This window comes from Prionailurus viverrinus, chromosome A1 (assembly GCF_022837055.1).
Source record: "Prionailurus viverrinus isolate Anna chromosome A1, UM_Priviv_1.0, whole genome shotgun sequence".
Classification (NCBI taxonomy): domain Eukaryota; kingdom Metazoa; phylum Chordata; class Mammalia; order Carnivora; family Felidae; genus Prionailurus; species Prionailurus viverrinus.
The window spans coordinates 95,435,431-95,507,519 of NC_062561.1; the positions used below are offsets into that span (position 1 = coordinate 95,435,431).

Genomic DNA, 72,089 nt, shown 5'->3' on the forward strand with positions numbered 1-72,089 from the left:
TTTGTATTTATTTTCTAGGGGTTATAGCTGTTATTTGAAGGAGCATAGGTTTTTTTTTTTTTTTTTTTTTTTAGGAGTACACTCCTTCTAAACCAGAAGCAGAACCTCAATCATATTTTGCAGGTTTAGGATGTCAGTTTGACTCTTTTTATTTTTGTTTATTTATTTATTTATTGTTTCAGGTTTTTAAATTCTAGTTAGTTAACATATAGTGCTCTCTTGGTTTTAGTAGAATTTAGTGATTCATCACTTACATATAACACCCAGTGCTCACTGTTGTATTGATTCTTTTTAAATATAGATACAAGTTCTCTGTTGCAATGATTCACTTTTTCCATTCAGAAGTTCTATCTGTTTTTCTGTTTTATTTTTCTGTGAATCTTATTTATTTTCAAGACCTTGTCTGCAAACTTTTCCTCTCTGGTTCATTTCTCAGTCTGCTTTTACTAAGTGTTTTATCTCTTGATTATTAGTTTCTTTCCTCCTTAACTTTAGTTTTATTTTGTTGTCCACTGGACATTGTGGATTTTTAAACTTTCTAGAGGCTTCAAATTATGTTTTCTTTCACTAGAGTTGATCCTCCATTTCCTTTATGAGGCTTACAGAGTGGGGAGTGATGACTTAGTCAGAGACTCAGCTAAGAAAATGCTTAGCTGCAATTTTTGTCAAGTCTCAGTCTACCTCTGGTTCATCCCTGCTCTAGGGTATAGTCGTCCAAGTCTGTCCTGATGTGGCCACTGGGTATACCCATCTTGGTAACAACTCTGCAACTCTAGCCTTTGTCTTCTCATCACTGTGAGACTACCCCAAAGCCCATTCTGCTTTTCACAGATTTTCTACTTAGCTTTTTAAAGGTCACAGTCGGTGTAGCTTCAGAATTTGGCAGGTGTTTTTAGGGAAAAAAACTGGAAGTGTAGTGAGGTCACGCAGGTTTCTAGCCCTGTGAGATGGCTAAAAAATTCTGATTTTTCTCATTCTGCTTTTTGGCCAAAATCAACAAATGCCTGAGGAGATAAAGTGGCTATAGAGGATCAGTTCACTTCTCTTCATTTTGTCTTCAGAATGTTGGTCTCTGCTATCCCCTCAGATATCTCTATACAAATGACTTCTAGAAAGAAAAATGGTGTGGCTTTTTGTTACGGGGTCTATCTGTTATCAGTGGGAGCCTTAGTATGTCATAAGCCAGAAGCCAGTCTACGGGAAAAAGTGATAGATGTATAAATAAAACAAGAGAAACCTAAACAGACCAGTTATGATAATATGCCACGAACAAAGGAATATGATTCACTCTGACCTCTGTACTCACTCTCCACAGCCAAAACGAGAAACAAAACACAGAGAAAGAGAGAACAGTTTCAAAAACATACCATCCAGTCTCATGCCCTACATTAACACAGGCTATTCCTCTGCTGGAAATACCCTAATTCACAACCAAGACACGAGGACAGGTAAAAACAATAAGACTTCACATTTTGGCCATAATGGTAAAGGATGAGTCCATCTGGGAAGATTTGTCTTTGAAAAGGGGAGCTCCATCTGGGTCCATTTTGCTTCTCTTGACCACCATTTCAGCAAGGAAAGGGGGAGAGGCATATTTCTTCTCAGAGAGGGGGGCTCCCCAGGGTTCCACAACAGATGATACATCACATGTGCTGAGCCCCTGCTCTGTCCAGCAGTGCACTAGACACTGTAAACTCAGGGGTAAAATGAAGCACAAATCTCTGCCCCGGAGGAGCTCCCAGTGTCTCGTCACAGCTTTTTCTGCATGTTTGAGAGCCTCGCTAGCAGTTGCTAAGGGACAAGCTTTAGTAATGTGCTCAATGAGATGCCTTTTGTTTCTCCTTCCTGCCTGTATCTTCTGCCAACTTTATATCTCTCCAATTAATGCCAAACCAGGCAGAAAGTTGTAAGCCAAAGAAATGAGAAAGGCTTGTGCTTCTCATAGCTTGAAACTGACCCCATGGTCCACTCTCCTCTGCTAAACACATTAATGCCATTCTCAAAGCTTTGCCACTGTGTTGAAAATGGGAAAAAAAAATCTTTTATAGGGATTATTATATCAACCAGATCCAATCATGCCTGGGTCCTTTTTTGATAAGGCAAATGGGGAGATTACTATCTAATGATCTCTAGCCAGTAATAGTTAAACTCTGAATTTGGATTTGAATAAAATGTTAACACTCCTGGCATACAAAGATTATAGAAATGTAAATTGTATCATAAGAAACAGTCCCCATTGCATAGCTTAAAAAATACCAAATTCTACTTGCAATTATTGCCAGAGACTTAAAAATTAAGTTTGCTTCCCTGGAGAAGTTTAACTTTCAGAATGGTTACTTCCATTATCTGCCCATCCAAAATTATTCAGTTGATTTAATCCCCTCAAAATTAGGGGATTTTCACCATGGGATTTAGCCAGGGGATTTTTTCCAGCTCTGCTGATACCAACATTTAAAGTGATTATGTATAATCTATTTCCTTTCCACTATTTCATCTCAGAAAATACGATTTCCCCAATTTTTCTCTCTTCAGCAGAAAAGAAATCAGGACTGGGTATGCTATCAGAATTCAGCCCTATGCCATTTATTGGACAGAATGGCTTTAAGAATTGCTGCTGAGATCTCTCTGGCAGTGGATTGTCTTTCCAAAATCCCGATATGTTCCAGCCAGAGCAGTTCACAGGTCAGAAAAGAGCAGGGTGTTGGGTTGTTGACATAAGAAGGGTTGGATAACCCAGGAAACATTTGGAGATACTGTCAAACGTCTTTGTAATAATATATCCCCTGTGAGCGTTTCTGTTTGGAGTGATAGGAGGCAAGGAGAAGGAATGGGCATTGTTGTTTCATTCAGTGTCAAGGGGTGGTGGGAATTGACACAACTACATTATAGAGGTTAAAGTCAAAGCTGTAGTCATCAAAGCATAGAGCGCGCAATAGATTTTACATAACTTTAAAAGCGGGATCGTTTATGGTAGTCAAGTACTAATACCCTTCACCAGGTATTCCCTGCTTTACATAAAGCAAGGGCCAGAGAGCTGCTGTTGGCTATCAGGCAATCTAGATATGGTTGAAAACAGCTTGTTTTTTAATAATAAAGTCTAAATCTTTAAGACATAAATATTTTGGACAACATTTATCAGAAACAACTTTTGGTCCCTTTAGTCTTTGAAAAAATGTGAAGTTGAGAGCGAGAACATGGTACAAGATTCCTGCATCTCCCTCCATCCCCAAGAAACATAGACGCAGCTGTTTCTACTTCTGTCCATGAAGGATTAATTGCTATAGAAGCATGCATAGGCATCTTTTGAGTCTTTGGTTGGTTACCAGTCTGAGCATACTCTGTTTGTTCAAGGAATTAAAGGGAAACATGAACATAATGAGTACCAAAGTGGAAAACATCCCACAAAGTTAGACAAGAGCAACTTCCAATATAGTATAATTACAGGAAAACTATAAAATAAACAATTACCAGGGTTCACACAGGACTGGGAATTGTTTGCCTAATGTCCAGCCAGAGCAAAGAGGCACTGTTGAGTTGAAGAACATTCAGTAGAGACATCAGAAGGGCAAGTCTTAGAAGTGGGGAATAAGAGCTCCTCTAGGCCCTTTTATAAAGAGTTTTTAAAAAATACTTCAAAGGGGTCAAATTTAATGTGAAAGTAACTGCCTGCCGGAAAATGTTGAACTCTATTTAAAGGAATGCAACAAAACTCAGCATTCAGTTATGTCAGCATAAACTGACAATGTCTGGGCAACCACTAAAAATTACTATACACGTAGGGGCGCCTGGGTGACTCAGTTGGTTCAGTGTCTGACTCTTGATTTCAGCTTGGTTCATGATCCCATGGTTTATGAGACTGAGCCCCATGTTGGGCTCTACACTGACAGCACCAAGCCTGTTTGGGATTCTCTTGCTCTCTCTCTGCCCCTCCTCCACTCATGTATGCACACGCTGTCTCTCAAATAAATAAACTCAAAAAAAATTACATATAAAGAAACAAGGCAATCCACATTGGGAGAAAAATCATCAATAAAGATGAACTCAAAATAATAGAGATAATTGAATTAGTGGGATGTTAAATGGCTACGATAAATATGTTCTGTTTATTCAAGTAACTAAAGAAAAACATGGACATAATGAGAAGGGAAGTGGAAGAAATAAAGAATTAAATGCAACTTCAGACAATGAAAAATACAATATCTGAAATGAAAAACATGCTGAGTAGGTTTTAGAGCAGATTAGACACTACAAAAGGGAAGATCAGCATACTTGGAGTTTTAGAATATAAATCCAAAGACAGAAAAATGTATCCAAAGTGAAACAGAGAAAAAATTTTGAAAAAAAAGTGAACAGAGTGTCCACAAGCTGCGTGGCAATATTAAACAGTCAAACGTATGTGTAATTGCAGTCCCAGAAGGAGAGGAAGTGGCAGGAAGCAGAAAAAAAAATTTGAAGAAGTGACCAATGTTTTTTCAAATTCGGCAAAACATGAAACCCATAGATCCAAGAAACTCAATGAGCCTGAAACAGAAAAAACATACCAAAAACATACCAAAGCACATCATAATCAAATTGCTGAAAGCCAGTAATAAAGGGTGTGTCTTAAAAGACACCCAGCCTTCTGGTTTGGTATGTAAGGCTTTTGGAAGCCGTCACTGAGTCCTAATAAGTAAAAAGCTGAACTAACTGAAAAATCAACAACTCTTCTTAGATGTGTCAGAGAAGTGAGGTCACAGGGCAAACACCTGCCCCCCACATCAGAGAGAAAGACAGGTTCAGAGAATCACAGTGTACTGGAGCAGAAACCCATGCGCACAAAGCTCTGTGGGAACCATTACCAGGTAGAATACCTGAACTGTAAATGATGAATTGCCGAAGGCTCAGTGTGGATGAGTTGGAGAGTTCAAAACTCCAGAGGGACTAGTCAGAGAGGAGCCTTCACACTTCAGCTGTTTCACCACCAGAAGCCCTACCAGGTTCTCATGGTGAATATTGGAGGAAGAAATCCCTCAAGCTTACGTGGAATGAGGAGGGGAGGGACACATTTTTGAAATGTGCCGGGACATTCTGTTCTTAACCAGGCCTACACTTGAGAAAAAACTATTTTATCAGAGCTTCATCTAATGGGGTTTTCCTAGAGGCTAAACAAGTTGGGGGAAGGGAAGTACCCAACTCCAGTCCCCTCTAGCCATCCTGTCCCACCCAAGAGGGAAAAACATTGAGAAACTCTTGTGAAGTTCACTGTCAGAGGCACAGGCTCACTAAAAGACTGAGACCTGATTGTAGAACAGAATGCTTCCCCTTTCCTCATTCCCTACCACCACATAACTAAAGACCTATTTACCACAGTTTCTTTTACCCAATATAGCATATGAGACTTTCACTGAAAAGTTACAAGGCTTATAAAGGCAAAAAATAGTTTGAAGAGACAAAGCAAGAGGTGGAATCAGACTGAGACATGGCCGAGATGTTGGAATTATCGGGTTGGAAATTTAAAGCAACTATGATTGGGGCACCAGGGTGGCTCAGTTGGTTAAGTGTACAACTCTTGATCTCAGCTTAGGTCACGCTCTCACAACCATGGGATCGAGCCCCACATCAGGCTCTGCACTGGGTGTGGAACTCTGCTTGAGGTTCTCTCTCTCCCTCATCCTCTGCCTCTTCCCCTCACCCCCTCCAAAAAATAACTATGATGAATACATTAAGGGCTCTAACAGAAAAAATAGACAACATGCAAGAATAGATGGGTAATATAAGCAGCGAGGTAGAAATTCTAAGAAGCAAAAAGAAATGCTGGAATTAAAAATCACAGTAATGGAGAGGCACCTGAGTGGCTCACTCAGTTGAGCCTCTGACTGCAGCTCAGGTCATGATCTCACAGTCTGTGAATTTGAGCCCCGCATCAGGCTCTGCGCTGATGGCTCGGAGCCTGGAGCCTGCTTCGGATTCTGTGTCTCCCTCTCTCTCTGCCCCTCCTCCACTTGTGCTCTGTCTCTCTCTATCAAAAATAAATAAATGTAATTTAAAAAAAATTTTTAAATTCACAGTAATGAAAATGAAGAATGCCTAGTAGTAGGCATTAATAGACTGGATACAGCTGAACAGATAATCTCTGAGCTTGAAGATGAGAGAATAAAAACGTTAAGAATGAAAAACCAGGGTAAAAAAAAAAAAAGCCCGTAAAAAATGGAACAGAAGGACACCTGGGTGGCTCAGTTGGTTAGTCCAACTTCGGCTCGGGTCATGATCATGCAGTTCATGGGTTTGAGCCCTACATTGGGCTCTGTGCTGACAGCTCAGAGCCTGGAGCCTGCTTGGGATTCTGTGTCTCCTCCACTCTGCCCCTCCCCCACTCACATTCTGTCTCTCTCTCTCAAAAATAAATAAACATTAAAAAAAACTTTTTTTTTTAAATGGAACGGAATATCCAACAGCATTGTTGGATGTTGCTGCATTACTGCATTACAGCAATAATGATTGAGAATTTCCTCCAGATCAATGTCAGACACCAAGCCACAGATCCAAAATTCAGAAACACAGAGCAAGATAAATGCAAAAATTAAAAAAAAAACATAAAAAGGAAAAACTATAGCTACACATATCATATTAAACCTACAGAATTTTCAAAAAGTAAGAAAAATTCTTGAAGGAGGGGAAAGCTTACCTAAAAAGGAACAAAGATAACAGTTGCACCCACCTTACCCTTAGAAGCCACACAAGCAAGAGAGTGGAGAGAAATATTTGAAGTGTTGAGAGAGAAAGACAAAAATAAAATCACCACACCAATTTAGAATTCTGTGTGCTGTGAAAGTATCTTCAAAAGAGAAAAGGAAAGACTTTCTCAGACAACCAAAAATTAAGGGAATTTGTTGGCAGTGCATCTCCCTTGCAAGAAATGTTAAAATAAGTTCTTCAGAGAGAAGGAAAATGGTTTGGTCAGAAACTTGAATCTACACAAAGAAAGAACATTAAAAAGGAATAAATGAAGGTTAGGAAGCGTAAAAATAGGGGCACCTGGGTGGCTCAGTTAAGTGTCCGACTTTGGCTCAGGTCATGATCTCACGGTACGTAAGTTTGAGCCCTGCATTGAGCTTTGTGCTGACAGCTCGGAGCCTGGAACCTGCTTCGGATTCTGTTGTCTCTCTCTCTGCCCCTCCTCCACTCGTGCTCTGTCTCTGTCTCTCAAAAATAAATAAACGTTAAAAAAACTTTTTAAGCATAAAAATAATACATCTAGAGAAGTAAAGCTAGATGTGACAGCAGCCTTCTCAAGAACGTGAAAATGACATCTTTAAAGTGCAAGAAGAGGGGCACCTGGCTGGCTCAGTTGATAGAGCAAGTGACAATTTTTTTTTTCAAATTTTTATTTCAGCTCTAGTTAGTTAACATACAGTGTAATATTGATTTCAGGAGTAGAATTGAGTGATTCATCACTTACATATAGCACCCAGTGCTCATCCCAAGTGCCTTTCTTAATACCCATCAGCCATGTAGCCCATACCCCACCTCCTCCCTCCATCAACCCTCAGTTTGTTCTCAACATTTAACCATCTCTTATAGTTTGCCTCCCAATTTTTTTCCCTTTGCCTATGTTCATCAGTCTGTTTTGTTTCTTAAATTCCACATATGAGTGAAATAATATGATATTTGCCTTTCTCTGACCAATTTTGCTTAGCATAATACACTGTAGCCCCATCTACATCATTGTGAATGGCAAGATTTCATTCTTTTTGATAGCTGCGTAATATTCAATTGTATATATTTTATAATTATTATATTATTTATATTATTTTATATGTCATATTACTTATAAATATATTTATATTTATTACATGTAATAATATCATTAATATATTATTTCTAATTATACACACACACACACACACACACGTACCACATCTAATTTACCCATTCATCAGTTGATGGATGTTTGGGCTCTCTCCACAGTTTGGCCATTATTGGTAATTCTGCTATAAACATTGGGGTACATGTGCCTATTCGAACTTGTATTTTTGTATCCTTTGGGCAAATACTTAGTAGTGCAATTTTTGGGTCTTAGGGTAGTTCTATTTTTTTTTAATGTTTATTTATTTTTGAGGGAGACAGAGCATGAACAGCGGAAGGGCAGAGAGGGAGACACAGAATCTGAAGCAGGCTCCAGGCTCCAAGCTGTTATCCCAGAGCCTGACGTGGGGCTCGAACCCACAAACTGCGAGATCATGACCTGAGCCGAGGTCAGACAGTTAACCGACCGAGCCACTGAGGTGCCCCTTGGGGTAGTTCTATTTTTAACTTTTTGAGGAACCTCCATACTGTTTTCCAGAGTGGCTACACCAGTTTGCATTCCTACCAAGAGTGTAAAATGGTTCCCCTTTTTCCACATCCTCACCAACTTCTTGTTTCCTGTGTTAATTTTAGCCATTCTGACAGGTTGACAGTCCCATTGTGGGTTTTTGTTTTTGTTTTTGTTTATTGTTTTTATTTTGAGAGAGAGGGAGCATGAACTGGGGAAAGCCAGAGAGAAAGGGAGAGAGAGAATCCCAAGTAGGCTCTGGGCTGTCCACATGGAGCCGGACCCAGGACTCCATCCCATGAAGGTGAGATCATGACGTGAGCCAAAATCAAGAGTCTGACGCTTAACCGACTGAGCCACCCAGGTGCCCTGCATTGTGGTTTTGATTTGTATTTCCCTGATGATGAGTGATGTTGAGTATCTTTTCCTGTGCCTGTTAGCCATCTGTAGGTCTTCTTTGGAGAAATATCTATTATGTCTTCTGCCCATTTCTTAACTGGACTATTTGTTTTTGGGGTGTTGAGTTTGATTCGTTTTTTATAGGTTTTGGATGCTAACCCTTTATCAGATACGTGTTTTGCAAATACCTTCTCTCATTCCGTAGACTTTTAGTTTTGTTGATTGTTTCCTTTGCCGTACAGAAGCTTTTTATCTTGATGAAGCCCCAGTAGGTCATGTTTGCTTTTGTTTCCCTGGCCTCCGGCAACATGCCTAGTAAGAAGTTGCTGCAGCCAAGGTCAAAGAGGTTGATGCCTGTGTTTTCCTCTAGGGGTGTGATGGTTTCCAGTCTCGCATTGAGGTCTTTCCTCCATTTTGAGTTTAGTTTTGTGCCTGGGGTAAGAAAGTGGTCCAGGTTCATTCTTCATGTCGCTGTCCCAGCTCCACTTGCTGAAGAGACTGTCTTTATTCCATTGGATATTCTCTCCTGCTGTGTTGAAGATGAGTCGACCATATAGTTGTGGGTCCATTTCTGGGTTTCCTTTTCTGTTGCATTGATCTATGTGTCTGTTTTTGTGCCACTACCATACTTTCTTGATGACTACAGCTTTGTAATATAGCTTGAAATCCAGAATCTTGATACCTCCAGCTTTGCTTTTCTTTTTCAGGATTGCTTTGGCTATTCAGGGTCTTTTGTGGTTTCATACAAATTTTAGGATTATTTGTTCTAGCTCTGTGAAAAGTGCTGGCGACCCTTGATCTCAGTGTTGTATTGGAGCCCCAAATGGGCATGGAGCCTACTTTAAGATGAATGAATGAATGAATGAATGAACGAATAAACAGAGGAGAAGAGGGAGAGAGCTAAACCTAAGTTTTTTTCTTGCTGGAAGTCCAGTTGTTAATAATTTACCAACACAGAATGCCAGAGCATTCTGTTCTTACCAAGGGCTGCACTTAAACAGGGGAAACAAGCCCTTTCATACTATTATTGTTTTGAATATAAAGCAGCACAATCTCCATGTGGAATTTTGTTAATACAGTAAAACCTTGGTTTGTCAGCATAATTCATTCCGGAAACATGCTTGTAATCCAAAGCACTACTATACCAAAGTGAATTTCCCCATAAGAAATAATGGAAACTGAGATGATTCGTTCCACAACCCAAGAATATTCATATAAAAATGATTACAATACTGTAACATAATACAAAATAATAAAGAAAATATAAAATATAAAGAAAAATAAATCAACCTACGCTTACCTTTGAAAACCTTCGTGGCTGGTGTGAGGGAGACAAGAAAGAGGGGGGTTATTGTGGAGATTGACTTTTCATGATCACTAACGGAATCACCGCTATCTATTGGCTCAATGGAATCTTTTTTTTTTTTCATACAACTTTAACAAGGAACCTGTCCAATGACCTAGAATGAAGCAAAGCATTCCTAAGCTTGCTCTTGGGTGGAAAAGCAAAGGACTGTCTGTCCATAGGTGCTTTGAAGTGACAAAAAATACACTAGTTCCAGTTGTGGGCACCTTCCAACCTTCTGAAAAATCACTGATTTCTGCCAAACACCATAGCCTGAGACCAAGCATCTCAGCATGGGAGACCATCACCCACAATCCCGCAGTGAGAGAGAGAAGAACCATTGGCTCAGTTGTGATCACGTGACATTCGGCATCATGTACTACTTGTATTGCAAGGCATCGTTCGTTTGTCAAGTTAAAATGTGTTAGAAATGTTTGTTCATCTTGCAGAACACTCGCAGAGTGTTCTGCTTCTAAGAACATGGTCTGCATATTTCTGTACACATGTGAAATGGTTTTCTTTTCTTTTCTTTTCTTTTTTCTTCTCTTTGGTAATCACACAAATGTCCATCAATAGACAATTGGTTTAAAAATTTGTAATACAAGGATGCCTGGAGGGCTCAGTCCATTAAGCATCAGACTCTTGATTTTCGGCACAGGCCATGATCTCACAGTTTGTGGGATTGAGCCCCATGTCGGGTCTTGCACTGACAGCATGGAGCATGCTTGAGATTCTCTCTCTCCCCCGCGTTTCTCTGCCTCTCCCCACCTGTGAAAATAAATAAATAAACTTAAAAAATTGTAGGTCATTTTATACAGTGAATGCCAGGCAGCTGTTAAAATAGATGAGAGCATCCTTCATGTGCTAACGTGAAATGAGGTCTATGCAATAAGTATCATGTATCTTTCTCTAAAGCAGTATGGTGACATGTAGCAGATTTTTTAAAAAGTTTTTAATGTAGCAATTACAGTTTGGGGTATATATCTTGAGAAAATTAAGCAGAAGTAAAAACAAAGATTTATATACAAGATGGTCATCATGGTGTTACTTAGAACAGTGAAAGATTAGAGATAGGTATTTGCTGACATGGAAAGAGTTCAATAAATTTAGTTCAGCCATACAAATGAAGGAATAGCCCTTAAAAATAACGTGTTGAAACGATGCAAAGTGTCATACCTATTATAACCCTAATTTTGCTAAAAACCTATGTGTACACATTCACATGCTCACATCATATTACGTACAAACACAAGAACAAATACACAACACGTTAAGAGGATTATTTCTGGATAACTCAGTATCCTGAAATTGTGCGCTCTCTTCTTGATAAGATTTTCCATATCTTCTGGATCACATATATTTTATAAATTTTCTATGATTGGCATGTATTTTTTTTAAGTCAGCTTAAAGGGCGTTTAGAAAAATTCAAATCTTTAATGCCTTACAAAATTTTAAACATAAAGATCCCTTGCATCCTATTGTACAGTTCCCCCCACAGTCACTGTGTGCATTGTTACCAAATAAAGCAAGTGGAGCTATAAAGCATCTCATCCATAAAAATGAAGACAGAAATACAAATATACCCACTCTTACCCAAATTTTGTTGTAAAAATTAGGGCTTCCAGAAGGAGAAGAGTTCTGTGGTCAAATTAAGAAATATTGGGGCTCCTGGGTGGCTCAGTCAGCTAAGCATCCAACTTCGGTTCAGGTCATGATCTCCCGGTTCATGGGTTCGAGCCCCACGTTGGACAGCTCAGAGCCTGGAGCCTGCTTCAGATTCTGTGTCTCCCTCTCTCTCTGCCTCTCCCCTGCTTGCACTCGGTCTCTCTCTGTCTGTCAAAAAGAAATAAATGTTTAAAAAAATGAAAAATATATTAAAGCAACATTTCATATCTTCCTCATGGAGATATGTAATTCATATTACCATATAACATGTCAGAGCGATCCTGTAGTAAGGAATATTGTTTGACTGTTTAGTTTATAGTTTCTTTTTCTTCCTCCCTCCCTCCCTCCCCCCCACCAACTATCTAAATGTGACCTAGTGTTCCAAAGAACAGAGTTTAGAGCATGATAAGCTCAGGACCCTTGAGACTCCTTTCTCTAATCTCTAACATTTTTTGGCACTGTGGCTTCGGCTTGCTCTGATATCGGTGACAGCCAAGTGTAACTCTCCTGTCTCCCCCAAGTCAGGAAATCACACCTGGTCACTTCATTGTCCTGACACCCCCACCCAGCCACAGGGTTTACCTGCATATTATCACTCCTGTTCATCAGCTTATCAGAAGGAAAGGACCAGAAAATACTTGGACTCCTGTTAAAACACCGTGCGTTGTGTTTCTGCTGGGATGAAAAATGATTATTAGCATATAGTTTTTTCCATTTTCTAGCATTTCCATTGCCTTCCATGGAAGAAGGATCTTGTTTTTCAGTTTCCTCTGCTCAGTTTTTTCTCTCTCCTTTGCCCTCCAAGGAAATCTGCCATTTTTAGAGGTAGTCTCTGAGCTTCAGTTGCAGATTTGGAAGAAAAGGGGAAAGATAAGGGGTAACAGGCAAACTGTAGGGAGGAAATTTGAGAGAGAAATACAAGGGGGAAGGATATGGAATATATGAGAGAAGTAGAATGAAGAGAGAAGTGGAATTTTAAGAATTGTTCTTTTGGGGGTCACCTGGGTGGCTGGGTCGGTTAAGTGTCCAACTTCGGCTCAGGTCATGATCTTGCGGTCTGTGAGTTCAAGCCCCACGTCGGGCTCTGTGCTGACAGCTCAGAGCCTGGAGCCTGCTTCGGATTCTGTGTCTCCCTCTCTGCCCCCCCCCCCGCTCATTCCCCCCCCCCCCATAAATAAGCAAATAAAAACTTTTTTTTAAATGATATAGAAAGAAATGTGTGAGGAAGAAAACAAGGAAGGAAGGGAGGGAGGAAGGAGAGTTACCTTGAAAATTCTGTTCCAGTCTCTAGACTGAAGTTGTTTAACCATAATAACACAGCTCTTAGATGGGTTGTGCATTCACCTTCCGTAATACAACAGGTTTCAATCTGCATTCTCTAAAGCCCGCCCACTGTTAAGTAGAAGACTTTACAGGCTTGGAAAAAACTGCTGAGATACTGCCAGTCATTCAGTTTCTTTGATTAGAAAGGTGAGAGGAAGTAAGCAGATTCTGGAGCATAAAGAGAGAAAATACTTGCAGCCTTGAAATTAATATCTTTGTCACTCAGGTAACTGCATCCTAACCAGAAAATGTGGTTTGAGAGACTCTGAATAATCCTGCATCCTAAAGACTGCTTTCTGTCCTGAAAGGAAATGTAACCAGCATGATGAACTTTCCACGGGACAAACTAATGAAGGGGGAGAAAGCAGAGCAAAGTCAAGGCTGAACAGAGGAAATGCAATACATAGGGATCCAGATAGCCCGCCAGACAGTCATAGTTCAGAAGCACAGTTTGGAAAGAAACGCAGAGAATAATGCTCAGAGCATCAAAGAAGGGAAATATTAACAAAACTCAGGGCTAAAAAGCATGCTGCCAATGAATCGGCACTTTTATAAAATTGATGTGATGGAGGGACTGTGAATTGGCAAAACTTTCAGGAGGGCAATTTGGCAATATGTATCAAAATCTAAAATTTTCAATGTATACACTGTGTGTGTGTGTGTGTGTGAGAGAGAGAGAGAGAGAGAGAGAGAGAGAGAGAGAGTCTTAAGCAGGCTCCACTCTTGAAGCCGAGCCCGACATGGGGCTTGACGCAGAGCTCAACATGGAGCTAGACATGGGGGTAGTACCCTGGGACCATGACCTGAGCTTAAATCAAGACTCGGATTCTCAACTAACTAACCATCCAGGTGACCCTGAACATGTATAGTATTGACATGGCAGTTCTCTTTGCAGGTATTTATTCTGAGGACATAGGTAAATAAGTACATAAAGATGTATGGCAAGAAATTTTTTTAACTTATTTTTATATAATAGCAAAACAGACTTTGAATAATTTAATAATCCATGAGTTATGTGGCTTGATTTAATACATTAAGTGGAATACAATGAAATGCTATGTACTCCACAGCTCTTACAAGCATAGGCTTCAGGGATGCCTGGGTGGCTTAGTCAGTTAAGCTCTTGATTTCAGCTTAGGTCATGATCTCACAGTTCACGGGTTCAAGCCCCACCTCAGACTCCATACTAACAGTGAGGAGCCTGCTTGGGATTCTCTCTTCCTCTCTCTCCCTGCCCCTCCTTCCCTCCCTCTCTGCCCCTCCCAAACCCTCAAAATAAATAAACTTAAAAAAAAATTAAGCAGAGTCTTGGGAGTCAGTCTGTCAGAATTAAAATCTGGCCCTACCACTTATCACCTGTGTGATTCTGATCACATTATTTAATATCTTTTTTGCCTATTTTTCCTAATCGAGAAAATGTTTTAAAAATCTCTACAATAGCTTCATAACCTATTAAAATTTATTCAGAAAGTTGTTCCAAAGATTAAATGAATTAATTACATTGAAAGTCCATGCACGTAGTAAGTCCTCAGTAAGTGTTAGATATGGTTCTTATCCAAGCATTATAAATGGTGAGATCTATATTAACATGAAAAATGATCCTATTGGGCAAAAGTTACTAGCTAGTAACATAGGTTTATATAGAATAATGTTGATGTATGCATACAAAGAATTCTGAAAAGAAGTTTACTATAACTTTAATTTTAATAATATACCTCTGATAATGGTATCTCAGATTACTTTTATAATTTATGCTTTGACATTTGTTATTAACATGTGATATAATAATACCTCCTGAAATGCTTAGGTAGGAAATTTTGATTAGCTTTTCTTCTTGGAAAAATCAAAACTCCAGATGAAATATAAAAATTACAATTAAAAAAATTTTTTAAGTTTATTTATTTATTTTGAGAGACAGAACAAATGGGGGAGGGGCAGAGAGAGGGCCAAAGAAAGAGAATCCCAGGCAGGCTCTGCACTGTCAGCACAGAGCCAGAGCGAGATTCAGACCCACCAAACCGTGAGATCATGACCTGAGCTGAAATCAAGAGTCAGATACTGAACCGACTGAGCCCCCCAGGCACCCCAAAATTACAATTTTAAAGTGCTATGGAGCCTAGTTGTTAAGGAAGAATTACCAAGGCGAAATCTTGGAAATGTGAGTTACTCACTCAAAGCAACTTTTACTCTGAGGGCATTAGCTACTATGGAAGAAACAACTGCTGTCTGAGCTGTAGTTATGAGGACTTCTTTTTTGACAGGGGAAACAGAAATTAAAGCCAAGGATTTGCAGCTCAAGACGTAAGTCTGATACCCATTCTTCCATATACCTATTAAGCTGGTACCTAGTTGGTTTCATCCTCAAAATGATGAATCAAAAGTGATTCCTTCTTTATTCAGTTTCTCTTCATTCCTCCTCATCCTTCCCTTTCCCCTCCTCCTTCTCCTCCTTTTCTTCCTTTTCTTTTTCTCCCCTCCTCCTCCTTCTCTTCCTCCTTCTTCTTCCTCTCCCTCCCCGCCCCACCCCCCAGCCTTGCAGCCTGAGTTAACATCACCTTGGTCCAAAACAACTTCCAGCCCTGAACTTGGATTAAGGTGATCCCAGACTGGTGATGAGCAAAGAAAACAAAAGTCCTTTCTGAAGGAAGGTAACTTTATCTTTGTTAGCTTTGAATTATTTCTAAAAACATCTTACTTTTAAGTACAGTGGCCAGCATGCATTCAAGGAAAACTAAACATACAAGGAAATAAGACACTTTGAGCAAGAACCAGCTCAAAGATATAACATAAATAGATTTTAAAAGATCAGAATTATCATATACAGACTATAAAACTCTTATTAAGGTCAATTTTATCAGCAAAAAATTGGAAAGTATGAACAGTGATATAGCAGATGTTTAAAAAAGAGCCAAATAGAATGTCTAGAATTAAAAATGATATAATTTAAATTAAGAATTCAGTAAATCAGATTATTAGCACATTAGATCAGACTGAAGAGAGAATTAGTAAATTGGAAAATAGATCAAAAGAAATTCTCTCAACCACAGTACAGAAAGAACAAAAAACAAATTAATTAAAGAAAGGAAAAATACAGGAGAGGATGAGAAACACAAGTGATAGTGTAAGAAGACTTAAAATAAGTGTAAAAACAGTTCCAAAAGAAGAGGGAAAGAACGGAATAGAGGCAAATTAAAAGAGATGATTGCTGATAAATTTCTAGAACTAAAACCACAGATTTAAGGGACCCGCCATATGCCAAACAGTGTAAATAGAGAGAAATGCACCCCTTCACAGTGACGCACAGAAAACCAAACCAAAGAGAAAACCACAAAACAGGTACAGAAAAAAAGGTTATCAACAAAGGAATAGCTACTAGAGTGACAGCTGGCTTCTCAACAATTACATGGAAGCTAGTGACCAGTAAAGGGATGAGGTCCATATGTTGAAAGAATAAAATTCTACCAGCATAGAATTCTATACCCATGAAAATAGTCTTCAAGAGTAAGAAGAAATAGGGGCACCTGGGTGGCCCAGTCGGGTGGGTGTCCAACTTTGGCTCAGGTCATGATCTCATGCTCGTGGGTTTGGGCTCCACATAGGACTCTGTGCTTACAGCTGGGAGCTTGGAGCCTCCTTTGGATTCTGTGTCTCCCTCTCTGTGCCCCTCCCCTGCTCGTGCTCTCTCTCTGTCTCTCTGTCTCTCTCTCAAAAATAAGTAAGCATTAAAAAAAATTTTTTAAGAGTAAGAAGAAATAAAATATACAAACATAAAATCTAGAATCATAACAAAAAGATGGAGAGATTTTTCCATTGATAGACTCACACCAAAGAAAATTCTAAAGCATGTACTTTAGGCAGGAAGATAGTGATTCCAGATGGAACGTGTAAAATGGAAGGAATAAAGTGAGAATAAAATGGAAAATATGCAGGTAAGCCTAAATGAACTTTGATTGTATAAACAGTGATAATAATTTGTGGGACGGGTGGATTTATTTATTTATTTATTTATTTTGAGAGAGAGAGAGAGAGAGAGAGCAAGCATATGCATGATAAGGGGGAGGGACAGAGAGAAAGGGAGAGAGAGAATCCCAAGCAGCTCCTCACTCAAGTGTGGAGCCCAACTTGGGGCTTGATCCCATGACCACGAGGTCATGACCTGAGCCGAAATTAAGAGTCAGATGCTTAACCGACTGAGCCACCCAGATATCCCTGTGGGGGGTTTTATAATACAACTTTAAAATACAACTCTGTGTGTGTGTGTGTGTGTGTGTGTGTGTGTGTGTGTGTGTGTCTGCACATATAATGAACAACTGGAGATTTTAAAACATTCTTGTCTTGGGCTCTGGAAAAATGTGATATGAATGTCACCTGTGAGTGTGAGAAGAATAGTCACAGGAAAGTTGTCTGAGGGACATTTTGGGCCATAGCAATCTTAAGCAGTGTATTTTGAAAAAGATTCTGGTTAAGGAAGGTATAGTGGGCATCATTTTTTTTGGCCTGTAATCACCCTTCTTTTCATCTTGAAACAACACCCCCCCCCCCTTTTCTTTGGAGGAATTTACCTTCCATTCCTTCCACATCCTTTTATCGGTACTTTCAATCATAATACCCAATAGTCATGGAAATGGGCACAAAACCTGATTGTCTTGATTACCGAGTATCTACTCTGTTCGGGCTGCTATAAAATACCACAGACTGGATGGCTTATAAACAATAGAAATTCATGTCTCACAATTCTAGAGGCTGGAAGTCTGAGTTCAGGGTGCTGGCGGGGGCAAGTAAGAGCACTCTTCCAGGCTGCAGACTTCTCGTTGTGTCCTCACGTGGTGGGAGGAGCTAGGGATCTCTCTGGATCCTCTTTGATAAGGCAACAATCCTCCTTCATGGACTAACCACCTCCCAAAGTCGCCATCTACTAATACCATCACTTTGGGGGGTTAGAATTTCAACATGTGAACTGGGGAGAAGGGGACTCAAACATGCAGACCCTAGCACGAGGCCAGGTCACTCAGAATCCTTGTCTAGGATTGTGTGTGTGTGCACATACACTGTAGAAAGAGATTAATCCCTCTCTCATGACAGGCTGTATGTTGTGCGAGTGGCTCATGGCCAGTTTCCAACCAGGTGAAGGAAGCTAACCTTAGGAAAATGGACTGGACACCAGAGGAGGTTGGAGAGGAGATTGGAAATGGAAGAACCTGGAAGTAGTCAGGTCCTTTGTTGCATTAGTCCTGAGGCTCGACTCCTTCCTTTCCTTTCCCTTCTCTTCAAAATATTTACCTTTTTGCCGTACCCAGTTCCATTCCACATTTTTCAAGCAAGTACAGAGGGGAGCAGCAGGGCAAGCAAGAAGACTGTGTCTGAGGGCGTGGTTGGGCTATTAAAAGTAACCTGCATAGGGGCACCTGGGTGGCTCAGTCAGTTAAGCATCCAGCTTTGGTTCAGGTCATGATCTCATGGTTTGTGAGGTCGAGCCCCACAATGGGCTCCATGCTGACCGCTCAGAACCCGGAGCCTGCTTCAGATTCTGTGTCTCCCTCTCTCTGCCCCTCCTCTGCTTGTGCTCTCTCTCTCTCTCTCTCTCTCAAGAATAAACATTAAAAAAAATTTCTTTTTTTAAGTAAGCTGCCTAACAGAGCAGAAGCCACGGAGGGGAGGCAGGCGATGTTCTTAACCACAAAGGGGACAAAGTTGTTCAGCAACTGACTGGAGTTGGTTGGAGGCCCATTGCTGGGTCATTGGGTTTTGTCTTGTTATGTTTGGGCGGGGGGGATGGTGCCACCTACATTTCATGGGTGGGGGCAGGAGAAACAGGGGCCTGTGGACATTACACAGAACTCTCAATGCTGAAGCCACAAGTGATCTGTGGATAGTTAGGGAGAAGCAAGCGATCTGGATTTTAAAACATAAGGTTTTCTGAGATGATTCCTTGAAAAGCGTAAATAAGTTCAGAAGCTGTGAATTATTAGTTACTAAAGTCTTGTTAGATGCCCATGTTTACTCACTTCTTAGAGGTTAAAATTAGGATGCACTGGTGCTCCCAGGTGGCTCAGTTGGTTGAGCGTCCAACTCATGGTTTCGGCTCAGGTCCCGATCTCACGATTTGTGGGATCAAGCCCTGCATTGGGCTCTGCAGTGACAGCATGGAGCCTGCTTAGGATTCTCTTTCTCCCTCTCTCTCTGCCCCTTCCCCACTTGTGGATGCATACACACACTCTCTGTCTCTCTCTCAAAATAAATACATAACTTAAAAAACTAGCATGCGTTTCTGCTACCATTGTTAGGAAGAGTTGGCCTGTCTAGAGAATGTTGAACTAGTTGGGAGTAAAGGAGAGCTAAATGTCACGTTGGCCCCACATTCTCTTGGTGGCAGCCACTCAGTCTGCAGGCATATTGCCCATGTCGGGGATCTGATAGGGACTTTGCTCACAGACTTAACTGCTGAGACATGGTATTCATGTCTTGGCTTTGTCACTTAATTGTTTCTCCCCTCATACATGTAACCCTCTGCCTCCCCCTGCCAGTTTAGGGTGGTATTATATTGTAGTTTTCAAAAACAAAGACGTTCTGCCTTCCAGACGGTTTCTGTTGAGGAGTATTTCCTTGTAACACATGCTGCTGTCCTACGTGTTGCCAGATACATGTTCTACTACAGGTAACACTCAACAAGATGTAGACAGAATTAAAGGCCAGGTCAGAAACCATCCTGGAGGGACAGATGGGAGACTGGCTGTATGGAGGCCATCAGGAAGAGAGGCTATATTTCATGCCTCAGGGCTCACCTTTTCCTCACCCAGGAGGAGCGACCAGAACAGGCTCCACTCACCAGTGGACTGGGAATGTCTGAAATACCGCCATCCTGGGTGCCCGGTGGGTAGCGTCCTGGGTAGTATCGTAGTGGTGGGCAGCTGGGTTCTTTGTGGTTAGCAACTGGATTGGAAGGGCTGGCTTAGGCTGGGTTGAAAAGTAATCCTACTGGAGGTTCCAAAATTTGAGCTCTCTCTCTCTCTCTCTCTCTCTCTCTCTTGTGCTTGTGAAGAACCAAAAACCTGTTGTCTGAGGCATGACTGTGTCTTTTAGTTTTTGTTTTTAATCCTTCAAGTGGTTGTCCTTATCTAAGCGAGTGAATAAGTGATCCAAATAAGTCTAGTAGCCGAGAGATCTCCTCTCCACCCTGCATTTTATCAAATCCGTATAGCTCTGTGGACCTTCCTGTACATGGCTCCATCATTCTGGGTTTGAAGCCCCAAGGATCGGAGTTCGAAATGTCTACCTGCCTTATCTCTCTTCTCACAGATCCACGGCAGACCAGAGGAGTTCAGTCTCCACAACGTTTACCGAGGGCGTGCTAGGTGCCAGGCCTTGGGGCAGGCACAGAAGACATGATCCCGAACAAGACAGGCTGGCTCCTCCAGCAGCTTTTGTTCTGAAACAGGTAGTAGGCTTGAAAGAGGTTTGGTAAAATTCTGCTTTGAGCCCCAGAATAACTTAAGCAAGCCCCAAATACAAATATGACTGCTTTACCCGGTTTGGGGTGAGTGACACAGGTGGAGAGGCCGAGACTGTCTCTCATCCAGGGTCTGCCCTTTTCTCCACCCCGTTGGCCTCCAGGACGGACATGCACAGATAGAAAATAAGTCAAGGGGCACCTGGGTGGCTCAGTCAGTTAAGCGTCCGACGTCAGCTCAGGTCATGATCTCGCGGTTCATGAGTTCGAGCCCCACATCGGGCTCTGTGCTGACAGCTCAGAATCTGGAGCCTGCTTCCGATTCTGTGTCTCCCTCTCTGCCCCTCCCCTACTCACACTCTGTCTCTCTCTCTCTCCCTCTCTCAAAAATAAATAAACATTTAAAAAATTAAAAAAAAAAAAAAGTCAAGACAGAGCCCCAGAGTTACTGCTCATCCAAAAAACCAACTCACATTTCCCCGCAGATTTATCCTGCTGGTTTTTCTTTTCCGTCGTCTGGTAGATCTGAAGCCCAGATTGGGTCTCAGACCTCTTGATGCCATAGGCTTCCTGGAAAACGGACGTGTCTCTCCTGCGTACTGTCCTGTCCAGTTTGTCGCAGAAAAAGATTACGCTCTGACCTTTCTGCCGTTGTGCGGGACATATTTTGTTCCTATGTCCTGAGTGGTGGCTTTTGGGTGGTTCAGGGTGGGTCAGAGCGGGGAGATGCCGTCGGGCTGTCTACTGGAGCATGGCTGGAGCAGCTCACTCACGGCTGTGGGTGCCGAGGAGCTGGAGAGAGACAACTGCAGGTGGAAGGAAGGGCCGAGTGTGTGGGGTCCGGGGGATGGGGAGCCGGCAGGGACTGTGTTTCGGCACAGGGGGCTCGGGCCCTGAAGGAGCAGCACAGTAGGTCTGGCCAGACCCCACAAACTTGGTCTGTGAACTCAAGCCACAGAGAAAGGGGATCGGCCCCTCTTGAGCCGGGCCCTGCGTATACTTTATGCCGCCTAATCCTCACAGAAACCCTGGTCGTGGAGCGCTACAGGCAGCTGAAGCGGAATAGATTAAGTCTCAAGTTCGTGAGACCACACAGAAGATGCTAGCCTCAAATTCCGACAGGCCTGCTGATGGCAGAGCTTGTGCTCTCCGCCACCCGTGCCTGGCGGGGAAGGGCCCCTGCTCACGTGCCATTCAGAACAATACCAGTGGTGGTGTCCTAGGACACAGGGGACAAAGGCTCGACTCCCTGCCGCCTTTCTGTCATTCAGGAGCTGGTCTCTGGCTGCCAATTTGTATTGACTCCTCTCCCTGTGTTCTGGGGGGCAGTTGACTGCAGCCAGCCCATTCATTCCACCCTGGGACCGCCGCAGGACCACATAGATGCATAGAGACTGGCGAAAAAGCTGTATTTCTAGGTTGAAGTTCATTGTTACACTGTTAAATTAAATCACAAGATAGAAGATTCCAGATTCCAGCCGCGTGGCTCCCCCCTGCAGCTCTCCCTGTGAGTGCGTGAGGCCCACAGCTCTGGCCAGCTCTGAGGAGAGGTTCACAGAGGACTCCAGTCCCACTGAGGGGCGTGGGGCATCAGACCTGTGGACAGAGGTGGTGACCTCTGGGCCACCCATGAGGTCAGCCACACCCCTGGGCTGTCCAGGCCAGTTCCTGGGACTTAGCCATGACACAGCCTCCTGCAAGAATTCCGGGACGCCTGCCTTTCCAGGTGGAATTTCCCATTTCCTTCTGGCATTCTTTCTATTTTAATGTTTATTTATTTTTGAGAGACAGAGACTGAGTGTGAGCAGAGGAGGGGCAGAGAGAGAGGGAGACACGGAATCTGAAAAAGGCTCCAGGCTCTGAGCTCTCAGCACAGAGCCCGCCTCAGGGTTCGAACTCGTGAACCGTGAGATCATGACCTGAGCTGAAGTCAGACGCTTAACTGACTGAGCGACCCAGGCGCCCCCTTTCTGGCATTATTTATGCAATAAAGGGCATGGGGAGTGGGTAGAGTCAACACAGCCCTGCAAGGGGTGGAGGGCTCAGCGCTGGCTCAGGTACTATGCAAGGCTCTGGAGATGGAAAAGAAACAGAGCTGGGTGCTCATTTCCACCACGTAGACGCCCTATGGCTGATGCCTCCTTTGGGCTGGTTTGGTTTGTCAAAATAGAACCTTCCTCTGCTAATAAGCTAGCAGAGCTCACGAGCTGGTTCCACCAACGCTCAGCTACATGTTTCTCAACTGTTGGTTTTTCGTGGCCTCACACCTCTCCGCTCCACATTTATTCTGCTGGTTCCCTCCTCTCTCTCCCACCTCCTGATTTCCCAAGCTTCCTCCTAATAAGCTAGGCACAAAGCTGCTGCCATGTATTAAGTTCCCACCAGGTGCCGGGTATGTATTCACCACCGTATGTGCCCAAATCTCACTTAATCTTCCTGGCAAACTTAGGTGTCCCTCTTCAGTTTACCAATGAGAAAACACGCCCAGAGAGGTTCAGTAACTTGCTGGGCATTGCACAGCTTCTCATAAGTGGTGGAAACTGGGATTTGAGCCTCTGTCTGATGCCAGAGGCTGTGCTCCCGGCACTGCCTCCCTGCCCTGTACCGCTCTGGGGATGGCACGTGGGTGGGGGGAGGGCTAAGAGTGTACCACTCTGAGCGGGGGTAAGAGGCCATTCTGCACATCACACTTCTGGATCTGTGATGTTGGTAGCGAACACCTGAACCTCGCATTCGGCTGCTGCTCCCGGGAACTGGCAGGATCACGCTACCTGGGGCTCTGGGTGTTTGCTGTTGGCAGAAGCTCCTCCAGGGCTGCCTGATGCTCTGAGCAGGCCATCAAGGAGCCCTCACCCCGCTCTCGGGGCAGCAGCTGTTATTCTCAGCCCAGTGATCTGAACAGGGCCTCCCAGAGAAAAGAGTTATTGCAAACCTGGCCTTAACCCCTCCCTCTTCCAGTGACTGCTGCTCCTGGCCCTGGCTGGAAGTCTAGATTGCAAGATAAGGAAGGAGCGGGGCCAATTTTCTGGTGGCTTCTTGGCATCGAGCTCTCGTGTTTTTGCAGCAGCCACAGGCCCTACCTACATCCTTCCTGGAGACGCGAGGGTGGAACAAAAGCAAACCCCCCTCTCCCCACTTCCCCAGCCCCTGGCGTGGAGGCTGTCTTGATCTGCTAGGCACAGAGCCTCCCTTTGCCTGGCGGGGGCTTCTGTATGGCCCCCATTAGAAAAGCATGGTTTTTGAGGGGCTCCTGGAAATGTGTTGCAGGTGGGCTCCCGGACGCTTGGCTTCGCCGCTGCCTCTTCGGCTCTGTTTGCTTTGCCTAATTGTGTTTTCTCTGCTGATTTGCCTGAGTAAAGTTTTTCTTCCCCCCCTTTGTGCGAGGTCTCCATGGTGCATCTGGTACCCATTTGGCTGGGGAGGGGGCAGAAGCAGGGTGGTTAATTGAATGCTTGGCACGCGGCTGCGAGGAGCAAACTGAGAAGAGAAGCAAGTCCTGGGAGAGCTTGGGGAATGCGGTTGGCCAGAGCCTTTGTACAAGGCGCAGACTCCACAGCATCCGTCCTTCCGCTTGGTTTCTGTCCAGAAACAGCGCCGCAAGAAGCTGAAGGAAGGACTTTGGGGGCGATTCTGACACTAGCTTGTGACTCCTGCTTTGGCATATGCCCATCTCTCCTGCACAGAGCCCAGGGCTTCTCAGCAGGTGGCCCTGCCTGCAGGAAGTGGGGGGGGGGGGTGAGGAGGCAGGGCTGGGAAAGATACCTGGGTCTCTATTCTTGCCTCCTTCTAGCTTGCGGTCAGGCCTCGAGTTCCGCAGCAGGAATCTTGGCTCTGGACTGCGGTCTGCTGTGGGGACGCCGCACAGAAGCAAAAGTGAAGCAGCACCACTTCAAGCCCCGGCTGTGGCAGGGGCGCCCTTTCCCTGTTCACCTGCCAGCCTGTCTGGGCCTCTGACTTTGAGAGGTCAAAAAGACCCCGGGCTTCAGAGTCACACAATTTGGGTTTCAGGGGCGCCTGGGGGGCTCAGTCGGTTAAGCGTCAGACTCTTGATTTCGGCTCAGGTCATGATCTCACAGTTCGTGCGATGGAGCCCTGGATCAGGCAATGCCCTGGGACAAGCCTGGATCAGGTTTGGGACTCTCTCTCTCTCTCTCTCTCTGCCCCTCCCCTGCATGTGCGCATGTGCTCCCTGTCTCTCAAAAATAAATAAATAAACTTAAAAAAAAAAAAAGTTTGGGTTTCAAATTGCGGTTCCTACTTCATGCATGCCTTTCAGTGAATGCCTATTCATTTTGGAGCCTCTATTTCCCCGCCTGTAAAATGGGACCAATTATACTGTTGGGAAGAGTAAATGAAATGGTTCAAAACATACATCAGCTCTGTACCTTTTTCACGACTATACATATTGCTTCAATCCACACAACCATAGTAGGAGGGTAGTGTCTTCATTACCATCGCCATCCCTGTTTTATGGAGGATGAAATTGAGGCAGAGACAAGCCAAGTGACTTGTGCATGGTCTCCCGGCCAGGCAAGGAGTGTGGCCTGGAGCAGGTGCACCTGGGCTGGACCACGGCTGGTGGGAGGAGGCACACTCTGGACACGAGCCCTTTCTCTCGATACCTCAGACCTGCTGGAGCCACTCAGGAAAGGACAGTGACATGGGACCAGCAGACAGAGTATGGGAATGGGATCTGAGGAGAGGAGGCTAGGTCAGGGGGACATGCCAGGCAGGGAGCCTGAGGGCTGGGGAGCTGGGGTCGGCCAGGGCTGTTCCGGCTGCCCCCACCCAGGCCACAGCTTCTCTATGCCGGGTGTTCTCGAAATCCACACAGTCTGTTTGCGGCCCCGATGCTTCTGATCATGGGTCAGCCCTGGTGGCCTGCTGCTTCTTCTCCCAACATATCCAGATTTGCAGCTTCTCCATCTGATTGCTCTTCCTCAGCCTCTGGGCACCTGTAAGAGGGGCCAGTGTGCCCCCAGCACCTCGCCGCCTCCCTGTGTCTCCTGTGAGAGGGGTCAGTCTCTGATTTGGGTCCTGCCTGCACCCGTCCCTGCCCCAGCCTGCGAGCTGTCATTATGGCAGTACACTCCTCCTGGCACAGACCAGGGTTTCCTCGAGGAAGGAGGTGGCCTTGAAGCTGGTTTGCTGTGCCTCTGGACCTTACCCAACCCTGCGAAGGGTGACCTGCTTGGGTGTTGTGGATGGGGCCCTTCTGGGAAGGGAGTGCCCTGAAGGAGAAAGGTGCCTGCCTTCCCTAGATGGACTTGAAGGACTCCCACTTACCGCTCTACCGGAGATGCGCTGCTCCTACAAGAACAGTGGGGAGAGAAGAGAGAGTGCCATGGGGAAGAGCATGGGGGGAGGGGGTAGACCCCAGGGAGCATGCCGAGTGGCTGGCCATGTCTCTGTGCTCGATTCCGTGCGTGTTTTACACACATCTAATCAGGTCGAGCTCTCTGGGCCCTGCAGGGTATGTTCTCACCTGTCACCTGACTGGCCTCACCCCCCAGGTTGGAGGCACAGGGCTGACGGGAAGGGCTGTGGGATCCATCCTGTGGGCGAGATCCGGCTTGGTGAGCTGGGTTCCTGCTCTGATCAGTTTCCCCCCGATGGAAATGGGGACCGCAATGCCACCTCTCACGTGAAAACAAGGCACCTAGGCTGCCTGGCACACGATATGTATTCGAGAGAAGACAGGTCCTTCTTTGTGAGGTTAACAGAGAAGGTCTTTGGCATACGTCCCACTCATGCGGAAGACTTTTGGAGCTGACCTTCTCGGCTTCTAACAACTCTTATCTCTGTACCTCTGACCTTCTTCCCAGGTCCAGTGCCCTCACACCCCTCATGCTGCCCTGGGAACCAGTGGGGTGAGCAGCCAGCCAGCCCACAAGAGCAGGGAAATCTGTGTTTGCACCCAAGAGACCTACATGAGTGGCTTTCAATGCTTTCCTGTCCAATAACTACGTACATGGGAAGTTCAGCACCCATGACCGGATGTAAACTCAAGGCATTGAGAGGCAGACCTCTCAGGGGACAAAGATCATTGACCCTGCATACAGCAATCAACTTAGACCTGCTCAGTGCTGGCTGAGGTGGAGGGCAGTGGAGAATGGGTGGTAGAAATGGACAGTATCGGCTATGGCCTTGAGATTAGCTGGAGCAGGGGGACTGGAGCTCATATCATTCACTCTCTTGCATGAAGTCCTGGCAGAAGTCGCAGCTTTGGGTAAAGACTCAGTTGGACTTGGAGGGTCCGTGACAGATGTGAAGGGTGCAAGGGGCTTCCCTTGTGCCTCAGTTCAATTCTCCTCTCAGGGAGACACTCCCTACTTTACAGACTGTTGGAGGGACCGTTCTGGACTGGCTTCAAAGCAGCTCAGCCCAAGAACAATGTGACAGTGTCTGGCCCCGGGCGTTCTAGAAGCTGCTGTGTGGCATTCACCCTGGGATGGCCTGGAGATGCGGGGAAGTTCTTGCAAGAGGCCCCCACTGAGCAATGGGAGACAGGAGCCTGGAGGTAAATGCTCACCCGTTCCATTCCCTGAGTGGAAAAATCTGAGCTACAGCCCCTCAGGCTCTTCAGAAGGTCCCTGAGATTGGTCATCCATCACCCATAACTCATCCGTCACCCACAGGTCATGGGTGCTGAACTGCCCATCTACCAGAGGTCATCCATCGCCTTTCCCACTTTTCCTGTTTCACTCCTCAGGTCCTCTCTCTGGATCTCTGGGATCACTTCCCATATAAACTACCTTCAGGTAGACCTGTGTCTCAGGCACAGCTTTTAGGGGAACTCACATGAAGCCAGCCATGTATAAAGCTTAAAGAGGGAGGAGAAGGGGCGGAACAATCTTTTCACAGAGTAGGATTGTAAAACCACCGAGCGCGCTGGGGTCCTATTTGGGGTGTGCAGTAATGTGTTGAAAGTAAACCCTCCAGCCACTTTATATCTTCTGTCACAACTTCGAGCCTCTCAGCTGTGGTCACAAACTCTACGGGTAGGGATTTAATCTTGAATGGGCTTTTGCCAGATGAATTCGATGAAAAGAAAAAGGCATGGAAATGAGAGAATACACAAAGCAGTCACTATAATCATACATCATGGAATTAAGCAGAACAAGGAGGCAAGTGAGGATATGAGGAGATATATATATATATATATATATATACACATATATATATCACATATGTTAATATCTCCTTATATATACAGTCCCATTATATATAAATAATCTTTGCATTTATGCGGACATATATGTTATCTTTGCATATACGGTAAAACCTTGGATTGCGAGTAACTTGGTAACTTGTTCTGCAGGTGTTCCACAAGACGAGCAGACACTTCTAATAAATTTTAACTTGATAAGCGAGCGACGTCTTGCAATAAGAGTCGTACGTGACACCAAATGTCACATGATCACAACTGAGCTAATGGTTCTTGAAATTCACTTTGATATATGAGTGCTTTGGATTACAAGCATGTCTCTGGAATGAATTATGCTTGCAAACCAAAGCTTCACTGTATTTTGTATCTTTATAAAGAAAGATACAAAGGTGGTAAAGTCATGGATTGAGACCAGAGAGAACTGATACTGGGGTTTAGAACACAAGCATGAGAGTGTGGCTGGGGCGCCGGGGAGTAGAAATGTTGAAAGTAGATTCAACATTGTAGAATGTAGAAATGTTGAAAGCAGATTTCAACAGTGTTGAAAGTAGATTGTTGGAGGTGAGGAGGTCATAGAGTGCAGGGAGCAAGGTGTGGAATGGACCACTATTCTTCAAGGTTGTTAAGTCACCAAGAATGGTGTCAGGAATAAATATGGAGAGCCAGATGCTGGAGTCATTAATGAATGGAGAGTAAGTTGGTAGATAACAGTGGCAGGTAGTAAAGTGTGCCCTGAATTTTGAAGGATGGGAGTTTTGAAGGAGGAGTGAAGAGAACTGAATTCAGGTACAATGGGACAGCTATCCCACCCTTGAGCTTTGATGAAGCCCAAATAACCTCCACTTGAGAGTCTGCGGATGAGGTGGCGTTTGCAGAGCACAGCCAACTTTCCATTAGGGCAAGATAGGAAGACACCTTACAACAAAAGACACAGGGCACAGATAGAGGTATTTGCTGCTGATGACAGATCCTGTGTGTCAGGATGAATAGTACATAAAAGTTGGGAACGTGGACAAGGAGTAAGAAACAGAGACAACACTTGCCTTGTAGGATTATTGTCAATTGGAGAGATAACACTTGCCTTGTAGGATTATTGTCAATTGGAGAGATAAGTTTATATAAGTGGCCAGTAGCCTTCTGGTGAAGGTGATGAGGATGATGGTGATGATGGTGATGATGGTGGTCATGGTGATGATGGTGATGATGGTGGTCATGGTGGTCATGGTGATGATGGTGGTCGTGGTGGTCATGGTGATGATGGTGATGATAGTGGTCATGGTGATGATGGTGATGATGGTGGTGATGGTGATGATGGTGATGATGGTGGTGATGATGGTGATGATGGTGGTCATGGTGATGATGGTGGTCGTGGTGATGATGGTGGTCATGGTGATGATGGTGATGATGGTGGTCATGGTGATGATGGTGATGATGGTGGTCATGGTGATGGTGGTGATGATGGTGGTGATGGTGATGATGGTGATGATGGTGGTGATGATGGTGATGATGGTGATGATGGTGATGATGGTGGTCATGGTGATGATGGTGATGATGGTGGTCATGGTGGTCATGGTGATGATGGTGATGATGGTGGTGGTGATGGTGATGATGGTGATGATGGTGGCGATGATGGTGATGATGGTGGTCATGGTGATGGTGGTGATGATGGTGGTGATCATGGTGATCATGGTGATCATGGTGGTCATGGTGATGGTGGTGATGATGGTGGTGATCATGGTGATCATGGTGATGATGGTGATCATGGTGGTGATCATGGTGATCATGGTGATGACATTAATGGTGGTGATGGTGATGATAATGATCTCAAGAAGAGCAAGAGCTAAAGATGAATTATAGGTAGAGTCAGGAGAAGCACAGTCTAGGAATCAAGTGTCCTTGAGTCTCATCCTGGCTCTGCTATCTACTAGCTGTATGGCCTGTAACAAATCAATCACCTTTCCTCTCTGGACCATGGTTGCTTCATCTATAAAATGACAGGGTTGGATAACATCAGTGGCTGTCAACTCGGAAGTGGCAGAGCAGTCATACATACAATAGAGGTGATAATTCCCTGAAATACTTTTTCAAAATATATATTTGATTCCCCCAAATTCCCCTAACCCCTACCCCACCATCCCAAGAGGTCAAATCTTATTCTCTGGGGTTAAGGACCCTGAACATGCATTTTTAAAAAGTCCTCCAGGTGATTTAATAAATGCTCCCCTCACCCCCAGCCCTGTTTTCTTTCTTTAGGGAATTGCTGTGCCAAGAAGCTGGTCTTTCCTTTCTCACATGTCATTGCCCAGAAAGTGATAGTGGGAAAGATGTGGTTTGTCAGGCAGAGCTGGGCCAGAGCATTTATCAAAAGGACCAGATGCCCTGAGCTCTGCCCTTGGTGGGCAGATGGCCAGAGAGTAGGCAGGGTTATTTTTATAGCTTTGTTCTTTGGGCATTTCCCCATTGAAATGCATAAGAATGAGAACTGAATCAGCACAGGTCAGTTTTGTTGCTATTGTTTTTGGGTTTTTGTCGATTATCAGACCACACCGTGCTGTAGGCCAGCCTAGGCATTGACTAACTTTGGGCAGGGTGGCCCCTCGGCCAGTCATCAGGGGGAAACCTAGGAAGTCCACACACAGTGGTGGTAGTGAACCCAGCACACCACACACAGGCCTATGTCAAGCCCCCTTGTGTCCCCAATACCTAGAAATACACTCAGCACATAGTAGGGATGCAACAAATACCTGTCAAACTGAAATATAAGGGAAGGCAGCAATAGATCAAAAGGATAGCAGTTTGGGGGCACCTGGGTGGCTCAGCCAGTTAAGTGTCTGATTACAGCTCAGGTCGTGATCTCACAGTTTATGGGTTCGAGGCCCGTGTCAGGCTCTGTGCTGACAGCTCAGAGCCTGGAGCCTGCTTCAGATTCTGTGTCTCCCTCTCTCTTTGCCTCTAACCCGCTTGCATTCTGTCTCTGTCTCTCTCAAAAACAAACATTAAAAAAAATTTTTTTAAATAAATAAACATTAAATTTTTTTTTTTTTAAAGGATAGCAGTTTAGGGGAATGCATTCATTTTCAACTGCAGGAGAAAGAATAACTCCAGAGAACTACAACGTTATGCTGAGCCAAATTAGCAGTGAAATTGAAGAGCAGGATAAAATGACTGACATACAAGGGTTCAGCCCCCACAGATCCTCTCTGAGAAGATATACTTGAGTGTTTCTAGCAAGAAGAAAAGCGACCCTAAGAAAGTGATCAAGTCACAGGAAGGTGGTAAGCCAATAAACCTATAAGCTTAATTGTTAAATCTTAAAAGATTTTGATAGCGTGATGTGAAAAATAATGAATAGAACTAAACAAAAACTAAAATCCCAAATGATTTCAATGTGGTGGGTTTGGGACACAGAAGAAATTGAAAGCAGGCTAATATTGGAATTACATCAAATCAATAGATAACTTTTCAGGGTAAGTATAGAGATATTGACAAATACCTGAGATACATAGAAAGATATATGCTTAAGTGTGTTTTAAAGTGTAAGGATAATCACCAGAAAAAATAGGAATAGGGTATATAATGTCTAAACTATTGGAGGAAAAAAATTCAAAGAATTCAAAATCCATTGAAACAGATGGTTTAAAAAAGGAAAACTAACAAAGATATTTTTAAAGTGGATACATGGTAAACATTATAATAAGGCTGGGGGCACCTGGGTGGCTCAGTCGTTAAGCATCCAACTTCAGCTCAGGTCATGATCTTGTAGTTCGTGGGGTCAAGCCCTGCGTTGGGCTGTGCTGACAGCTCAGAGACTGGATCTTGTTTCGGATTCTGTGTCTCCCTCTCTCTCTGCCCCTCCCCCATTCACACTCTGTCTCTCTCAAAAATGAATAAACATTAAAAAATTTTTTTAAACATTAAATAAGGCTTTAGAAATATATCCAGTCATATTAGTTATCACAATGTATGTAAATGGACTAAATTTCTCCTATTAAAAGACAGAGACTCACTAACTGGGGAAAATAAAATCCACTGTGGGCCATGATGTGAAAAAGTTGGAAAGCTTAGTTCTGGAGTATAAACCCAGGAGTAAAATTTCTGAGTCAAAGAGTATATATTACTAGATATTGCCTCATTGCTCTCCAAATTAATTATATTAATTTATTTTTAGAGTAGCATTAGAGTTCCCATTGCCAAATATTGATATTGTTAGACTTTAAAATTTTTGCCACTATATCAGGTACATGTTATCTCATTGTTACTGTATTTTGTGTGTTACCTTACTTACTAATGAGGTTGGGAATCTTTACATGTGTCTTTTTTTGGCAATTCCAATTGATTATTGTGAATGGCTTGTTCCTGTCATCTGTCCACACATTTATACATTTTGCCTTGTTCTTATTGATTTGTAGAATTTCGTTATAAATTTGCAACCTTTTATCAGCCATATGCATTGCAATATCTTGTCCTTGTCTTTGATTTGTCTTTTCAATTTATTTATGGTATTTTGAACTATACAAGTTAAAAAAATTTTTAAGTTTTATTTATTTAAGTAATCTCTATAGTCTACATGGGGCTCAAACTCATGACCCCAGGATCAAGAGTCACATTCTCCTCTGACTAAGCCAGCCAGGTGCCCCTGAACTATACAAGTTTAAATTTTAATGCAATAAAATTTTATGAACTATACTTACTGTGACTTGTTTAAGAAATTATTTTGTATTCTAAAGTCATAACCACATTCTCCTCGACCCAAATACTACTTCCTTAGGAAAGTCTTCTCCAGTCCCTCAAAATAGATGATGTTTCATTATATGCTCTTATGATACTGTTTTCTTTCATTGCATTTATCCCAGCGTAATTATACATTTATATATGCAATTGACAAAAAGTCTGACTCCTCCATTGCAAGGTAAGCCCCAGGAGGTCTCAGACCATGTCTTATATTCTCTCTTTCATTGTAATATCTCCAGGGCTAACCATAGTTTCTGTGATATAATAGGTAACATTTATTAAGTCCTTATTATATGCAAGCATTATTCTAGGACTTCACATGTACTTATTTAATAGGTATGACAGATACATAGACAGATACTATACTGTCCACATCTTAAAGATATAGAAACTGGGGCATAGAGAGGCATGACATATTCACTGTCACACAACTAGTCAATACCCGAGTCAGAATTCATGCCCAAGGGTTCTAGCTCCACACCCTTTCCTCTCAACTGTTAATGTATGTTCCTCAAAGGGTAGGAACTCAGCAAATGTTTACCGGATGAAATGAGTGGAAAAAGCCACAATTTTAGCATAGTTCTCTCAGAAATAGAAATATCATTTAAAAAAAAAAAAGAAAACTGGTATATTTGAATAAGACACTACAAGCTGTATAGGTTATTTTTAACAGAATAACATATATTCTTTCAAATACTTATGGAGCAGTAACAAAAATGCACTATCTACTATGATTCAAAGGAAATCTCAGCAAATATTAAGTAGTTGAAAGTATTTAAATAAATTTACTAGCCAAATGTAATAATAGTATAAATTAACTACAAAAGGAGGGGGGAAGGGAAACACTTTATGTTGTTGTTGGTGTTCTTCTAAGTATAATTTATATAGTTAAAGTATTCAGTTGTGGAGCTCACAGAATTTTGATGTTCACCCCTCAGTAATCATCCAGCTGAAGATCTAGAACATTTCCATCACCCCAAAAAGATTCCTCCTGCCCCTTTCTGGTCATGCCCCCACCCAGAGACAATCACCGTTCTTGAACTTTATGTAAATGGTTCACATAGCAGATACTCTTTTGTATCTGGCTTCTTCCACTCAGCATGTTTTTGAGATGCATCCCTGTTGTTTGTGGTACGTACGAACTGTTCATCCCTTATTTACTTACTCATTTTTTAAGTAGTATGTCTCTGTGCAGATATATTACTGTGTGGTAATCCAGACTTCAGTGTGGGGTTATTGCACCTGCATAAAGCTAATAGAAACATTTAAAAAAAATTTTTTTAAATGTTTATTTATTTTTGAGACAGAGACAGATCGCAAGTGGGGGAGGGGCAGAGAGAAGGAGACACAGAATCCGAAGCGGACTCCGGGCTCTGGGCTGTCAGCAAAGAGCCCAACGCGGGGCTTGAACTCACAACCCATGAGACCATGACCTGAGCCACAGTCAGATGCTCAACCGACTGAGCCACACAGGCGGCCCGAAACATTTTTGTACAAGGACTTTTCTGAATATGTGCCTTCATTTATTTGGGGCATGTACCTAGTAACAGAATCTTGGTCTTATCGGGTTGAGGTAAATTTCATTTTATTAGAAACTGCCACCAAACTACCACTCTTTTCCAAAGTGGTTGTGCCATTTTATACTTTTGTCAGCCACATACGAGAGTTTTTGCTCCTCTTTCTCACCAATATTTGATATTTTAACATAATTTATTTATTTATTCATTCATTCATTCATTTATTCATTTATTCATTCATTCAATGTTTATTTTTTGAGAGAGAGAAAGACAGCATGAGCAGGGGAGAGGCAGAGAGAGAGGGAGACAGAGAATCCCAAGCAGGCTCCGCACTGCCATCACAGAGCCAAACGTGGGACTCAATCCCATGAACCCATGAGATCATGACCTAAGCTTAAGTTGGACACTCACCCGACTGAGCCACCCAGGAGCCCTTGATATTTTCACATCTTTAAAATGGCAACCGTTTGGTGGATGGCAAGTGGTATCTCATTGTAGTTTGAATTTGCATTTCCCTGAAGACTGCTAATGTTGACTACCTTTTCACATGTTTTTTTAGCCATTCATACATCTTCTTGACGAGTTGCCTGTTCCAATGTTTATTTATTCATTTTGTAATGAGCTGTCTTTTCTGTATTGATGTGTAGGAGTTCTTTATATAGTCTAGATACAATTACCGGGACATTTTAACACAGACTTTTAAATAACTCCTAGATTGAAGAGAAAATCTTACTGAAATTACAAACAAGTTAGGAATAAACAAGAATGTGAGCACAGCATTAAAGAAAAAATTTGTGGGATGCATGCAAAATAATAGGCAGAGAACATTTTACAGTTTGAAATAGTCTAATTAGATAATGAGGAGGTTTTTTTGGTTTTTGTTTTTTTACTAAACTTATGAATCAAGAAGCTAGATAACAAATTGTAAGGTAATCCCCCCAAAAGTAGGAGAGAATAAACATGAGAAAATGCAGCAGTTAATGGAGTAAATGCAAAAAAAGAAAAATGATCAAGGCTTTGATCAAGGCCAATTATTAATAAGGAGAAAATTGATGAAACATCAGAAATAAGAAAGGGTGTATATTCTGTTAGAAGACTTAAAACATAAAAACATACCATGCTCAACTTTTTAAAATAAATGTGCAAATGTGGATTTTAAAATGGTGATTTCCTGGCAAATATAAATTCTAAAATTGACTAAAGAGGTATAGTTATAGAAACATTTAAAAGTTAGGCAAAGTTAATCATAAAGCTCAGATCACCAAGAAACAGATAATTTGGGGGTCTAGTACTTCTTTCTGAACCTAGAATAAACTTGGAAGCTTCTCATCTATGAGGCTTGTGTAACCGTATAACAAGACTAAACAAAGATATCGAGGGGAAAGAAAATATAGATCAATCAAATTTATGAACAAGGACACCAAAATCCTAAATAAACAGTAGTAAATTAAATCCATCTGTGTCCTAAAAGAATAATATGTCTTAACAAAGCAGGGCTTATCCCTGGAATGCCAGGATATTTCAACATGAAGAAATCTATTAATGTAATTCATTTGATCAAGAATTACGAGAAAAATCGTAACGTCATCTCAATAGATTCAGAAAAACTGTTTTAATGAGCTCAACAAAGACCCATTTGTGATGTAAAAAAGAAAAACACTTAACAAAACAGAATTAAAATAAAACAGCCTCATTTTCATAAAGGAAAGAAACCCCTCTACACACCTCATCTTCAGCGGTGAGTCACCTGTTTGAAATCAGAAACAAAGACAAACACTGTTATTATTCAACATCTGAGCTAATGGAATAAAACGGTATAAAATAACAAAATGTATTAGTATTGAAAAAGGAGAGACAAAACTGTTTTTACTTGCAGACTGTATAATTGTCTCTTTGGAAAATCCTTCTCAATCAACCGCAAAATGATCTGAACTAGTAAGAGAATTTCAGTAAGTTGGCCAGATACTACACCCCATTCATAAGCAATTGCAATATTGGGAACGCTAAACTAAAAAATGTGTAAGGACTAAATGGGTGGGGGGCGGGGCACCAGAAACATTTCTCATAGATTGCAAGAAACTTAGGAAGTTTTAGGAATTATTTGGGGACCAATAACTAAAAAATGTGTAAGGACTAAATGGGTGGGGGGCGGGGCACCAGAAACATTTCTCATAGATTGCAAGAAACTTAGGAAGTTTTAGGAATTATTTGGGGACCAATCTGGGTGAAACGTGTCCACATTGTAACACTTGACTGATGACTACCCATGACGATGACCATGGGTTTACTTTCTCTCATGGAGATTTCCCGAAATTTAAATCCCTGATTCCATGCACCTGTCAAACAAAATGAGATCTTTTTTAGCCCCTTACCCTGATGACCCCAAGCTGTGGGTTTATTTGTCTGCTCTTCAATTTGTTGTGTAGGTTTTGCAGAACGGAAAGCTAATGCTCAGAATGACCTCTGGCCATTGACTGACTTGCTCGGTTGGAGCAAGTCATACAATCGTTGTGGCTTCTAGAAAGAAAGAAAGTGGGTTGGAGGGGTGAAGGCTGGTGTTGGGGCAGCAGGCAAAGACCGGAATTTGGTAACAACAGTGATCATGGAGTTAATGTTATCAAAGAAGACAGGAAGGGGGGTTGAGAGGAATATCTGGGTATGCTGGGATATTTTCTGTCTTTTGAGTCAGGCTGGCATCAACAATGGCAGCTTTCAAGCTCTCGTGGGTTTATAGGCATGGACCACATATTTGAAACTGGCTTGCACACTCATCACGGCGTAATCCTCATGTCCCACCTGGGGTCCACAAGACATCAGGATGCACCTTGAGGGTCAGTTTTCACAAGGGCTTTAGAGCTTGAGGGAGAAACGGTGAAAAAGACTTAGATGTTTAAGGTTCTTGGAACACTGATAATCAAGTAGCCTAAGTAAAGACAGGAGACGAATACCCGCCCCAAACTTTGGGAAATACAGGTGACAGGATAGAAAGGTTTCCCAAGGAGTTTGCAGCTTTTCTTGAGGCAAGGGGCAGTCATATAAACCTATACCTTCTGAGGGCTGGGGTGCCCTGAAAAAAAATCAGGGCAAACTAGAACAATTGACCAACTTCGCTCCTGATTCCAAAGAGAAATGATCAAACACATGGTCACAGGGTCGTTTCTCTGTGCTTGTTTCGTCATCCTTTGGTTTGTCCAGAGAATGTAGAGGGTGTACCTATCAGGTTCCAGTCCCGGGAACACAGTGTAGGCTGCTGATTCTAGAAATAAGGTCCCATCAGGAATAGTTACGGCTGCATCGGGGACCTGCCTCTTTTCTCAACCACCTTTGTCTGCACGGATAATGGAGACTGTGTGGCTAGGTGATTTCCAGCTGCAGACGTGAGTCTAGGACAGCACTGGCTGATCATTGCCCCTCTCTCAACTCTACTACCCTGGAGAGCAAAGCAGACAGCCTACTCCAGGCCCATTTTGACATTTGGCAGATAACAGAGGCAGTAGCAGGAGCAAGGGAGGTAGTTTTCTGGTTTTAGGATAAGAGCAACGGAATGTCCTATTTGGCCAAACTTGAGAGAAGCTGGCCAGTTCTGGAGCAGGTGGGCTGTTCATTTTTCTCCTTTACAAGGAACTGAGGTTTTGTGTTCCCTTCTGCAAATCCCACCTCCCCACACCTGGTCAGGTGTAGTCAACAGTCCTGCCTGACACCCAGGCAACGTTCTTTTGGGACAAAGGCAAGCCAGGTGTGATCTCTGCTCCACGTCAGGTTTTGCATCTGATCTCAAGTTCAAGATCTCAAGTCTCATCTCTGCTTAGCTCTGCCTTCAGTCAAGTTAGGATAATGACATGCATTGTCTTTCCTTGAAGGTACCTTGCATCCTATTGGGATGGAGACTGAATACTTCAGTTTCAAAACAGGATGAGGTTCATGTGACAGAAGGAAGCGCCCATGAATCAGCTGTCCAGACTCCTTTTAGGTGAACCAGAACCCCCACAGCCACAGCCTCTCAAGTGGAGATTTTAAAGCAGTAACGTCCAAGCGCTCAGACAGGTATTTTAAGGCCACAATTTAAAATTATAATCTTATTAAAAAACCAACAGGTTTGGCTGTAATGAGATTTTTTTTTTTTTTTTTTTTTTTTTTTTTTTTTGCATTCGACCCTCAATGTTCCTGCTTCACCTTCTCCTTGGAATATAAATTGTCAGACTGTTCATGGGTTTTGACATAAGGTTCATTTGGCTCCAGCCCCTCTGAAAAAAGGGAGATTGTTTTTGTGTTTGGTTGGTTTTTTTTTTTTAATTTTATTTCTTTTGCTTTTAAATTCTACATTCTCTAGGACATGTACTTGAGTGGCATTCAGTATACATATTTGCAAGACTTAAAAATGAAATATCCCCTAATGCAAAGGAAGGCCACAAGCTGACATTCCCTGAGTTTGCCAAATTTTGTTCCAGAGGTTGGTGACCTTCTGTTTCAAAACAGGAAAGAAGTGAAATCGTGGGGAGTCACCTACACACAGGCTTTGCCAGATAATTATTCAGCTGACAGTTCAGGGAGCTTAACAAACTCTGCTCTGTGGTCTCTGAAGACTGAATTCGTTATGCCTTAAACAAGAAAAAAAAATTCCCATTGGGATTTTCAGATCTTAGTGCTTTCTTTAAATATGTGGTTTACCTGTTTAAGGACTTGGCAAAGAAAATAAAAAATGCCTTTCTTAACAGTTACATCTCAGGCTTTAATTATTCCTATTTTTGATCTTGTAGCTGTAGCTCCAGAATTAAATAGTCCTCCTTTAATGTGGGTAGGCGCTTAAAAAAAAGCCTTTCAACTTGTAGTCTTAAAAAAAATTTTTTTTTTCTTGCATGAACAGCTTGGGTGGGGAGAGAATTAAAGTGCCAGCTATGGCCTTTTTGTTTTACTGGGAAGCTGATGGGCAATGATTTAGAAATGCCCGGGGTATACGTTGTGCCACCCGGATGGGGGGGGGGGGTGGGGTGTGAGCAGGGTGCAGAGTCTGGTTCAAAGCAGAGGTAGCTCCCTCCCCGCCCCCACCCCACCCTTCTCCCCCTGTGTCTGTGGCCAGCACTTTCTGGGAAGATGACTTTGTCCCTGAGCTGCTATCAGGGCTGTGAGGATTGGGGTCTGGGTAGGGGGAGGATGTGGGGTAGGGTTTGGGAACATTATTTCCACTTTTACCCAAGTGGCCAAAAAAGACAGGTTTACCTGTGAGAATTCTTCATTAATTCTACTCCTCTTGTTGTTGAAGATTTTATTGTTTAATTTTTTTTAAGGTTTATTTATTTTTGAGAGAGAGAGACAGAGTGTAAGCCAGGGAGGGGCAGATAGAGGGAGACACAGAATCTGAAGCAGGCTCCAGGTTCTGAGCTGTCAGTACAGAGCCTGATGCAGGGCTCGAACTCATGGACCACGAGATCATGACCTGAGCCGGAGGCAGACGCTTCAACAACTGAGCCACCCAGGTGCCCCTTGTTGTTGAAGACATTAGAAAGATGGCTCTTCAGGATAAATATTCAGAAGAACCAAACCATCCCGCATTTAGGGAGAGCGAGAACAGGCATAACTGCCTTTTTCTTCCCCATCTCAAGCCATGGTGTGGGGTTAAGCATGACAGTGGTGAGGTTGACGTGTTTGGGTAGTTTGAGTTTTTTAAAAAAAATTATCTATGTCTTTTTGTAAAATATAGATCTCTATTTCTCTCTGTGTAACTGGGGAGGGTGGATCTACAGAAATAAACAGAAAGTTCCGGAAGAAGAGGAACCATCCCAAGAACAGGAAGGACTGAGCTGCCCTAGGATCATGATAAACAAAGAAGAGTCCAACTGTGTTTTGCAACACAATGGATTCACTCAGCGTCCTGGTGAGAGCTGACTGGACAGTCTCTGCTCCCTTCCTCCTGTGAGATGATACCTCCTCACAACGCCACTAATTACAAGATGTCACTGAGGCATAAGAACACAATAACAAGAAGCCAGCAGTAATACAGTGTTTAGACTCTGACAACCACTTTACCTGCATAAACTCACTCAGTCCTCAGGACAGCTGTATAAAAGGAGGAGCTATTATTACCTTTTTTTTTTTTTTTTTAACAGGTGCAGAACAGGAGACACAGAGAGATTGGGTAACTTGGCTAATGTCGCATATGTAGGAAGCAGCATTGAAATTCAGGTAGTGTGAGACCAGGGTCCTTGCTATGAATGACTGAACGTTGAATAGTAAAAGCGAAACAAAGAAACAGTGAAGGCCAGGTTGGAAATGCTGTGACCAAGACTTGATGGGACATCAGATGGGGGAGCACGGCAGAGTTCCACTGGAGAACTCAGAGATCCTCAGGAGAAGGACAGGAGGAGGAGGAGGATTTTCTGTGTATCTTATCAGAGCCACAACCCGGAGTCATGACGTCCCTACCACATTCCAGCTGGATGTGGACTCTGTCTAGGGGCTGGCGATCTTTAGTAGGAATCAGGTGCTGAAGGTCCCCATTCTGTTGCCTCCAGCCTGCTCCCCACCCCCACCCCCACCCCGGGTGCGGGGGAGGGTGACTACCTGTGGGAGATGGGGAAGTGCTCCCCCTGCCGGTGGTGGATTTGCAGGCTCAGGGCTGTACTGGCGCAGTCCAAGTAGGTAGACTTGCCCCAAGTTGGGAGTCCAGTCCGGCGGGCGGATGAGCTAGCTGCCTGCTTTTGGTTGCCAGTTGATGGAGAGATACCAAATGGTTAATGCAGTTGCCTACCAGCCATCAATGGGTCTAGGAGAGAAGCTGAGTAGACTCGGCACCGACAAATACTGAGCTGTAGAACGCTGTCTCCACCATGACCCTAGGAAGGGACCATTGCCAGGCTTTTACCTTCTCCTCCTCATAAAGAAGGAAGTGTGGTCTTGGAGAAGTCCGACTTGTCCACAGCTGGCAAATGGCAGAGGCAGAATGAGTGAACCCCTGACCGCGCCCTTGATCCCCTTGGTTCAGCCTCAGGTGCCACACTAAGACTCTGGGTATTATTCCTCTTTTTATGAAATGATGCAACTTCTTCCTTTCTAATCGAGCCTGGGTGCGTTTGAATGCCCAAACCTCAACTAAAAGTTATGGAACTCTAACGAACATAGGTGCAACTGAAATTATCGAGGCTGGAAGGAAGGTGACAAAAATGACTAATTTCTCACCTTTATCTACGGAAAGCAGAGGTGGTGCTTCTGGACTGAGTGAAGTCACAGGTGCAAAAATCAGAGCTGTCGGCTCAGACCCAATGAACCACTTCGTGCTCACCACAAATAGGAAGGTTTATCAGCCCCCCTTCCTTCTCCTAGATGAGACATGGAGGTCATATCAAATTTAACTCCTGTGATGCCCTGTCTTCAGGAGACTTTGGGTGAACACAGAAGGGTTTGGGGGATCCTTGGGACACAACAAAACATGAGCTACATGCTACTAAACACTTCCTACACACCAAGTACTTGGCATAAACTCTCTCACTGAATTGGCACACCAACCTTATGAAGTCCAGACTGTTTTTAAGCCCATTTTACAGATGAGGAGATTAAAGCCTTAGTAGATGAAGTCACTTGTCCCAACTTCGTGGCCCCAGAGCCCAAGGCAGTAACCATTAGGAATATTCTCTCTCCCAGTCTGATTACAGTAGATAGATCACACGCACCTGTTGCAGTGGGTTGATTTTTGGGGTCTGAGAGGAAACCTGGTTCTACCCTATTTTACAGGCCCCTGACCCCTTGGCCAGTGAGGCTGTGGGAGTCCTGAAGAGGGAGGTCACCCAGCTGTAAGAGGAAGGAAGCATGTCATCCTTTTCCCACACAAAGCCTCCCATTGCCTCACCTACAAATGGATTTGGAAGAACTTCTGGATTTGACCTGGGATGAAGGGTCTGAGAGACACTAAAAGGGGTCTTCAGGGCTACATAATCTCAGTTCTGGTCAGGGAGTTCCCAGTGTGGGAGGAATATATCTTTGAATGCCAAATCTGAGTGATGGGCTAGAACCTTCAAGATCTTTCTATATCAAGAAAAGTAGTTTGTGAACTACAACTAGGACTACATATGGAGGATGATTATCCCAGGTGGAGTTTCCCTCAGAGGGCAAAACTGTAATACAGAGCTTGGGATTTTCTCAAAGGTATCTTCCTCCATCACTTGCCTTGAGTTGAGGGCTCAAAATAAGACAGGTAGCCTCTAAATTTACTCTCCACATGATGGAGCAGGTTTTGGAAGTGAGGTCATCTCTGAAGATAGGCCATTTTAGACATTAATACAGTCTCTCCATTTTGCAGCCAAGGAAAATGGGACCAAGCTTTCTCAAAGTTGTTCCCTGACTGGCAAGGCTGAGGCTGGAACCCATGTCTCTTGACCAAATGAGTCCAAATCCCAAGACCTGTTTCTGTCCAATGGCTCACTGATGCCTTTGAGTACTTGAGGCTTTTGTCTAGCTTGGCATGTGGACAAATCCTCCCTCAAGATCCCTCTTCTCCAGAAGAAAATGTGATATTCAGGCTGGTATAATCTTAAACACTTATGTTTAGGATCTCATAGGTGGACATTTAAACAACCAATTCCCTGCTTCCATGAGAACAAAATAGAAACTTGTTGCAAATCTGCCCAAAATACTTGTGATCACACCCATGCCTTTGTCAGTAGAGGTTGATGGGCAAGCCAAACATTTTCACACGAGTCAAGATCCTGCAACATCTCAATGTCCTGGTCCTAGAGATCTCTAATGTGTAGCTGCTGAGACATAACCTAGTCTGACAATTTTTATTTGTATTTTTATTGTTTTTGGTTTATGTTTATAAAAGTAATAGTTAAATGTCTGGTTAATTGAGAAGTTATGGTTAGCTGACTTCTGGTTAGCTGAGGTTTTTAAATATTATATAACCTGCTCTACCTGGGTCCTCCCAGCCTCCTCAAACAGGCTGTAATGAATATGTAATGGCATAGAAGCTTCTCGACACCTGTTAAAATACTGTGCATTGTTCCTCTCCTAGAGCGTGTTCATTATAGATACAACAGGAAAAAAGATAAAACGCCTGAGTGACTGACACCCAGTTTGGAATGTGAATCTCTCATCTTGGGTCAGTGTCCACAAGGCTCAAGGAACCAGGCAGAATAGGGCTTGACCTCTTAGGCCACATGTGCTGGGGTGCCAATGTTGCTGGTCTTTCCCAGGGGGGGGACATGAAAGCTGCCTGCCGTGACTTCAGTTTTTCACGTCTCCAAAGGGACAGCCCTCCTAGCAGGAGAGATCAGACTCCCCTCTCTCTCCCTCTGAGGCAGTCAGGTTACTCAATAATCTGTATAAATTACAGATTATAATATAGAATATAATATACAATAATCTGTATAAATTACAGCCAATGCCTTTGGCTGCCTGAACACCTTCCCTGGATCTGGTGATCGCCTTATAGATCAGAATTCTTTTTCCTCCTTCCTTTAATCAGATAGAACAGCAACAATTAAATGTGTTCTTTTTTAGATTTTTTTTTGAGAGACGAGAGAGTGAGAGCAGGGGAGGGGGAGACAGAGGGGGAGACAGAGAATCCCAAGTTGGCCCTTTGTAGTCAGCACACAGAGCCCGACGCGGGGCTCGAACTCACAAAACTGTAAGATTATGATGTGAGCCAAAATTAAGAATCGGACGCTTAACCGACTGAGCCCCCAGGCGCCCCTTAAATGTGTACTTAATATAATCACCCTTTCTTTTTTGGACCCTGGGAAAGCTAGTCTCCCCAGGGTGTCTGTTTTTCTGTTTTCCAGGTTTATCTTCAGGGAAGGGATAGAGACTTCTTGAAGCTAGCCAAAGTGAAGGGGAATTAATGTTAAGGTATATGTGCAACAATGAGGAAGTCCGAAACCTAGGACAGAAAACCGAGGTACAGAAGGGTCATCTGGAAATGGAACAGAAGGATTCAAGGGGGCTTCTGTGGAGTCCTCCTCAAATACTGCACCATCAGGACAAAATACCTACCTGCTGTGTCTCTTTCTTGCTCACTCACAACCATCAGTGGCTCCTTGTGTTTGCCCACTGCCCCAACTCACCCTTACCTTTGGCTTCTTTCGTTCTAAATTTACTTCATGACTCTTCAGAAACGATTTCTCCTCCCAATGGGAAATTCTCTTATTCATGGCCCAGCTTCAAGGGAGAAAGAGAGAGAGAGAGACAGAGAGACAGAGAGAATGTAATAGGTTCAATGTTTCCTCCTCCACTTACATAGTTATTTTCTTAGAAACCATATGGCTCCTAAGTCATTGGAAAGGTGTCCATTGGTTCTTTTTATGGGTTAGGCCCCAGCCCTTGACCCGATGAGCCGCGTGGGAGGGATCTAGATGGAGAAGCAGCAAGGGCTTTACATGGGTCAGTTTCCCTCTGAACAGAGTATCCACCAGGATGACTAGCATTTGAGAGTCTTTTTAGAGGAACCATAATCTATCCATAAATGGTCACTTCCATGGAAGACTTGGTTCCACCGGAGACTGGAAAAAAAATGGGAGAAAGTGAGATGTGTATCTGTGGCTCACAGTCCAACGCACATTTTTCAATTGGAGGACAGAGCTGTGGGCGACCTGGCTATTTCCGAGTGGAATGGAAGAGACACACCCACAGCCACCACGCCTACCCTATGCCCGAAGCTTCATGTCCCGCTCCAGAATCAAGACCGTGCCTTTGTCACCGGTATGCGCATGCGCACACCGTCACGAGGGGGCAGGACAATATGGGGGCTTTGGGAAGGTGCGAGGATGCCCCACAGTCACGATGGGTGTTCTCCTGTTGCCCCTCTCTTGTTGGCCTGAGCCGAGCAGCTGGCAACAGCTCTCGCCCTTTCAGACAGAAATGCCTACAGAGATGCTATTGTTTCCCTTAGGTGACAAATGCCACAGGCCTGGGCCGGCCAAGCCATCCTGGAGCCCAGCTGCTTCCGCACTGCCACCACATGAGAAGGGTGCTTTGTTTTAATTGTCACATTTGCTGTTTGAAAGGATGCTCTTCAACCACGGAATTCTCGGGTGACCTTTCCGTAGGAATCACATGCAAATGTCCCAGTGGAAGGTCGCGATTGGTCTTCAAAGGTCATCTCCATTCGTCTAGATGGTTGTCTTCACAAAAGAAGGAAGTTCAGGTAAAGAACCCAGAACCAGAGAGCACCAGAGGAGAAAGGTCATCTGGTCTACCCTGTTCTGTCGGCTGGGCCCCACCTGCAGGTGGCACATCCGTTTGCTTTTGGCCTCCCACGGTTCACCGTAGCCTAGAATAGCCCTGCTGGCTTAGACGCCATCCCAAAGCTTCCCCAAACAGGTGCTCTTTGAACAGACGTTATGCATCCTCCAATTGCCTGGAGATAAGCCCTGTGCGGGAGGAATCTCTCTTCTGAGCAACTGAGGCTGTGTTGATAGGTTCTTTTCTTTTTCTTAATATTTATTTTTGAGAGAGAGAGCCAGAGCGTGAGCAGGGGAGGGGCAGAGAGAGAGGGAGACACAGAATCCGAGGCAGGCTCCAGGCTCCGGGCTGTCAGCACAGAGCCCAACACGGGGCTCGAACCCATAAGCCGCAAGAACATGACCTGAGCCAAAGTCAGACACTGACTGAGCCACCCAGGTTGATAGGTTCTTGAAGGGTTTGTTGCGGGGACAACTTATTAATGATTCACTCTCCAAACACTATTTGAGTAACTGCCCTTTCTGAACCAAACAAAACAAAACACCCAGCATCTCTCTGGAAGGTCAGCTGAGATGAATTTGTCCCTATTACCACAGAGCAATCTCCTAACCCCTCATCCCCCGTGTCAGGCTGGCAACCGGAGAGGAATGGATTTTAAGTGAGACACACTCAGATGGAAGCTGCCAGAGAGAAAGGCCTGTGCGTGGATTTCTGCGTGTGGGGAAAGATTTCTTGCCCCTCTGCCCCGTCACCCTCACTGAAGTCAGACTGTTTCTTTTCCTTCTGGGTGGAGGCCCTGGAGAAAACATGATTAACCCTGGGTGGGGAGTCACCCAGGGCAGGGGTGGGAGACAGGGAGGACAGGGAGGGCAGGGAGCACGCAGCCACAGACCGTGAGCTGGGCATGAAGGCTAGCAGAGAAGGTTCGAGAGGCATGAGGGGATTGCCGGGCAGGAGCGTGAGGTTCTAATGAGTCATGTCAGCTGTTGACTGGGGATTCACAACAGCTGCGTGTGCGAGCCGAGGCACAGTCCTTGGGGAAGCAGGTGGCGGTGACGTGAGGGACGGCCTGCCCCGACCTGCCTCCATTAGCTGTAATTATGCTTGTGACTTCTGCTGGGGGGCGGCCGGGAGCCAGGGGGGCCTGTGGAGACCACCAGAGACCCGCATTTTTAGCCCGTGGTCAGTCAGCTGTAAAACTGGGCCACATTTGGCAACAACAGAAGGAGCGTGAGGCCCGAAGCAATTTTTCTTTGAAATCAGCTTCTAAATTGCAGGGAGCCCAAGTAAATTGACACATTTACGAGCTTGAGCTCCTTCCCCGTTCCTGCTTCCTTGCCTCAGCCGGCCTCTGCTCACCGGAGCAGTTCTGGGCCTGGGGATGGGGGGGAGGGAGCGCTGCCCTGCCTGGGGGGCGGCGGTGATTTCTCTGTGCGCACATTTTCATTACTGACGCGCCGACGACGAGTGCTTTTCAACTTACAAACTGAAAATGCTCCCCCACCCCCACAAAAGAAACCTGGAATCTGCAGGAGGAAACCCCCCTCCCCCAGTAAATGAAAAGCAAAGATGGGGTGCCTGGGTGGTTCAGTTGGTTAAGCGTCCAACTTCAGCTCAGGTCATGATCTCACAGTTTGTGGGTTTGAGCCCCATGTCAGGCTCTGTGCTGACAGCTCAGAGCCTGGAGCCTGCTTCGGATTCTGTGTCTTCCTCTCTCTCTGCCCCTTCCCTGCTCGTGTCCTGTCTCTTTCTCAAAAATGAATAAACTTTAAAAAAAATGAAAAGGAAACAACTACCCAGTGCACATTGCACAGCAAATGCGAGTCGCACCGCGATGGAGGCCCTCTAGCCCATCCAGCCTCCTGGGTAGAGAAAGCCACTTTCTTAGCCGACGTCTCTTATAATGTAGCCAGCTCGAATCCTGAGGGGTTTGCTTCCCTAATCAGAACTGAAATTACATGACAGAAGAAGGGCCTCATGAGTGTAACACTGGGTATGTTGCTGGCATCTACTGCAACATCTGTGTCACTGAGCCTGGAACTGCAGGGCCAGGTGGGCAGCCTTGAAGCGGTGGGTGAGGAATGTGGCGTTGAGAGACCTCATGTTCTAAGACTCAGGTTCCTCATTCTTCAGTGGAATAAGAGTAACTACGTGAGGGCGCCTGGGTGGCTCAGTCAGTTCAGCGTCCGACTCTTGATCTCGGCTCAGGTCATGACCTCACGGTTTGTGCATTTGAGCCCTGCGTCGGGTGGGCCCGAGCCCGTCTTTGGGCTCCTCGTTCTCTCTCTCTTTCTCTCTCCCTCCGTCTGCCCCTCTCTCACTTGCACCCTCTTCTCAGAAGTATAAAATACAGTAAATACCATACGATAATAATAACTACCTGCGAGTTAGTTTGGGATTACGGGGTCACGCACCAGCCCCAGCACACTGTAAGTGCCCCGAGCATCAGCTATTCTTTGTCATCACTGAAGATCATCAGGCTCACCTTTTGCATTCTCAGCGATGGAGGAGCTCAGGCAGTGGGGGGATCACATCCTACCATCTTCCTTGACGTGAGCCTTGATCTGCCTCCCGTTCTCTGCACAGATAGCTCGCTGGGGCGGGGGGCGGGGGGACCTTCCCTGCCCCCAGTGAGCCTTTTGAACTCTGGCTTATGCTCCTCTGCTGTTCTCCTCCTCCTCCTCCTCCTCCTCCTCTCCATCCATCTTCACGCACTGGTGGAAGTCCTCCAACTCTGGGAAAGCTCCCTGAAGTCCCCGTAGGGATTCCTCCTCGCCTCTTACCAGTGTGACACTGTGAAGTTAGCTTCAGATGAACGTATGTCACCTCTTAAGCCAGCGGGCACGAGTGGCCTTCTCTGCTTTTCTTCGCATTTTCTTCAGGACCAGCCCAGGATCTGGCTCAACGCAAGTTCTCTGCAGATGCCCGCTTAATTTCTGGACTGCCGTAGAAGTACAGAGTGGGTTGAAAACTTGCAGAAGGATCAGAGTTTGTGGGGATGGTCTCTGGACTTGACCAAGCACCTTCTAGTGGCAGTGAACGATGGGGTTCTTGAGCAAACGGCTAAGAAAGAATTCTTGAGATGTCTTTGGTGCAAAAAGGTGATTTTATTAAAGCATGGGACAGGACCTGTGGGCAGAGAGAGCTGCACCGGGTTGTGAGGAGTGACTGACTATGTACCTTTAAGTTTCTGGGGGTGAGGGAGAGCATTAAGTCTCTACGGAGTTTGAAAGCAAGGCTTTCAGGACCTTGAGGGGCTAGCTGCTGTTAAGATAAGGTTACTTTTAGTCTTTAATGAAACAGAAACATGAAGGAAGACGGCCATGAATTGCTTGAGCAAGGTCACTCTCTGCATGTTTCAGGTGTCTATCAGCGGGCTGCAAGCTGTAGGGAGATTTAATTTCAGCTACATTTCTCTTGCCTGTGTTTCCTTCATCAGTGAACACAACACACAAGGATGAGAATGAATGTACCGCGCTGGGATTGCTGTTTCTTCCACAGGTGGGGGTGAGGAACACGGAAGTTCACCCCCCTCTTGCGTTGGCAAGCTCTGAACATGACCCAGGGCGGCAGGTTCTGCCAAGTCCTGGCCCCAGTGTGCACACAGCTCTCGGCACAGGGAACCCACTTCTCCCGCGGGTCACCCGCGGCGTCAAGGTGATGAAAGACGGAAGCAGGTTCCATTTCCCCTCCTGGTTCCAGATGTCATGTGACCCTCCCCTCACCCCTGCAGGCTCTAGTTCATTCTTGCTGTCACCTGCATCCGGCTTTCTTCTCCACGGATGGCTGACCTATAGTAACTGCACCTGGAGGTGAGACACAGAAGCAGCAGCCTGCAGGGACTGCATGGCCAGCATAGCCTGCGGTCTCCATTGCAGAAGGTCTAGCCCCCATAAACGCTACAAATCCTCCCTTGGTAAATTACCCCCAGAGGTTCTCCTTCTCTGATCAGACCCCACCTGATCCAGTGGGTACAGCTGATCACACATGCAGACCCTCACAATTGCAGGTACAGTGGTAGCCACGCCTCGCGTCTAAGAGTTCACGTGCAACGAGGCAGCATGGACCCTGCCAATCCCCATCTCAGAGGCTGTGGTGCCCACCACGCCTTTTCTCTCCTGGGCTGTTGAGGTTGGGACTGGGGTTAACGCAGAGGTGGTGGGACTTGTACACGTGACCACAACTGGAGGAAGAGCGTGCTCAAAGGGAAGTGGACAGGATGAAGGTTGCCATGCAAAACCTTGCCGTGACTGGCAGCGAGAGGGGCAGTGCTTTCGTTTTGGGGCAGCAGGTTGTTGCCTGGTGTCTGTGAACTGGTAGTGGGGAGGGATCCCAGGGAATCCCATGCTGCAGATTCTGAGGGATGCATTTGCCTTCAAAGCAGCAACAGCAGCTGTACCCGATCCTTGAATGGTGCTGCGCAGGGGCCAGCTGGGGCCGCAAGCGTTTACATAGGAGTGGCCCCTTGGGAGGCAGCACTGGAGAGTGGGGCCGATCACAGCCCTCCAGAGCAGCTAGGCTGCATGGATCCGAGGCAGGCTGAGAAAAGGAAAAACATCCAAAATGGAAGTAAAATATGCAACCATGTGTATATGTTCACAGGAGGAAAACATAGGGATGGGGAGAAAGGAAAGAAGTGGAAACAGTGAACCTCCCAAGACGCCCTGTTACGGAGAGATAAAATGAAACCTCCTGTCTGTCACCAGAATGCCATAATTTTATCATTCTTCCCACGCAATGCTGTACTATTTTGGGTTCTGGGGTTCCCCCCCCACCTCTGTGTGCCCAAGATGTCTGAGAAACAAACGTGTAAGAAAATGTTTTATTCTCCCCAGCAAGGGATGGAGAATTCATTACAGGAAGCGCTTCTCCGAGCTGCCTCCTCCGTGTCATCGTGCTCTGCCCTGCAGAAGATTTCGTCTGCGAGCAGAAGCCTAATGAATTTGCCCACTGTGGTCCTGTGCCCAGAAACTGAAATCCTGTTGCGCTTCACTGGTGGGATCCTTTTCCTCAGCCACGGAGCCAAGCAGAACGGAAAAGATGGCCAGCCTCCCTTTTGCAAAGACAATGCGTCTCCCCTCCCCCTTACACACCATGCCAGTGATTTCTACATTCTGCTGGGTCTAATTTCCTTTGTAAAAGGAAAAAGGAAAAAAAAAAAAACCACAACAAGACAAAACAAAACAAAAGAAAGAAACTTGGAACTCTTTTGAGGACAAGGAAGGAGAAGCTGGAGGAAGGGGAAGCATTTGATGCCACCTGATTACCATCTGTTCACCAAGTTAGATATTACATCAAAGGAACAATCGAGAGCCTGTATAAACCAGGACGCTGATGGTCGTCCTTGTTCGTGTTGTGCCTCCCTTCTTGGCCTTTCCAGCCAGGCTTCCTCTGTCTCAGGACGGCTACGGCCTTCATCACCTGTGCACCTCTTCCCACTCTGGATGAGGTCAGAGCTGCAGGCTGGGCCCCAGGAAGGTCCTGGGCAGGGTCCCCTCCACACCTCCGTGGTCAGGGCAAGCTTTCCTTGGTGGAGGTCACTCTGCCCAGAGCCCGGAGGCTGGGACAGCCCTGTACAGAGCCCACCGGAGGCTGTGTTGTTTCCAGAATGGTATTTTCAGCAGCAGAGCAAGCCAGGAAACTTAAGGAAAGAAGCTGCCATTCATCTCCAGGAGGACACAGGACAGGGCAGTAGACTGGTCACCAGCCAGCCCGAACAGCCATCTGCTAAGATCAAGTCATTTCTCCTTGGAACACGATGACACTTCAGCCTAAGAAGGGAACTGAGCCAGTTTGGGACCTCGGCTTGGGCCCGTTCCAGCTCTGATAATAAAAAGTTATGTTTTCCTCAGAGGGGTCCGTAGTGACAGGGAAAGGACTACTGCCAGGTGCCCTCAGACCTCCCCGTTTCTCCTTGCACCCCCAGACAGATGCTCTTATATCCTGCCATTTATATGCTATTCTGTGAAAGAGTCAGACCAAAGTGAGCCCTACAGTGCTTGGAAGATTTATTTTGCAATATAAAATGCACCTCCTCTCTGTAAACCACACGACTCTCCTTTAACTCTTTACCTGGATGTTTCGCCATTTCTGTGCAAGCTGGGTGTTTCTCTGTCGCTTCTAAGACCACATCATGTCTACCCAGAGATCTCTGATCGGTCCACTTTTTCCAAGTTCATCCATTCTTAAAGTTGAGCACAAATGCTATCTCCTCTATGAGGCCTTGGCTGAGATCCCAGAGTTCCTGCTTCCCACCCAAGGTGATCTTCTTTCTAGATTCCCCTAGAATTCCCCTATTTATTGCAGACTAAATTTTAAGGATCCCATTCATTTCTGCATCACTTAATGGTTGTCTAAGTACATAGTACAGTGGTTAAGTATGTGGACTCTGGAGGCAGATTTTCTGGGTGCACAGCTGGGCTTACGTATTCACTGTGTGACCTGGGGCAAATTATTTAACCTGTCTATGTACCAGTTTGTAAGATGAGGATAATAACTAACTATCACGTATGACTGTTGTACAAATTAAATGAGCAAATCTCTGCTGAGTGTGTAGAACTGGGACTAGCAAGGCCCAGCAAAGTTGGTTGTGTTTATTAATATGATTTATTATCATTATTTTTTCCTTTAAGTTTCCTGATGGCAGGGGTCCATCTTGTCTAACTTTCTACTCTACCACAGTGTTTTGCATATTGATACATGTTTATTTACTTTGCATATCGATGCACATTTATTTATAAATAAATAGATGTCCAATGAATAAATAAGACTCGCGTTCCTTACAAGCTGCTCTCATTTTCCTCCATTAGTTGAGTTACAGGAGACTTGATAAAACTGATATAGACTTTAAATGATATTATTACCACACCTCTTAAATATAATACATCAGATGATCATTCTTTCTATCTCAGCTTGCCATCTCATCACTGCCCAGAGGCAGTATAGAAACCCTCTTGGTGGCATTGTGTGGAGGTGGCATAAAGCCAGTCCTGACCCTCTGTGAGTCCATAGTTCAAGTCAAGCCTTCTAGCAATAAATAAATAATAAATCACTGCTGGCCTAGGTCTCTCTCTCATAGTGCCTGGCATCTGGCAATACTGTTTGACCCGTCATGTAGAGATGGGCCCACTGAGGCCAGATGTGGGTCCTAGAAGTAGAAGTTAGCGATTCATATACACCCCCAGGTCTGGGAAGGGCTTTGGAGAAGCCATGGAATTTTTGTCATAGACCTGGTATGACCCCTCAAATTTTGGGAGTTGTCTCCACACAAGTATTGCCGTCCATAGTTCTGAAGATCATTTGTAAAAGAACCTGGTTGTTTCTGCTAAGCCTGGGTTCTGCTTGTTCCTGTTCTAGCTCTTTTTGGAATTCTTGAGCAGGTGAGAGAAAATACGGGGATGGGAAAGAGAGGGGAGAGAGAGAGAGAGAGAGAGAGAGAGAGAATATGAATTAATTACCAAGGAGAAAAAGGAGAGATTTCAATTTCAACACCTTTTCCCACTGTTGTTAACCATGAATGAGACAACCGTGGATCCCATCCAAAATATCCGTCACCCGAGGGAGGGCGAGGAACATGTGCACCCAGGGAAGACAAGGTATGTAAGTGTTGGCCCTGGGGAAGGCCAGTCTTCTGGGAGAGAGAAGGTGCACCAGCGAGGTGGATGTGGATGATGAGAGTATCATGGCAGCCAAGTGATAGGAAGCATTCACAGCTCTTCTTTTCTTTCTTAATGAAAAACTCGCAATTTTTACACTGTGGCAGAGCAAATGGAACTGTGACTTACGATTCACGATTGATATTGTTTGACACTTTTCTCATGTCCCTTCTGGCTCGGAGCTTTACTGCACTCAGCTTTACGGAGAGAAGACGCAGAGGCATGGGGAACCACAGTGCCCACTCTGTCTTTGAAATCGTGTTTACAGCAGATGTTTCTTTCTTTATTTAAATTCATCCCCTGGACCTAAAAGCCTTCTCTGAGCAGAGTGGGAGTCCCCAGTTGCTTGCAGAACTAAGCGGGAAAGACCAGGTAGGCTCAGAGATCTGACTGGTCCAGGAAGGAGAGGGTGTCTTGAATAAATGACGGCGTCAAAATCCTTCCCAGTGATAGCTTAGACATGATTGTAAGGCAGTGTAAATTTCTGTATTTTGTGATGTAGTTGACCTCGGTTTATAAGCACGAGAAAACCCAGTGCGAACCCTGCCCCCAACCCCGCAGGGATGTCTGTCTGGGGAGGGGTGGATCCAAGTAGACCCCAAAGCAGTGGTGAGCCACCCCAGGGGCTTCATTGAGTCCCTTTCAAGCCAGTAAATACGGCAGTTTTCTGTTGAAAGCAAATATGATTACAGTGGTTTAAATCATTTAAGGCCAAATAAAATCTTTGCCGAGTCGGCTGAGGTGTTAAGCACGAATGTCTTGTGAGCAATTAAAATTTCAGTCCAGATCACAGCAGGAGCGGAGCTGCAGGGAAGGCAACGCATCTGCCTTGCGCATGCGTAGCGGGGGAGGCTCCTTCCCGAGATTTCCGGGGAAGAGGAGGCCGCTACCCCTTGATTTCCCTCCCTGCTCGGGACTGTGGGAAAGGGATTGTGTCAGGAACTGAGCTGCGTGGCACCCTGAATGTTCCATGCAGAGCGCACCGCATTGGCCAGGCCTTGGCTCCCAGGCTGGAAAGTCAAGGTTGAGGTGTGCTCGGTTTGTACCGGGAGCTGCCCTCCCACAAACTGGAGGCTGTAGATTATGAGGCAGGGCTGCCAAATCCCACGCCACGGCCTGAGGGCATCCCATGCAAAATTCCCTCTGAAGACCCCAAAGCTCTTCATCCAACTAGGGGGGAGGGTAGGAGGCCCCTTCCTTGCCTGAGTACCCTGAGTACTATCACAGAGGACCCACTTTCTGCTTAGCTGAGGCACACCACACAGCCTAGAGGAGCCCCCAGAGCCCCTAGGACCACCTTGCCCCTAGCCCCTAACATAATCCTCAGGGGGCATCAGACAGCCATTTAAAGAGCAACCAACCTGTTTCTTATTGGATGACAGACTCAGTTAGTGCAAAATGTGTGTGTGGAGGGGGGGGGGGGGGGGGGCGGGGCAGGGAGGGCATCTGGCATATCATCCTACGTTTTAAAGGACTCAAGCCTTAGACCTAGCAAACCCCCTTTCCAGGCATCTATGATATACAGATAGACCTGTGTGTATGTTCCATGTGTGCAGAAGGCTGTTCACTATGGCATTACAGTAGCCAAAGAGTAAAATCAAGTATTTATGAATAGGGAACAGGTAAGACACATAATGGTACGCCACACAATGGAATACCATGCCACTATATAAAAAAAATGGCAAATCTGCATGAACTGATACGGAAAGATCTCTAGGACATATTGCAAACGGAAAGAAGCAAGGTACAGAACAGTTTGTATCCTATACTGCTTTCTAGAACAGTGTTTCTTAAATTTTTCGTCATCATCACCCCCCCCCCACCAAGAAACCTTTAAAGACATCCCTCCCCCGTGAAATGTTGATATCATGTATATCTGTCTATATGCGGCGTGTCCAATGTATATTTGTGATTTACACATAAAAAGGGGAAGAACTTTTCACTTCCCAAAATCAATTTTCACCCCCTTGGGGGTGGTATCACCCCAACTGAGGAAGCCTCTTCGATAAGAAAGTGAGAAAATATATTATGAAACAAATTGGAAGGCTACTTAAGAAACTGAGAAAACTAGTTGCCTATAAGGAAGGGAGCCGATGGGGAGATGGGCACAAAGGTGTGATCAAGATTGCCCCACATAGGGGTGCCTGGGTGGTTCAGTGGGTAGAGTGTGGGGCTCTTGGTCTTGGGGGTAGTGAGTCTGAGCACCCCCTGGGGTTGAAAGATGGCTTACGACTTAAAAAAAATAAATGTAAGTTAGAGGCGCCTGGGTGACTCAGTCAGTTAAGCATCTGACCCTTGGTTTAGGCTCAGGTCGTAAGTTGGAGCCTCATATGGGGCACTGTGCTGACAGCACAGAGCCTGCTTGGGATTCACCCTCTCTCCCTCTCTCTCTCTTTCCCTCTCCCCCTGCCACTCCCCCACTCGTGCTTTCTGTCTCTCAAGAAAAATAAACTTGAAAAAATAAATATAAGTTAAAAAGATTTCCCCTTGTAGTCTCTCTTCTATTATTCTTGTCTCTGAACTTTGCAAATGTTTTGCCTATTGGAAACCATTAAATTGAAAGGCTGTCTACACTGTTCCCTAAACCAAGGGGGTCCCTGCCCAGGCTGGAGGCACAACCCGGGGACCCCCGCTCCTCAAGAAGAGTCTTTTGTCCTCTCAGGTTTATTTTTCAGTGCAAAAAAGATTGCAGTTTCTAAGATTGAAGCTTCTACTTTAAAAGCAGCAGTCTGGGGGTGCCTGGGTGGCTCAGTCGAATAAGCGTCCAACGTCCACTCGGGTCATGATCTTGTGGTCTATGGATTTGAATCCCGCGTTAGCCTCTGTGCTGACAGCTCAGAGCCTGGAGCCTGCTTCGGATTCTGTGTCTCCCTCTCTCTTGCTACTCCCAGGTCGTGCTCTGTCTCTCTCAAAAATAAATAAAAATAAGCACTAAAAAACAAAAAAAATTTTTTAAAGTAGCAGTCTGTTTCAAATCCCAGGGAAGAGGTTACCAGAGAGAGAGAGAGAGAGAGAGAGAGAGAGAGAAAGCAAAATGAAGGAGGAAATCACCCATGCCCTCTCTTCTTCCCTTGGCGAACACAGTCTGTCTCAGGGCCCTGCTGGGGAGAGGTGACAGAGCAGAGATCCCGGGCCCAGGAGTTCAACCAGAGCCGGGCTGGGTCAGCTTCCTCCAAAGGAGTGTGTTTCCTCCTTCCACGGGCGGGAGGGCCCTCCCAAGGAGGAAAGGCCATGCTGAAGGTTGATTAGTGGATCAGCAATTCCATTGTGGGATTAACGGAACAAAACAAAAACAAAACACAACGTTGGGCTCGCAGTTCAGTGTGTCAGCAACTTTAATTTGATTGTGTAATGAGGCACGATGGTAAACAACATCTGCATGATCGCGCCCTAACCTTCGCTTAAATATCAAACACTGCGGTGTCTCATTTGGTACAAACGCCTGCCTTTGAATGAGTTCTGTTTGGTAAATGCCCCAAAAAGTCACCTAGGGAGGAGGCAGTTAGTACGTTGGGGTCAAGTCCTGGCTGTGCCCCAAAGTCTGTAGAATGGGTATAATAATACTCAGTTTCCCCATCTGTAGAATGGGTATAATAATACCCATCTACATGATGATGCTGTTGTGAAGAGTGAGTGATTTGATAGAAGAAATGCTTTATCAGAGGATGATATCTTTGTTGTGGGCCTTGTTACTTCTAGGAGAGGGAGGAAAGGAGGGAAGGAGTCTTGCTTTTCAGAGTAGAGGCACTCGAGTAGAGGGCACTCGGCAGCTTGCTGGGCTGAATTGAAATGCCTCTGCCTTATTTGAGGGTGATTCTTGGAACAGACATCTCCCTTCTGGAATGTGGATTCATGCCTCAACGTTTTCAGAATGTGGAAGCCACTTGTGAGCGTATGATTTGGCTCTCCAGGGCACTATGTGCAAAACGGCAGCCTCCAAGGCTGGGTTTTCTGCCCTGTTGCCACTATTTCCCTTTTGGGCCTCCGGGTTGTCACTGAAGTTTCGTGTCCTCTCCTCTTGCCACCTCTGATTGTTGCTCTTTGAAATCCACGCTGGGAAGTACAACTTCGGGAAGGCAAGCAACATTTCCCTCTGCTAAGCCACACGGATGCTGGGCTCTGGGCTGTAAACCTTAGGATGCTTCTTTCAGAATTGCCTGGTTCCTCAGGACATTCTCTACCATAATAAATTACCACTGCACCGTCCATCCTAACTGGGGCTCTAACAGAAGAATCTGACCTTTACAGTTTTAAAGTTATTTATTTAAAAAAAAATTTTTTAATGTTTATTTATTTTTGAGAGAGAGAGAGACAGAGCACAAGTGGGGAAGGGTCAGAGACAGAGGGAGACACAGAATCTGAAGCAGGCTTCACGTTCTTAGCTGTATGCACAGAGCCCAACACAGGGCTCAAACCCACGAACCATGAGATTATGACCTGAGCTGAAGTCAGACACTTAACCAACTGAGCTACCCAGGTGCCCCTAAAGTTATTTATTTATTATTTAAGGTCTTTATTGAGGCACCTGGGTGGCTCAGTAGGTTGATCATCAGGCACTTGATTTTGGCTTAGGTCATGACCTCATGGTTCGAGGCTTCAAGGTACCTCTTGGGCTCTGTGCTGGCAGCATGGAGCCTACCTGGGATTCTCTCTCTCTCTCTCTCTCTCTCTCTCTGCCCTTCCCTGACTCTCTCTCTCTCTCTCAAAATAAATAAATAAACTTAGAAAACAAGGAAGTTGTACCTTTAAGATCTTTATTAACAAGTGTTTGCTGTTTGTTGATCCTTTTGAAAAAGCAAGTCGGAAACTATTATTATAGATTAAAAGTGAGGTTCCTAGAAATTTCAATTTGACCACATAGGAAAAAAACCTCTAAAGGTGTGTTGAGAAAAACCAGGTTTTAAAATACACACACATGCACGCACACACGCACACACACACACACACACACACATTTGTCATGACCAAAAAGAGATTAGGTAAAAATAATAGAAACCCCATCCTGCATAGCTAATGCAGATAGTTTGGGTATCTGATCAATGGGCAAAAAGCAAGCACTTAAGGCCCTCAGCTCCAATCTTTCGTTCATTTCTTATTGTTGGAATTTCATATTCATTCTTGTTGGATGCCTCACCCAGCCGGTGGTAGAGACGGTCAGTGAGCATTTACTCAGCCCTGCACTGCTCATGCTGGAGCAAAAGTCTCAGCCGGTGGGTCTGCTGCTTTGGTCTCTGTGCTATCCAGCAGTTTCCAGTTTTCTGAGCCCCTGTGTGGGAAATTGAAGTTTTGTGGGTACTAACCTTGAGGGACCTGCTGACCTTGGGTCCCATCTCCTTGATTCCCCTTACCTTCTTCATTGCCATCCTCTCTAGGCCGTCTTTGATAAGGAGGGATCCCTGGGAAGTCGTGGTCTATAACCCCGATACACATTCTGTCCTTATGGCCTACCTTGTTCTCCTGCACCCTGCTTGTCAGCCCCCTCCACCTTTTCTCCTCCAACAGAAGGGCTGGGATCCTGGGGTCCACACCCACAGTCTGTGCTCAGCAGGAAGCTGGGAGCCTATGGGAGTGCCGGGACTGTTGGCCCTGAACTTGGGGAACCCTCCAAGAGCCATCCCCTCTCTTTTCACCCTACTCTCATCGCTTTGGTAGCTATGCTGGTGAGTGTGTGGAGGACCCGGCGGATCTTGGATAGTCTATAATGCCTCTGGTGAGCTGTGTCACCGCCTTGCACTGGAACCCCACCAGGGCGTGTGACCTTTGCTGCCCCTGTACCCTTTTCTCCTGCAACAAGATCAAATTCCAGTCTCTCCACCAACTACACCGAGAAAGTTCTTCCTGGGGCTTTTCTTCTTTATGGCAGTCTTGGTGTACAAAATACATCTTCCTCACTGTCCTTTTTGTTTATTGAAACCATATTCGTTTCTTACAAGGAACCATTTTATTGTTCCCCAAAGCTTCATTGCAATGACCCTGACCCAGCAGGCAGAGGTCGTGGATGTGAGTCCTCTGCCCCTGCTCCCTGTGCTTGGCATTGACCTTGTGGACGAGGGTGAGGCAGGGACTGCTGGGCACGATGGCAATTAGGTTGGTGCCGTGCCGGAGCTGTACAGGGCTCTCTGAGCTTCCTTCTTTTTAAATTAAAGGAAAAAAAGATGCTTGTTGTGGAAAACAGTTATAAAACAAACATAAAGCATATGCAGAAGAAGGCAATAGACGTTACATATAATCCTACTACTTAGAAATAAGGAGTATTAATATCTAGGCATATAGACATCTATGTATATATGCATATGTGTGTGCAGGTATCCCTATATATACATATAGATGGAAAGAAAAACAAATACGGATGAATATCTATGCATGTGTGTGTATATTTGTGTGTGTGTGTGTGTGTGTGCATATTTAGGTTGGATAGTTTTGTTTGTTTTTACTTTTATGCACAAATGGCATACACACCACACAGGGTCACGTGATCTGCTTGATGCCTTCTAGAAGATTTGCTAATATATCGCAACCAACCCTCAAAATCAATAAACACATTTCTTATACATTGTCCCTGACTCTCCCACTTAAGAAGTTATTTTAGTTTTTGACCACGATAAGCTCGAGGTACTGAAAATCCTTGCACAGGATTTTGTTCAAATTCTGAATTCTTTCTTCAGGCTACGTGTTAAAAGGCAGACTTCCTTGCTGAATTGAAGGTTTGCACATCGTGCCAAATATAAGCAGCTGTTCTTACCAGCTGTGCGTGTCCTTCTTTTGCATCATGCTTAATATTGTCCTTTGCCCACTTTTTCAAAAAAGATATTGGTTATTTTCCTATCGATTGATAAGATTCCTTTCTTCTTAATAGACATTAGTTGCCCACCCTAGTGCTTAGCATTGGCTACCCTGTCTTTTTTTGTTGTTACTGTTAATTTTTTAAGTTTATTTATTTTGAGAGCGAGAGAGAGAGAGTGCAAGCAAGGGAGGGGCAGAGAGAGAGAATCACAAGCAGGCTCCAACCTATCAGCGCAGAGCCTGACACGGGGCTCCATCTCACAAACAGGGGGATCATGACCTGAGCCAAAATCAAGAGTCGGACTCTCAACTGCTCAACCAACTAAGTCAAGCACCCCAGCATTGGCTGCCCTTTCTGACACCTGTGTATTCTGCTAAGTACCACTAACAAATCGATTTTGTTCAACTCCATTCAAACACACGCTGAACTAAAAAGCCAGATATTTCCCCATCACTTTATCCAAAGTGTTATCCGTGTTGTTTACAGCGTTCTGCTGCCCCACTGCCACCCAATCAGAATTTCATCTCTTCCATCAACTAAAGCAAGGTCATTCCTGCCCCTAAAACTCCAGGGAAATTGTTCCTGTTTCTCAAGTTGTAGCTCAGACATCACCAACTCCAGGAAGCTTCCCTGATTTCTCTTTCATTGTAATCCCTTGACCCTTTCTTTGAACTCTTGAAGAACTTGCTGTCTCTACACATTTAGCAGTTTAACTTGATATTCTTTTGTATTATTAGTATATATGTGTGTATAGATACATGTATGCCTATACATATTCCATTGATCAATGAAGGACCCAGTATTTCTAATTCTCCTTCTAAATATTCTTTAAAGACTGGGGCAGAGATGACGAGTTGTTAATGATTGGCTGATTGATTAAGAAAGAAAGACGATGAGCAATATTTCTGTGCTTAAAAGCAACACTAGAATGCATAAAAATATTGAAGGTCACCAGTAATGATGGACTTTCCCCTCTGTGTAAGTGGGGATACGTGGTACCCTGGTAAACCAGAGAGTGATACATTCAGAGAGGAGGTTGAATACGCTGTTCTACTTACTATCCAGTTTAGCTCCATATTGTGTGTTTCCCAAGGAATCATATGAAACTGGGTAACTCTGTGTTTGTCTGTAATACTTGGGATGTGCTATAGGTGTGGTCTCTTGCCAGACAGTTTGCCATTTCACCAGGTAGGAGCCTTCATGGGGCTCCCAGGGGAATAAATAATCCAGTAGCAAAATAACCCTTTCTCTTGCTGATATGGACACCCTCTGGAGTGCAAAACTGTGGTGGCTTATTATGATAATGAAGCCTTTGACTTTTGGCTCTCACTTCCTGAGAAGGGGTGAGGGGAGGAAGGAAAGAAGAGGAAAAGGTGAAAGAAGGTCCCTACCCTGGAATAAAAGAGGAATCCCTACGGGCACCTGGGTGGCTCAGTCGGTTGAGCATCCCACTTTGGCTCAGGTCATGATCTTGTGGTTTGTGGGTTCAAGCCCTGCTCTGGGCTCTGTGCTGACAGCTTGGAACCTGGAGCCTGCTTTGGATTCTGTGTCCCCCTCTCCCTCTCCCTCTGCCCCTCCCCTGCTCGTGCTCTGTCTCTCTGTCTCAAAAATAAACATTAAAAAAAATTTTTTTTGAAAAGTGGAATCTCTACAGAGTTTGGAGGACTGGAGGTGGCCTCAAGTAGGGACTTTAGAAGGAGGTTCCCACCCCTGAGGTCCAAATCCTAAGTCTGATTCTGCAGATGGGGGCTCTGAGCAGTCTTTTTTTTAAATGTTTTATTTATCTTTGAGGGAGACAGCATGATGGGAGAGGGGCAGAGAGAGAAGGTGGGGGGTAGGACAGAGGATCTGAAGGAGGCTTTGCACTGAGAGCAGAGAGCTCCGTGCAGGTTTCCATCCCACCACCCTTGAGATCATGACCTGAGCCAAAGTCAGACGTTCAGCTGACTGAGCCGCCTGGGTGCCCCGGGCGCTGACCAATCTTAACCTTTTCAATCTTCAGCTTCAGTCCATACAATGGGGAAGAGTCGATGTCTCTGGTATTTCACAGACACAAGGCAGAACAGGACTGAGGCTTTGCAATGATGTCAATAACTATTACTTCGGTACAGTAATTCTTTGGCGAAACTCTTAACAGTTCGTTGTTTTCAGAGGGGCTCCAAATGCCCAAAGGCTATCATTCTTCCCCTGTGGCCACATGAGGCAACGGTGGGCGCCATCCCACCAACTCGTGTTTCAGATTCCACAGCGGACAAGGATGGATGCCTTGTTCCAGACTAGAAACGGTGCCCGCGGAGGGGCCAGAATTATCTGCTCAGATTGGCAGATTGCACTTTCCAGAAAGAGGAAACCTCTTCTTCTAGAGCAGGCTGCTCTGGATGGCAGTAAGGCGGTGCCCTGCCAGGCTCCGGGGCATCGCCCGGTGGGCTTGGAGGGAGCAGGGCAGCCCAGGGCTGGCCGTGTGGTGCCCTTGCAGGAGCGCTTACCTACCCACGGGAGAGACGGAGCGGCGTAGGTGCCTGGCGGAGCCTGCCCCACCAAAAACTACTGTCTGAACATTTCAACCCACCGTTGTAAACGGGACATTTCATATACAGATGCAGATGTCCTGCCTCTCTTGAAAGATCAGCCTATCTGACGGTGGTGGCTTCGGACTCCCGTTGTCTGATAGCAACAAGAGAGTTTGCTCTCCTGTTTGCTTCTGCCTCTGCTTGGCCTCTCTGGCACTACCCATGCCCGTCAGATTGCCAGGCTGATCAAGGTCAGGAGGGCCTCTGCTGCCCCACTCCCCACACCCCCCTGGAGATGGGGCTGGGAGCAAGGTGCACTGTTAAAAGGAGAAGGGCAACTGGTGGAAGATGTTGTTTCCTACACTTCCGCTTTGCTCCGCAGAAGCAGCAGACAAACAACCCACCGGCCACAGTGAGGATGCGCTGAACTGCCCAGGAGGGAGGATGCTGTGCTAGGAGGGAGAAGACTGGCTTTCCTGAGCTCTGTGCTAAGGGCATGGGCCTGAGCCTTTTCTTAGGAGCCAGGCTCTTCCAGGTTTGCATTCCCAAGTGGAGGGGCCACACAGCCGGGATGCTGCGGGGTCTCTGGGCTTTCACAGGAGCCCAGCATCCAGTGCCCCCCTCCCCTCGCCCCACTGGTTTTGCCGGACCTCAGGACTTCTGCAGAGAGGAGAGGCGCTCCCTGGCCAGGTGACTTTCACATTTGTTGCCTGCAACGCCGCCCCTGGCTTCCGAAACTGTTTGTGTGGTTGCTGTTGCTTGTGTTCTTGCACTGGAAATATGTAGCATCTAGGCACTTCCTTGGGATGTTTTCAGCCAGCTCTTTACCATCCTGGATTCCGCCTGTTGCCTTGTTTCTTCTGGCTAGCGGGGGCTGCTGCCCGGCCCCTTCTGTTAGTTCTTGTTTACCTCTAGGTGGTATTCTTCCTTTCAAGACAGGATTCTGTAGCTCGCTCAGCTCAGGGTGAGCTGTTAACATTCTTTTCCTGGGGCTAGTCAGCTTGCAGATCCAGAGAGGCTTTGGAGTCTCTCTGCAGATTGCACTCTGCCTGCACCAGGTCCCCTGCGGGCATCCAGTGGTAACTGAGTATCAGTTTCCATGGTTCTAGAAACCTGCTCTCTTGGGGGCGCCTGGGTGGCTCAGTTGGTGAAGCGTCGGACTTCGAATCAGGTCATGATCTTGCAGTTCGTGGGTTCGAGCCCGACTGGGCTGGCGGCTCAGGACCTAGAGCCTGCTTCAGGTTCTGTGTCACTCCTTCCCTGTTTATGTGGTCGCTCTCTCTCTCTCAAAAATAAATAAATAAACTTTAAAAAGAAAGAAAGAAACTTGCTTTATTGAGGGAGAAGCAGGGCTGGGAAGGATGAGGCTGAGGCCAAGTTTCTGCAAATCTGAGTACTAATTCCAGAGCCACACCTTGGACCCTGTCTGCCACTCATGCTCTAGGCAGACGAAACCACTCATGGAAGTCTGGGAACAAAGGGCCCGGGTTTTCAGAGAGGAAGAACAGAGGAGTCTTATCTTCCTGCAGCAACAGTCCTTAGGGGATCATGGATGTCTCAAGACACAAGGAAGCTCCGGGCCCTGTAGCATCCCAATAGAGGCTGGTTGGGAACCAATAGGGACTCTTCCTGCCATGTGCAGTATAGACTAGATGCACACAAGTTCAAGTTAACAGACCCACTGACATTCAGCCAAAGGCCTGTTGGGAGTCTGGAGCCCAGGAAAAATTTCGGATTGGAACTTTCATTGGAAGGCAGCCCAAAGCCCTGAAGAACTATTATCCACCTACGAGACAAGAGGAAGGCAGAGGCCATTTTCAGGATAAGGTAGAGACAACACCTCCCTCCCTTCCATCAATATTTCTTTTCTTTTCTTTTTAAATTTTTAATGTTAATTTTTGAGAGAGACAGAGCATGGGTAGGTGGGGGGGCAGAGAGAGAGGGAGACACAGAATCCGAAGCAGGCTCCAGGCTCTGAGCTGCCAGCATACAGTCCGAGACGAGGCTCGAACTCATGAACTGTGAGATCATGACCTGAGCCAAAGTCGGAGGCTTCACTGACTGAGCCACCCAGGCTCCACCCTCCATCAATGGGTGATGGCCACCCTCCATCAATATTTCCTTACACTGGAAATTCAAACCAAAAGTTTGTCATTTGCTAGGTACGTGGCACCTTCTCTGCTGGCCCTAGACTCTTGTCCTGGGCCGTGGCTTTGTGCACAGCTCCTGCCAGAGAGGATTCAGCAAAGCTGAGAGGGCAGGCTCTGATCCACCAAGACTTATGAATTCAAAAAGAAATCTGGCAGCACTCGCTCTGAGTTTGGCCTGGGGGTCCTCCTGTGCCCTGGAAGCTGGGGTCTTTGAACGGATTTATCCTGCAGACCGTGGGGAGACATGGGCCCCCTCTGCCAGCAGAGAACGGAAGGCTTCCTGGCGTCCATCTGGATACATTTCTTTTGCTGTGGCAGGACAATGTCGTGGCCCCAGAGCAAATCCCTCAGCATTACTGGTGGTGGCTTTGGCTCTGAGCTCTCTATCAGGGCAAGCGCCTGGCCGTGGGTGCGGGGCCCTGGCCGGTGAGGGCAGACACAGTGCAGGCAGCCGGTGGCAGCTGCATTCAGGGAAGGGCCTCTGCAGGCCTAGCCCTGGCCTCTGGACTTACGTGCTATGCTTGATGGCCAAGGGGAAGGACAGCTAAGTCCAGTCCCACGTACTTAGGACCTGAAGATGGCCTCAGGCAAAAGTGGAGAGCCTGAGAAGTTTCCCCTCTACCCTTCCAGCTGCTGACTGACCACACCCTTTAAAGGCACAGCCTTCCCATTATGGCCCAGCTGTGCCAATTCTGCAGTTTTTAGGAAGAGCTCTTTTGTTTTTAATTTTTTAATGTTTATTTACTTTTGAGAGAGAGAGACAGAGACAGAGTGTGAGTAGGGGAGGGGCAGAGGGAGAGGGAGACACAGAATCGGAAGCAGGCTCTATGATCTGAGCTGTCAGCACAGAACCCAATGCGGGGCTCAAACCCATGAACCAAGAGATCATTACCTGAGCTGAAGTTGGACCCTCAACTGACTGAGCCACCCAGGCGCCCCAGGAAGAGCTCTTATTTTGCAGGGCTTTGTTTTTTTTCTAACCCCTATGGGGGTTGTTAATATAGTCCTTACCTCAGTGTTGAAAACGTGCTTTTGGGCACCTGGGTGTCTCAGTCAGTTAAGCGTCCAACTTCACCTCAGGTCGTGATCTCGCAGTTCATGGGTTTGAACCCTGAATCGGGCTCTGGCGTCGGGCTCTGTACTGACAGCTCAGTGCCTAGAACCTGCTTCGTGTTCTCTCTCTCTGCCCTCCCCCATTCTCTCTCTCTCTCTCAACAATAAATGAAACATTTTTAAAAAAGAAAACATGCTTTCACATTTGAGGTGCAAAACGGTCCTGAGATGTGAGTAGACTTCGTATTGGTATGTGCATACTCCTCCCATCCTCACACCCTCCTTTACAGACAGGGGTCCCAAGATTCTGAGAAAGGGGGGAATTGGCCCCTTTACCTATGAGGTAAAGGCTGTGACTTCTGGGGAGCCCTGTGTTGGGAATCAGAAGGACCTGGATTCAAATCAAAGCCCCGCCGCTGGCTTGCGAGTTCGCATCTTTTAGTTTTTTTAGACCATTCTGAGCCTGAGCTTCCTTATAAAAGGTATAAAAAGGGAATTATATAATGTATGGGGTTGATAGGAACAAGAAATGAGAGCACAAGGGAGGTGTTCAGTCATCGTGGAAATACTGGCTGTAGTCTGTCGAAAGCCCAGGCGCCATGTTTGGTTTTTATTTGCTCACATATCACTCACGTAGAGCCACCTCTTCACGGCCATATTCTGTTAGTGATGACCCCAAGTGAGACTGAGGTGCTATTGCCAGGACATTTCCCAGCATCCTCACACGGAAACGACCGGGTTTCATTATTTTGTCCCTACATTATCTTAAATAGTGCGAACCCAAGGGGCCCTTTCCATCCTCATTCCCTGGGCAAAGCACTTGGAGCACATTTCCAGGATCTCCTTGGTGACTCTCAGGTATTGGTTGGTGGATCATTGTACTACCAAGGCAGACAGAGCAGAGCTGAGGATTTCACATTTCCAAAATACACATCATTTCTTTTCACACAGAACTTTCCATTATAGGCCCTTACAAACCCATTCTGTGGGTTTCCAGCTGTCAGTTCTTCCTCTCACACACCCACTGGCACTAGCTAATGTTGGCTACTTGACCGCACAAACGTGCTCACGTCTAAACACAATCCATAGTGTCCACTAGAGGACGCTCTTTCCTCCTGCCTTCCATGGCCTTCCTCACCCACAGACCGCCTTCCCGGAAAGAATGCCCGACACCAAGACATGTCTCCTCCCGCAGCTGGAAGGCAACATCTCTCTGTCCCTCAGAAACTCCTAGCACTTGTCTGTGTCTCTCACATACCGACTTATCCCCTTTCTACTTTGAAAAATATTCATTTAATCTAATCTTCCTGGTTTACCACCTCTTTTCATAGAGAGACTTGAAGACAAATTCCTTTGATTCATCTTTGTAGACCCATGATACCAAACATTGTGCCTTTCATATATTTTCAGGTGAATTAGCAAATTACATAGACACATTAAAACCTTTAAGTACGGAAGAAAATGGTGGAACTAGCTTGAATTATTGAAAAGTGAGAATATATTTGATGCTATGTAGTCCTATTATTTTCAAATATATACCTTCAACTAGGCTAATCCAGTCTTTCTTCATCCATATCATTAGGGAACCTATGTCAATGAATAATTAAGTTATGACTGATATTGTATCAATTATTTACACGTACTTGATGTTTCTGAAATACTTCTCAAGTCTTTGGAAAGAGTTTTTTCTCCTCCTTAGTATTTTACCCATTTCTACCTTGACATCTAGTTTATTAATTTATTGTTCATAGCTCATGCATAAATATATTTTAGCCCAACCTCTGTCTGAAGGACCAAAATACAGTCTGGGAGAATCACCAGTCCTGGGAGATGCGCCATGAAAACAATCTATGTTGTCATCCAATAATTTTAGGAAATACTGCCATCCCATTTCTAACTTTTTTTTATGTTTGTTTGTTTATTTATTTATTTATTTATTTATTTATTTTGAGAGAGAGCGTGAGCAGGGGAGCAGCAGAGAGAGAGGGTGGGAGAGAGAATCCCAAGTAGGCTCTGCTGTCAGCACAGAGACCAACATGGGACTCAATCCCATGAACCGTGAGGTCATGACCTGAGTCAAAGTCAGACACGTAACTGACTGAGCCACCCAGGCGCCCCATCCAGTAACCATTTCTTGGAGCCTCCAGTGGGTATCCAGAACCCAGACAAGTTGCTAGGAATACACAGGAGACTAGGAGACTGTCTCTACCCTGCCCTGAAGACATTATCTGAAAACAAATCCTGACAAGGCAGAGTGAGGACGGCAGTGGTCGTTTGCAAGCAGCTCATGGAAATAACCCCTCTGTCTTCGGCATCCACCACTAAGAGGGAGCAGGGTCACTTCCGAAGTCCCCAGTCTGTGCCACCTCCCCCATGGTGGGGCACAGACAGAGGGTCTCCTCCGAAGCTCAGCCTCCCCCTGCCTAGCTCCTGCCACAGGCAAATCTGAGAGGGTTTCACACCCTCCCTCCCCACCATTTCCACTGGATGATTTTAGGTTCAATCACATGTGCCGTTGCCAATAGTCAACTGGTTGGTGCCTGAAAGTGGCAATTTCAGATGGTTCAACTCCACACTTCTTTCTCCCTTGGTGCCTCTGTAAGCTTCCTTTGGAGTAAGGGCCAAAGAGGTGTTTGCACAGGAGGAAGCAAAAGGACTGCCGCACGTGGGGGCCCTGTCACTCCACCTGTCTCAATCCCTATTTCCCCCAGCTCTGATCTCCATCTGTGGTTACCTCTTTTTTTTTTTTTTAGTTTTTTTTTTTAACATTTATTTATTTTTGAGAGACAGAGCATGAGCAGGGGAGGGGCAGAAAGAGAGGGAGACACAGATCCAAAGCAGTCTCCAGGCTCTGAGCTGTCAGCACACAGCCTGACATGGGGCTCCAACTCATGGACTATGAGATCCCGACCTGAGCCGAAGTCAGAGGCTTAACCCACTGAGCCTCCCAGGCGCTCTATAGTTACCTCTTGAGACTCAAGCTCATCGGCTCATGGCTACAACTGGCTACTTCCTAGACAGACCCCAGGGCACACTCCACCCTCTCCTCTGAGATACAACCCTACGTATGTCTCAGCTGGAGAGGCCTTGCAGAAGAGCTTGCGTGAGGGCTGTGCCCCACCTGTGATGGCCCCTCACCCCTCACCCCCGGGTGCGAATGGACTTATATGCCCACTTCCACTTCGGGTCACACAGCTGCGATCCCTGCCCCTCTTCACCCTCAAGGGTACCATCTTCCTCTTCGTACAACTCCCCCAGAGCAATGACTGTCAGGCTGAGGGCAGATCTCTTTGCAAAGACAGAAAACTGAGGCACTGAGAAGTGAAACAGCCATCTGGCCGAGTGGTCAAGGCCCTTGCTCAAAACCAAGGCTCAAAAAAATATCAATCTGACTTAAAAAAAAAATAAATACAGGGGTGTCTAGGTGGCCCAGTCAGTTAAGCGTCTGAGTTCGGCTCAGGTCATGATCTCTCTGTCTGTGGTTCAAGCTCCTCATCGGGCTCTGTGCTGACAGCTTGGTGCCTGGAACCTGCCTCGGATTCTGTGTCTCCCTCTCTCTCTGCCCCACCCCTGCTCTCTCTCTCTCTCTCAAAAATATTTTTAAAAATATATATTTTTAACAAAAACAGAGAATTAGTTAAAAACCAATTCTCTCGGTGGGTATGGCCTGGTGATCATGTTACCGTGTGTCTGATGCATGCAATGCCATGTGTGGGGTCCCAGGGGACAAAGGGAGTCTGGACAAGGGGAGTTGACCCAGGGGAGGGGTCGAGTTCCATAACCAAGGGGAGAAATCATGTTGGATGCATCAGGATACATTTTTGGCTTCGGTGACCCAAGGAATAAAACATTCTCATGTATGTTGTGGTCACATTTTATGCAACGGGTGCTTTTTTGAAGACCTTGCATAATTCAAGACAAACTTTCCCATGGCAATAAATGTAGAGTCAGGGGGATGTGTTCCAGGAGAGCATAAATCTGTAATTATTACGTTGTCTCTTGGTTTGAAAGCTCTGTCCACCCCGCTCCCTGTAGCATTATCTTTAATATTTTGCAGAGCCTTTTCCTATATTAATAGCGTGTCAGAGTGTGTGAACGGGTTTCACTGTGGCATTTTACCACATCTAACTTCCCTTGCACAGATTTCGATTTAGGGGAACTTTTTATCAGCCTTAGCACGAACATCCCCATTCAGGGATCTTTTAGGTGACAGTAAATGACATCAGTGAAGATAAATATTGGCAAAATCATCACCAGGATGCTAGCAAAGTCTTTGATATATGTAAATAATAAGAAGATTCACGGATTACAGATGCTGAGAAAAGATGGCAGGCATTTCTGTGGCCTGGCGTGTGGGAAAAGTAGAAATGGTTCCCAGGACCTCCCCTGGTCTTGAAATTATGCAATTCGTAAAAATTTTTTTTTTTAACATTTATTCATTTTTGAAAGACAGAGAGGCAGAGTGTGGGTGGGGAAGGAGCAGAGAGTGAGATACACAGAATACGAAGGCGGCTCCGGGCTCTGAGCTGTCAGCACGGAGCCCAACGCAAGGGCTCAAACCCATGAACCGTGAGATCATGACCTGAGCCGAAGTTGGACGCTTAACCAAATGAGCCATCCAGGCACCTGAAATTATGAAATGCCTGATGGCTTTTTAAAAAAAATTTTGGAGTATTCACGTTAATTCTAATTTTGTGTATCGCATGAGACTGTTAAGTGAGTACTATTTTATATCACATGGTTCAGATTGGCTTTGTGTGCATCGTGGTGACGAAATGGGATCCCATGTGCCTGATGACCTAGAGCTGGAGATCTTGGGCAGAGACTGGAGGGAGGGGAGGTGGGGGTGGGGTGGCCTGCAGGGTAGTCTGGACCCAGGAGACAGCAGGCAGCAGTAAGTGGGTGAGTGCGCCTCCCTGCCTGGTGGTCTCCTCTACCTTCACGGAAATGAAAACTCACTACTTGCCTCTTCTACACCCACAGGCAAATGCCCCAGGGGGATACTCAGGTATGTGAATTCCCTGACTGGTTCTACAGCAGTGGTTTCCTTTCTTTTCTTTTCTTTCTTTCTCTTTCTTCTTTTGTCTTTCTTTCTTTCTTTCTTTCTTTTTTTCTCTTTCTTTCTTTCTTTCTCTTTCCTTTCGTCTTTTGTTTTTCTTTCTTTCTTTCTCTTTCTTCTTTTGTCTTTCTTTCTCTTTCTTTTGTCTTTCTTTCTTCTTTTGTCTTTCTTTCTTTCTCTTTCCTTTCTTCTTTTGTTTTTCTTTCTTTCTTTCTCTTTCTTCTTTTGTCTTTCTTTCTTTCTTCTTTTTTCTTTCTTTCTTTCTCTTTCCTTTCTTCTTTTGTCTTTCTTTCTCTTTCCTTTCTTCTTTTGTTTTTCTTTCTTTCTTTCTCTTTTTTCTTTTGTCTTTCTTTCTTTCTTTCTTTCTTTCTTTCTTTCTAGTTTATTTACTTATTTTGGAGAGAGACACAGAGAGAGAGGGAGCAGGGTAGGGGCAGAGAGAGAGGGAGAAAGAGAATCCCAAGCAGGGTCCCACGCTGTCAGCACAGAGCCCAATGAGGGGCTCAAACTCACGGGTTGTGAGACCGTGACCTGAGCCCAAACCGCTTAACCAACTGAGCCACCCAGACACCCTAGAGCAGTGGTTTCCAAAGTGTGGTCCCTCATCAACCACATCCATGCCACCTGGGGTCTCGTTGCAGTGTGGATTCGGATCCAATCTATGGCACCAGGGAGGGGCCCAAGTTTCTGCATTCTATAGTAAGCTCCCATGGGATGCCAATGCTGGTGGTCCGAGGTCCACATTTTTAGTAGTAAGATTGTAGGGTGTCTTTACAGGCCCTTTGCTTCCATATCTCTTCACCCACTTTTACAGGTGCATAACACCCCCCACCCTTCTTATACAACCCGAGGAATGGTTAAACAGCCCAAGTGACAGTATCAGTGATGAATTCTTCCTTCCGTAGGATACAATGAACGGGGAGTTATGAAAAAACTCTCCCTTCTGGTGTTGGAGAGAGGATGAGGGTCCTAACTCTGACCTGGGGAGCCTGGGGAAGCCAGAAGCACTTTGAGGACTCGATCGGTCTACATAAGGCCTCGTGAGCATCAGCCACTGCCCGTGAGGGTGTCTCAGGTTTCGTGCTGCTGTTGTTATTTAATACGCCTGATCTCATAGAAAGGAGCTTTGTTTGGTGGGGGTGGGGAGCTAATGGAGGCATCAAGGTATATGATACAGCCCTTCCCCTCCAGGAATGTAATACAGCTTTTAACTGTTTCCAGAACAAGGCCTCAGCAGCCCAACGCTGGGCAGAAACCACTGCGATTCGTTTTCAAGTTTCTCAGTACTTGTTCATCCTGGATAGAGAAGTTGAAAATCATAGAGGGGGACATGCTGTACTTCTCCAGAAGCTACAGGTCCACGACGTGTCAGAATACATTCGGCCTCTTGGGGAAATGACAGGACAAGTAATTTTCAACGTGCAATTCATCTCGGCGTGCCCACATGCAAAGACCGGCGGGCAATATGAAATCGCTGTGCGTGGGATTACTGAGATTTCTTTCTCTTCTTTAAACATTCCTTTTACTGTGGTTTGAATGATGTGTGTACAATAAGACATTCATTTTAGGAGGCCTGAGAGACTCTGAACCATTTCTATTGTGCATTGTATTGGTAAGGATAGAATAGGGTCATTATTCCCGTACAGTCAGGAGAGCGGGAAGTGATTAAACCTTTTGATAAGAAGATAAATGATAGGAAATCCATCTGAAAGCCCGCACTGCCCCAAGTCTGAGTTTCCACACTGAGCTCGCACAAAGACGTCCTTCTGTGCAGGGCGCCCTGGGCGGCCTCATCCCTGCCAGCTGTGGTCCCACATGGGC

General features: G+C 45.3%; 2 long non-coding RNA genes across 2 annotated transcripts; one reads left to right on the plus strand and one right to left on the minus strand.

Annotated features, from left to right (window-relative positions):
* The first annotated feature begins 20,336 nt into the window (after window positions 1-20,336).
* On the plus strand, window positions 20,337-37,916 carry LOC125174906 (uncharacterized). The gene is made up of 3 exons (XR_007155598.1): window positions 20,337-20,460; window positions 30,689-30,915; window positions 37,749-37,916. It is a non-coding gene; the product is annotated as an uncharacterized LOC125174906 (long non-coding RNA).
* Window positions 37,917-44,396: 6,480 nt separating this feature from the next.
* LOC125170377 (uncharacterized) lies at window positions 44,397-58,171 on the minus strand. Its single transcript, XR_007154006.1, has 4 exons — window positions 58,061-58,171; window positions 55,793-55,797; window positions 46,060-46,064; window positions 44,397-44,409 (listed from the first exon to the last, which is right to left on the minus strand). It is a non-coding gene; the product is annotated as an uncharacterized LOC125170377 (long non-coding RNA).
* Window positions 58,172-72,089: the final 13,918 nt, after the last annotated feature.